The sequence below is a fragment of the Notechis scutatus genome, chromosome 6 (assembly GCF_049901735.1).
Source record: "Notechis scutatus isolate UNSWTSFEM ecotype Mainland chromosome 6, rNotScu1.2, whole genome shotgun sequence".
NCBI lineage: Eukaryota > Metazoa > Chordata > Lepidosauria > Squamata > Elapidae > Notechis > Notechis scutatus.
This window is the reverse complement of record NC_142014.1, coordinates 52,646,715-52,718,803: the sequence shown is the minus strand read 5'-3', so window position 1 is coordinate 52,718,803 and position 72,089 is coordinate 52,646,715. Positions and strand designations below refer to the sequence as shown.

General features: G+C 37.7%; 1 protein-coding gene and 1 long non-coding RNA gene across 5 annotated transcripts; one reads left to right on the top strand and one right to left on the bottom strand.

Moving 5' to 3' along the window:
• Positions 1–20,422: 20,422 nt before the first annotated feature.
• Positions 20,423–21,320, bottom strand: LOC148130222 (uncharacterized). The gene is made up of 2 exons (XR_015750113.1): positions 21,093–21,320; positions 20,423–20,764 (listed from the first exon to the last, which is right to left on the bottom strand). It is a non-coding gene; the product is annotated as an uncharacterized LOC148130222 (long non-coding RNA).
• MGAT3 (beta-1,4-mannosyl-glycoprotein 4-beta-N-acetylglucosaminyltransferase) lies at positions 20,653–66,739 on the top strand. Of its 4 annotated transcripts, none has more exons than XM_087968299.1 (3): positions 20,656–20,785; positions 57,219–57,268; positions 60,367–66,739. In XM_087968299.1, the coding sequence occupies exon 3, from the start codon at positions 60,368–60,370 to the stop codon at positions 61,871–61,873; it is 1,506 nt and encodes a 501-aa protein (XP_087824425.1). In that variant the 5' UTR covers positions 20,656–20,785; positions 57,219–57,268; position 60,367; the 3' UTR covers positions 61,874–66,739. The 4 variants fall into 4 exon arrangements, with proteins under 4 accessions (XP_026550638.1, XP_087824425.1, XP_087824423.1 ...); XM_087968297.1 differs by lacking the exon at positions 20,656–20,785 and adding an exon at positions 26,152–26,283; XM_026694853.2 differs by lacking the exon at positions 57,219–57,268 and having other exon boundaries at positions 20,653–20,785.
• The last annotated feature ends 5,350 nt before the right edge of the window (positions 66,740–72,089 follow it).

Sequence of the window (72,089 nt, the reverse complement as noted above, 5' to 3'; positions counted from 1 at the left end):
GATGCATTAAAAGATTTTGAAAAAGAAAAGAAAAGGACTATTCCTCAGATGAAAAAGAAGAGGCATTTCAATTTGAAATTGACCTAAGATCCCTTGAGGATCAAAATAAAAGGTCATACCTATTGGTGAAATCTCTCTACAAAGCCAATATCAAAGAAAAATAGAGAAGAATGTAAATCTCTCTCTTCTGCCTAAGCTTTGTTCAATCGAAATAGTCATCTGTATTCTTGTCTGAAAAGGCCATTGGTCGTCATACATGAGCTGTTTGACAAGTCCATCATGGATAACTCATGGTAAGGTGGCTTTCATGGGGACTTGTCTTCAAAAGTTGTGGGTGCTCCATCACTGGAGGTTTTTAAGAAGAGACTGGACAGCCATTTGTCTAAAATGGGACAGGGTCTCCAGCTTGAGGTTAGACTAGAAGACCTCCAAAGTCCCTGCTCTGTTGAAACTGTCTGGGTATTTTTGTAGCCTCTACCACACAGAGATGATTGATCTAAAAAGGCTGATGTACAAAAGTTAGATTAACATAGTAATATGTTGTGTCTACTGGACATATATAGGTAGAATTTGCATTGACACATTCATGTTATAAATTGTATGATTTATATATGTTTAAATGCCACAGTCTGCTGCAAAAAAGCTGAAGATCTTAAGTTTGGCAGATGGGATGGGAGAGCTAAACACCATTCTGTATTTCTACATTCCACTCCTAGAAGAATTATAACTTCCCCAGGGCAAGGGAATGAAACTATCATAAACTTTTTATAGAGGCTCCATCTTCTGTTTACTTTTCTCTCTCCATTCTCTTGATGTTAGAAGTATTCACAAGGAAGTGAATAATTCTTGTGAGTGGAGTGGAGGGCATATTTTCCACAAGTCTAAAGTTCTTTCATACTTGCCTTTGAACTGTTTAGCTGCTAATTCCAGCAGCTCTTTTTGTTGATTTGATGGAGGGTTTTTTTGGGTTTTTTTTGGAGAAAAAGGACATGTTTTTGCTCCTACTGGAAACCACAGGAATTTTGCCATAGGGTTATATGGAAATAACACCTGCCTCCCTTGATGTAGAAACCAGAAACCAAGAAAGATGATGTAAGTTTAAAAATACAACAAAATATGTAATATGCATATCTCTTCAACCAAAGTTCAAAAATATTTAAAACTTGCTTATATAACTAAGTTTCAGATCTGATTTATAATGAAGTACGTGTTTCATTTTGTACTCTCTGGCTATTCAAATATCAGTTGTAGAGAACTATGATCTGCACCAAGCCATGATAAAAAAAAATCCTTGCAGTCTTTATGTGATCAAAAGAGATAGATCAGGAATCTTTGATCCTTCAGTTAGAAGGAGGCACAGTTTGCTGTTCATTTTTTTAAATTTTTCAAATCAATGTTCATGATTTCAGCAGTCATAACATAAAGGTACAAGTGCTCTTATGCACGGGTAACTAGTTAAAAAATAGAAAAGGAAATTAGAAATCAGTGGACAATGTTCAAATTGTAGAGACAAACGTAATAGGAGTCAGGTTTCCTACCTGGACCTGGCAGTAAATCATAGAACCTCTGACATTTCACAGAATAACACAACTTTGTGGGTTGCCTTGGCTTAAATTTTTCAGACTCGGTACAGTTAGATTAGAGCCCTTATTGCAGAACAAAGAACAAAGAACAATAAAGGACAAAGACATACAAAGTACTGCTGCTGTAAAAATGTACAAGTCTTTCATGTTCAAAGGTTTAAATTCAAGGCTTCTTTCTCTTGTTCTTCCAATTAATAAATATTTGACATAATTATTGATGGCATTGAAACTGAACAATTGTATATTTATACAACAGCCTTCTTTAGCCTGGAAACCATTGGTTCCCATTTTATCCCCCATCTACCAAACTCTCACATCTGGGTCCCCCCTGTGATTGATTTGAGACCAATATTTTATATAGAACCAAGGTAGGAGGGCTTGGGGGGGGGATGGGAACCAGTGGGATGTGTACATGAACATATTGGTCATCAGGCTATTACTTTTCAGGGTAAACAAGATTACATAATGCATAGGAAATGTGATGACCCAGAGTAAGAATAGTAAGCAAAGAAATTTAGGAAAAAGGAGAAAATGCAAACATAACTACATTTACTTCATTAACTACTAAACACTATTTATTAAATTTCCTATACAAAGTCCTCAAGTTATGATCGCAAGCAATGCAGTCATAAAGTGAGATGTCATGTGACTGTATTGTGTAGTGATGGCAATCTTGTCTATCATTAACCAAGAATTGTAGTTCTTTAACAAAGTACTTATCTGAATCCAAATCATATTGGACTTGGTGCCTCCTAGCCCTGTGGCTCAGTAAGGTAAGGGTCTACTTCCAATTCCCCCTCCGCCTATTTCCCCTCCCATCACTGCCCTATAACCTGCCTTGTGAGCTGGCAAGCAACACCAGAGCTGCAGTGTGCCAAAATGCCATTTCAACCGCATCCATAGATTGGAATTGCCTCGAAATTGCAAGGAAAGGATCCAGCAGTACTGAGCCAAATTAGGATCTCTTTTTCCCACCTGATCCTCCCTACATCTCCTCTCCCCTCTCCCCAACCCTATTATTATTATTTTTTACAATTTAAAAGAAGATTGATATAAGGTGTTTGTAAATGGTGTATAACTTTAAAAAGAACTGGAAATTGTTTTATGCAAAAACAGAAAAATAATATGCTAGAAATGTGATACAGAAGGAATATTTTATAAATATGGACATAAAAACTTCAAGATTATTCAAAAGAAATGCATAGAATTATTTAAAAAAAAACAAAATTGAAAAAACTTCATTTTTTTAAACCAGGAATTTCTTCAGAATAAGTAAATAAAAATACTTCGATTAATGCTGATGTCTATGAGGATAAATTTAGCTCAACATTGAACAAGAGTCGCTTTGCTAATATCAAATTGGAAAAAAAAAACTCGGGACATATGGTTCAATCACAAAATTCACAGCACACGTTTAGAATAGAACATATTTACCTCGATGAAAGTAAGAAGAGGCCCCCCCCCATATATCATATATTCCACACCCAGGTGAATGCAGACTCTTATAATATAGTTTTTAAGAGAAAAATAATTGATGTACGAAGTATAATTAGAAGTAATTTTAGTGTTTTAAAATAAATTGTAATTCTCAGTCTGATGGTGGGGGGGGGGGAAGAGTTTACTCTGTAGCTTCCTAAAAGCTTTTACAATTATTTTTCTTCTTTCTTTTTAATACATTTTTAAAAATGATTTCCCTTTCTCTCTTCCCCCCCTTTTACATGTGCATTTACCTTTTGAACAATGGCAAACAATAATGTATTGATACTAATAATTAAATGTATAGATATTTCCTAAGATGACATAATGGTTTAATTAATATTTAATTATATTTACATCAATTATTTTTAATTAACCAATTAATGAAATAATGATTTTTAAATTTTATTGTAATTGTTTCCTTTTTGCTGTTTTATTTTATTTGTTAAATTTATAGGCCACTGATCCTGTCAGGCGATTCTATTTTATTCTTATCTACCATGTCAGTTTCAATCTTATTTTTTTCTTTTACGCAGCTGTTTTTTTCTATTCCTTTATATATTTTAATGCATTTTCTGTTCCTATGAATGTTTTAATACATTTAATGTGTAATGCATTAATTATAAATAAATAAATAAAAAGAAATTCTGGTTTCCCTGAAAGATTCCCATCATCCCTTGTGGATGATAAAATTCAAGAACATTTCATTTTTAGTGTCTTATATTCTGAAACGTAGTTTTGTAACTATTCTGGCAAGCTCCTTGGCACCCTATCAGTAACCAATCTCTTTTCACGAAAGATGTTCATAGTGTTTATGATGAAAGAGATCAGGATAAATTTCAGCATCTGAATTTGTCCCCACTTAGAACCAATATATATCTTTCTACATTTGGGTAGAGATTTCTTCCTTCAATATGTCTTCCTGTGATGTGGTGAGGAGGAAGGTTTTTTTTACTGATAATGGGAAAAAATGCAATGGCTGTTTACATAATTGTCTCTTGGATCTTTATCAGTCAGTGAACTAACCATTACTCAGTTTCAGTAAGGTTATAGAAACATCACTGTTAAAGACCTATTTAGAGTAATATTTTTCTTTGATAGAAGACAACCAGGTGTGCTACAAGAAATGTAAGACTGTATCAAGTATACTTCTTTTTTAAAGGGGAAAAAACACAATTACTTCCAAATGTGCCTTATTACATTTCTTCTTACTGTACCTGAAAGAGGCTTCTACACCATATTAAACAAAAAATGTATTTCAGAAAATAGAGAAAATATCAGCTGATGAAAAAAGAAAATAGTTCTGCAATTAGGACCTAAAGAATCTCAGAGATATTTGATGCCTGAATTTGTTAATCAGTGCCATTGTTGGTTATCTATTTCAGTGGGCTCTGGAATGCTCTCAAGTTCCTTGCCAAGAGCTGCCAATCTACCAAAAGCTTCTGATGAAAACAAAATCCATCATGGGCTATAAGGAGAATTTAGAGATACCCATCATACAGTAACAGTTCTGCGAACAAAGAGATGAGCAAATGAAACCCAAATGTTTTGCTTGAATGAATCCACAAAAAAAGAGATGCTGAAAGAATGATAGGCAGGAATAGAGAAAAGAAATACTTTGTAGGGGGTTGGATAAACAGTCAATATAGATACATATAGGAGTGATATAAAAGAAGAAATAATCTATTTGACAACATGCAGTAGTAGATGAATAGAAGCTGAAAGAATAGAAAAGATTCACAAATAACAGGCTATAATTTTACATCACAATAAAATGATTCATTTATAATGCTAAGTGATCATGAGTAAGTTTATATATCATGTAAAGCTTAAAGCAAGTGAATCACATGATATGAGCAATCTGTAACATTCAGATGTTATTCAATTGCCACTTCCAGCAGTCTCATCCATCTTGGTCAATGATATGAGATTCTGGAACTACAGCTTAGCAGATTTCTACGATGACACAGGGAATGGTGACTTATAGCAATATAAACAATGCTTGCATGAGTCCATTAAACTGTGTAACATGCAAGTACTTCAGTCATGGTGTATTCTTGATTTGTGAGACCTGTATGAAAATGACTGTCCTTTTTATTCTACTGGCCCTTATCATGGACACAGGCTGAAGAAAGAGGTCTTTAAAAAGCCATCCATCATTAAAAGTTAGAACAAGTTGGTGACACAGAAGACAGGTAAACAAAAACATATGTCCCAAATGTGTGATATGCAAGCTTTAAAAAATGTTCACAAATTTTCATTGTTAAAGGAAATCATTTATAGAACCTGGAGGAGTCTTCTCATGAGAAATTAGGTAAGAGAAATAATGTTATTATATAGGCAGTAATGCCATGAATATCCAAGACTGTATTCCTAAGAAATTACAAAATATGTGTGTGTTAGCAAATCAATCCTTCATTGTAGCCAGTATTGAAAAAAGTCACTTTGGTGTGATTTTGTAAATGTTTTTGTAGTGCATCATTCAAATTCAAGGACAAAATTAAGGCAGTCTGAGAAGAGAGAAATTATACAGTTTGATTATTTAAAGAGATGCTTGGAAAATACGAATGCTTAGGTCTCCAAACATTATACAGGATTCCTTGTATTGGAAAGTCGAAAGTCATACACACCCAGATGAACTGATGAAAGCTATCACCAGCCACAGGATGTTCAAGAACTGTACATTTTCAGCAATAATCATTCTGGATTAAAATAACCTATAAAACAAGAAGTGAGGTTGAATTTAATATCAATATGCATGGAATCATGCCACTTCCCCACTACGTATAATATTATGGAAATGTGCTTTTAGGAAATATTAGTATAAGCTTGAATAAGTTGGGGTTTGGACTTTCAGTAATACTGCTTTATCATATGAATGTCCTTTTCTATAATGTCACATACATAACCTTTAAATACACAGCTTTACCAGCATAACATTCATGCTTTTTCTGTGAAATTTCAGCACTAATTCCTAGCATGCCAGTAAAGCCACTATTCAAGAGTCTCTGTGGGCTGTCTCAATTCCCAAGGAGCTTGTTTTGTTCTGTCAAGCTGAAATAGCCAAATACTTTTTTCCAATGTAGCACTGGAAAGTACTTCTTCTCCTCTTTTTTTCTGCCCACTCTCCCTCCAATTATACGTCAAACAAGAAACCCATTCATAGTTACATTAAAGTGGAACAAAGTGTACTGATCCATCCCTAAAAGACAGCACCCCGGACAATTCCAAATGAATGAATAGAATAGAATAGAATAGAATAGAATAGAATAACAGAGTGTGAAGGGACTACAAGGTCTTCTAGTCCAACCCCCTGCTTAATCAGGAAACCCTATATGAACAACTTGCTGTGTCTATAACTAGATCAGACCCTACAAGATTCTTCCTCCATCCATCCTTTTTCTCCAAGTCACACTTTCCTGAAGAATCTGAATACAAAAAGACAATTCTTTGGTCTACAGAAGAGCACTTATTTCAATTTCTATGGAAGAGGAACCTCAGACTCAGCTGGCTATCTCTCTTGAAGCTTGAGGTTGGGATTATGGAGATGCAACTTGGATAGGAAATTCCTAATACTAAAGTCAGTATACAGTGATGTTCCGATACAACTGGTCCATGAACAAATATCCTAGACTGCACATCTGGAATGTCATCAAATTCAGAAATACGCTTTTTAAAACCATAATAACAGAAATCCTATTCTATGTCCTTCTCATTCTCCTTCCCTAGATGTTCTCCAGAGAAACAAATTTGCTGAGCATAACTGTAGCTTTGCTTTGTAGTACAAGTAGTTCTCAACTTACAACCACAATTGAACCCAACATTTCTGTTGGTAAGCGAGACAGTTGTTAAGTGAATTTTGCCCTAGTTTACAACCTTTCTTGCCACAGTTGTTAAATGAATCACTGTAGTTAAATTAGTAACATAGTTGTTAAGTGAATCTGTTTTCCCCACTGACTTTGCTTGTCAGAATGTCACAAAAGGTGAACATGTGACCCCAGGGCACTGCAAACGTCATAAATATGAGTCAGTTGCCAAATGTCTGATTTTTTGATGATATGACTATGGAGATGCTGCAATGGCTGTATATAAATTGTATATAGTTATATATAAAAATAAACAGGAAATAACCAAGATACAGTACTGCTACCCATTAAGGGGTTAGGGTAGAGAGCAAAAAATGGGAAAAGTAAGTGCACTGAGTAAAAGATAAAAAGAGATGGGAATTTGTGAGGGACGAAAAAAGGTAGAAGGCCAAGAAAATATATGGGTGACTCCAAAATGGCTTCTTGCCCAAAGCTTCTGGAACATTGGTAGTGTCACATAAATGTGAGTACATAAAGAAGTAAGATGAAGATATATATTTTTAAAAGCAGTACTTCTAAACTGCCAAACATCATGCCACAGAACCAGAGGTGGTATTCAGCAGGTTCTGACCAGTTCTGGAGAACCGATAGCGGAAATTTTGAGTAGTTCAGAGAACCGGTAAAGATCACCTCTGACTTGAAATTTTACAGTATCCTTTCTCTGCCATGCCCACTAAGCCACGCCCACAGAATCGGTAGTAAAAAAATATGAATCCCACCACTGCACAGAACCCTAAAATATATGGGAGGAGTACTGGACAGTTTGGGAACGTTGTATCAAAGTGATATCCCAGAATTGGGAGAGGCACTGAATATATTCTGTAGAAATAGCAGAATCACATCCACAAAATGGAGAATCATCAGAATGACATACATCCACAGACCCATTGCTACACAAGGAGTATTCTCTGTCTCCAGATGTCCATGTCTGCACACATTGACATATGCTTTTAAAATAAATGTTAAAACAAATAGGGCAATTCAATGTTCAGGATAAGAGAGGAAATAATGGAACTCTAAGAAATTGCTTCTTCCTTCTGACGCTTCTTGATAACATAAAAATATAACAAATTAAAACAGACGGTGACTTCTTTTCAGACAGGCCCATGGACATATGACTAAATTGCTCCAATATGACTAAATTGCTGCAAAATTCTTTCAGCTAAGAAATGAAACTCATTGAAATCATTACTGCTATTATTGCTAACCAAGATGCCAGTGCTGGCTGAAAATGATGAAAATTGTGATCTGGTGGGCAACAGTTTGATGGAGGTTAATATGTAGCTTGCAATCTTCTTTCACTACATGCCTGAATCCATATGGGATATCTGTTCTGAACTTTTCATAATTGAGGGGAAAAAATTGCTGGGATTTTTCTTTCTTGGACCAGAGCAATCCTGATGGAAATCTTCCAATGGAGATGGAACTGTTAATTTCTCAGTTAGTTAGTTTGTTTACTTTATTGCCATTGCACCTCATACAACAAAATCAAACACCATCTTCAGTGCACATCATGACCATGACCATGAAAATAAACACAAACACACATCCTTCACCCTCCACACATTAAACCAAAAAACCCCGACACGACACCAACACTGCACTATACAGCAGAATTCAAAAGAGCTACTGCCCTTGGATAGAAGCTGTTTTTCAGCCTATTTGTCTATTTCCAGGTTAGAATAAGCAGATTTCCCCAATATCTCACATGATGTGCTGCACAATCATAATACAATGCTATAGTGCAGTGTTTCTCAACTTTGGCGGCTTGAAGATGTGGGGACTTCCACAATTCCTTGCTGGCTGGGAAATTCTGGAAGTTGAAGTCCACCCTCTTCAAATGGCCAAGGTTGAAGAACATGGCTACAGTGAATTCTCCAGAAGCAGTAACTGAAGTCTCTGGATCCATTTCTGAACATTTCCATTATCTCCAGTAAGTTGAATGGAGAAAATATACATCTAGTCAAGAAGTAGATGTTTTGTCTGCATAGCACTGAGATAGGCAGTCCTTCATCTGCAAGGAGAGGAAAATGCCTCTCAGGGCTTACAAACAGCACATTTCTGAGTACTGGGTTTCTTATCTGATCAGCTGATCTCTAATATCAGGGATAAGAAACTGAAGTTATAAATGAAGTGTTTTCTCAAGGTATAATAAAAGAAAGAGAAAAGGTGTAGGAAGGGAATGACAAAAAACAAAACAAAGCATGCAGGCCAGATGAAGCACTGCTATGAGGGCAAAGTAATGTATACATTTAGAAAGTTATACAATTCAAACCCCCATCCTTTCTGCTTATATAGACATTCAAACCAATTTAAAACAAAATAAAAATTTAAAAAAATTATTTTTAAGTATAAAATATTATATATAGGACATTTAATACACATCTTGCAACACATCTGGTTGTGTTCTCTTAGAGCAGGGGTGGGCAAACTTTTTGGCTCGGGGGCCGCATTCACTTTTAAAATTTGACAGACGGGCCGGGTCAGCACAAGATTTTTGGGAATCGCCCCCCTTCCCCTTCTTCTTCTCCTCCTTCCCCTCCCTCGGAGGCCCCCTGAGTGTCTTAGAGACAAATGCCAGTGTAAATGGATCTTTAAATTTATTCCACAGTGATGTTTCTATGAGCTTAGTGAAACTGGATAATGGCTAGTTCCCAGGTGGATAAAGATTCAGGAGACAATTATATAAACAGCCACTGCAAGTTTTTTCCATTATCTGTTATCCAGCCCATCATGAATAGTTTGGTATATTTCTTTTTTCAATTCTTGCTGATTGTTCTTTCAGACTCTTTGTGGGGGGCGGGATATCAGGCAAAACATTTGGGTTTCATTTGATCATCCCTTTGTTCGCAGAACTGTTACTGTATGATGGGTGTCTGTAAATTCTACTGATAGCCCATGATGGATCTTGTTTTCATCAGAAGCTTTTGGCAGATTTTGCAGCTGTTGGCAAGGAACTTGAGAGCATTCCAGAGCCCACTGAATGGCTCTGATTCACACATTCAGGCATCAAACATCTTTGGGTCCTAATTGCAGAGCTATTTTCTTTTTTCATCATCAGCTGATATTTCCTCCTTTTCCTCCTTTTTTCAAAATACATTTTCATTCTAAACAGGTAATTTTTTTTATTTAAAAAGAGAAGTATACACAATGCAGGCTTATCATCCAATTTAGAATATAATATGTTGTTAAAATTAAGTTGACAAATGCAAAAAAATATTTTCCTTCTTACTTCAGAAGACTATATTAGAAATCAGACACTTGTGAATTATTCTTAATTTGTACAGTTTAATCTACTATATCACTACTCTTTGTGATCTCAAGGCATGTTACAATTGGAGCACTACAAAAATTATCCATATTAATATTTTTTTCAAAGAGTGCAGCCTAATAATTATGAATAAATAAAATATTCTAACATTTTAGCCATGCAATTGCTCATTCCATTTTTTTAACCAAAACCATGTAGCTAAAAGGCACAACAAAAGTTTACATAACAGAATTCCATTTCATTTCTATACATGGCTGTGTGGGCACTGTTGTTTTATCATCAAAGTAATTTATGTAGCCTTAACATTTTGAAATCCAAATAAGAACTCTCATAAAATCTGTTCATTGATGTGACTACATGAATTTTAACGGTCATACTGAAACTGGGACATTCCTTTCCTTACAAACATTGCTAGAGCAGATCAGATTTATGTTTTGATGCAAGTTTTATCAAACAAATAAGTTTGACTTCTTTTACTGGGAACATACTGGTTGCTAGATTGCTACTATTGGTTTTAACTAATTTTCATATAGCCTGGCAAAAATCAATTTAAAGAAGTTGGCAAAAATAACACGCATGTACACTTGCACTAATACACAAAATAATCACGTTCTATGTCTGTAGAGAAGATGACCTTGATAGAGGTATGGAAGATTCATAAGTAGGGTGATAGAGGGCCAAAACATTTTGAATTCACAACAAATAATAATCAGAAGTGGCCCAGACAAACATCTGCCTAATTCACTGAACTAAAAGAGGGAAAATGAGGTACTGCACAATCAGACTTGCAAGTCTGTTATTATAACTTCTGGGGTGTCTGTGACTGGGTGTAATGTTAAAATGTAATAGATAACATAGTTAAGTTAAAATAATATTCATATGCCAGATTTTTTTTAAAAAAATCCACATCCATTTACAAGTTTCTCCTATAGTCTTGTCCCTTCTTAGAGTGGGGTCCCTAATCTGAATTTCAAAGAGTGGTTCAGGTCTCTTTCAAATGAAACTTATTCATCTTTTGCACAAAGGATGGGCAGGTTGGATCTAGAGCCAGAGTAGACACAAGGTCTCAACTGTTGGAAAACAAGGCTCTTGGTGACTTTTATGAATAGAAGAATGGGGCAGCTTAGTCCAGGCAATCATATATCCTTCTAATGTCCCATCCTGGTCAGAGTGCATACTGTATATCATAGCTGCCTGAGTCAGAATATTTCACACATACTTTTCTTCTTTCCCAGAACTAAAAAATACAATAAAAATAGCATACTGGGCCATTTTGTGAATTTTTCTGACACCTCGATTCTTTTCTGGTGGGGGAAAAATTCTGCATAATGGTAAGGCCTGTCCTGGACATAAATTAAGTAAGATACTTAGATCTGGAAGGACTCAATCTTTCATTGACTTTTTCAGTTGTAATTATAAAGCCAAAGGGAAATTAATGAATTGCATACTGGTCCCTTTTCTTTAATAGGCATTCGCTGGAGTGATGATTGAAAGCTCCCATACTCATGCTTAGTACTGACATCTTTTCTGAGAAAGCAACTCAGAGAATACATCCTACCTGGGTACAAACATTACTACTACAGCTTATAATTGTGCTATTCCAACAATCAGTGTCAGCTCTGGACTGCTTTACTTAAATAATGTGAAGAAATCCTCATATTCCCACAAGCCATTGGCTGTCTTTTTTAATAATGATCCATGGTTTTAATATATACATAATATGCATAGGTTTTTAAAAGTTCAATTTTTTTTCATGTTCTCCCCATCTTCATACTAGGAGAAAATAAATTATGAATTCATTATACACATTTTACACTTCTTAAAGACTCAGAATCTCTATTAATAATAAATAGGGCAGAACTACCTGAGAGTGACATGGATCCTGACATCTGATGGCTGTTCATTGGCCTGTGTAAAATCAACTAGTAGACTTTGCTCATTGCCTAATGAAACCCATGTTTGCATAATGGCAACTGCTAAGACATTTATAACTAAATCGGCCTCTTTTAACCAGCAGTTTCAGAAGAGTGGTCAATGATTCCTGTTTAAAGGCTGCACTTTTTGCTTTCTCGTGTATCGAAGTGGAAGTTTGTGGTAGGGCTTACAGCATTCACAGCTGAATTGAACCTGCAAAAACGGACACCCCACCCCCCCGGCCTGCTGCTGTTGTTGAACTTTTGTCCTTGCTTGATTCCAAGTTCCACTAGCAATTATGCACAATTTTACCTCTGTTCCTGTACTGTCTGTATGCATGAGGTAGGCATCAGAAGAGCAGGCAGGTAGGAGGTTGTGAGCTTTAGTGAGGGTTGCTGTGAACTGAAACCTGCCAAAGAGAAGCAACCTACTCTGGCAGCCATCACCCATGCACAATCAAGAGGCATGCTGTCTTCTTGCTGGATGGACTGGATGGATTGGATGTCCATAGTTAAGCCCGCCCACCCCGTGACAATCACCCTGCTGCCCAGGCCAGGCATCCCTTCCCACTGTCAGGATTGAAGGGGAACTGGGAGAATGCGCTGAGAGACATGCTACTCTGCTCCCCCAGCTGCCTCCCCCTCCCTCCCGCTTGTTTGGGACTGGGGAATGGCAGTCTCATGAGTCCAGCAGGTGCAGATGAGATGTTCCTCTCCTCTCCTCCCATTTAGTACCTAAAATATCTGAGGAGGGAGAAAGAAAAAGAGAAAGGTGTGTTATTTGAAGAGTGGAACGGATATTTAAAGATGCAACCCAGATCTACAAATATTGGTATGTTTGGACTTTCAAAAGATTTTAACAAAGCTCCACCACAAAGGTTTTTGAGTAAGTTTAGTGGTTGCAGTTTGAAAGAAAAGGGAAACAGGGGATACACAAGTAGAACACTTCTCTGGTGAGACCTTGATATTTTGTTGTTCCCTTTTCTTTGTGCAATTGAAATGGAAGCAATTGCTACATCCCTTTTGTAGAACTGTGTAAGAATATGGGCAGGAAATATTTGTCTGGTGCTCATTTAGAAAAGGCAAAAGAGGAAGGAACAACATAACATGAAGAAAACAGCACAGAGCTTTGGGTACACTTTTAAAGTTCAGGCTTAGAGGTCATGAGCAAAGGCAAAAGAAGCGCCTCCTCCATTGATTTTTGAGAAAGGCATTGTATCTCTAAAAGGGCATGATAGCTGTGACATGCACTTTCAGCCCACAGGTGTTATTGTTCTGACCAAGGCTTATGGAGACACTAACAAACACACGTTAGTTCCAAAACCCTTTTTTCTTTATTTCAAAAGCTGTGAATTGTAGTCATTCACAGCCTGTAATGAGTCTGAAACAGTTTGTAAATAGTGCTATGGAAGTCTGCCAAAGTCCTTCAGGAGAAGTCTGATAAGCACACACCTTTATCTTCCTTGAAATGCTGCCAACGACTAAATGTCCAATTAGTTATAGGAGTCAAAAACCGAACACAAATTCAACACCGAGATTCAGGTTTCAAACTGACCAATATGAACAAAGTTGCTTCCTGCAAAAATTCCTGTCCTGTTGTTCCTCCTTTATGTCTTATGGGAGGACCAATCACCTACAAGCCTTACTCCCGAGTCACCCCCTTTGTCTTAACTGTTCTTGCCTGCTGGCAGCTCTGCACATATGTGCACTGGGAACAGGCTCCCCCTGTTCCTCTGCCTCACTGCTGTCAGATTCTGGAGGCTCCGGAGTCAGCACATAACTCCCAGATGGCCCTGGCCCCATCTCTGTGTCAGACTCAGGACCCTCATCTGAGTCCTCCCGGGCTGGCCCATGTTCCTCCCCACTGTCCACAACAATTATTACCTAATACTGGACTCTGAAAACCCATCATAGGGTGGGTAGAAAAGGAAGTATCATTATACACACACAGAGAGAGAGAGAGACACACAGCAATTTCTCTTTTTCTGCCAAGAAAAGTCTCCCTCTCTCTGTAAATAAAAAGAATTGACATTTTTATTGACATTTTTTAAAGGAAGTAAGTACTTATATTTTAAACCCTAATTTATTTCTTCTAGGTAGAACTATATTCTTTAGTTCAGGTTCTGTGACTATTCCAGTTTGAATAATTACTCATTTTGCAGGAATTTATCTTCAAAATTAATCTGAGGTTTTGTGAATTGTATTATGCTCCCAAATACCTTACTCTGGCCTTGGAATATATCTTTTCAAGGAAACTCTATTCCACCTTGCTTTTCCAATATGTTGTCAGCATTTTGCAGTTACTTAGATGTCTAATCCTTATTGAATTGTACTTATGATGTTCTTTAATTTAAATTGTTTAGCAAAGGGTTTTTGTATGTTTTGTATAGCATATTCCCTCTTTAGCTTTTTTGATAGCTTCCTGTAAAGGAGCTGCCAGTTTGGCAATATATCTTCACTAACAATATGAAGGTTTATTCTAACTTTCCTCTAATATAATCAAGGTAAATGTCATATTGTTCTGGCAAAAATCCTACAAATTCTAACAGACTTTGCTATTTCATTGATTGTTGCTGCCAAGGAATGTTTGAAGTGTTGATCAGCTCTGATAGGACACATGCTCCACTAACATATAGTACATGTATCAAACTTTGATTAAAGAATCTTCGTGACTTCTACTTCCAAGGCTATTTATCACAACAAATTGATACTGTTGGTGAAGTGCTGCTGTCAGTAAAAGCCAAAGAGGGAGACCTTATGACCTTATTTATGAACAATCCTATTTAAAAAAATATTATTATTGCCATATATGAACTATTAGAGAGCAAATAATATTGAATTTTGTATTGTTTGGTAGATTCTGTGCATGTATGCACACTTCTCTGTCAGTTGGTCAATATGGGTGAATTGTAAGGGTAATTGAAGCCCGGCAATTAGTTAATTATTAGAACTTGATACAAGGAAACAAAGCCTAAATTACACTTTGGAAGCCATAGATGAATAGGGAACAAGTAAGGTAACACTAATATATAGATAACTAAATTTAACTGTGCAAGAAGCAAGCAAATAAAACTCTCAATATTATTATAAAAATCTTTAAGCATGAGCTGTCTTTAGGCTCAGCTTTTTGATAACTAGAACACTCTTAATTGAGCAACACGCCATCATCATCAAACAAGCAATATTGCCTTCATTTGAAACATCATCAACAAACAAGCAATATTGCCTTCATTTGAAAAATGTTATAAAATGTTAACCAAAACCAAATGATATCCGTTCAAATCATTGTTGTTAAAAACATAGGAGGGAAATGTCAAACAATTCAGATTTGGGCAAAGTATGGGTACAGTAAAATAGAAATGCTGTGGGAAATGGTTAGCCATCTTTCATTACAGTAAAAATAAAATAAACAGAAGATAATATTTCTTCTTGAGGAAGTTGCATATTCAGTTTGGTATGGCAGATTGTGCATTGAACAAAGGGTTGAACAGATCACAATTGTAAGCCTCAGGGCAGTGGGTAGCTGCTGGAAATCCTGGGTGCAGTCCTCAGATCTTTATAAAACAGCCTTTCAGTTAGACAACAAAAATGATTTATTTAGAATGATAAGTATATAAATATGCATCTTTTTATGCTTTTCCCAGAAGAGCTTATTCCTCAGCTACCATCTGCTTCTGTTCTTTCTGTTGCTATAAAAGACATGGTGCCACCTTCTCCTATTTGATTATGATTACATTTCATTGCTTTTCTCTTCAAGTCATAAACTGTAAGTAATTCTCTAATACAAAAACAGCAACATTGAATTATCAATGAGTACACCATTAATCACCCCGAAGAGCATCTGGGGTGGGGGTAGGATATGATCAATTATTCTTTGTGACCAGGGAATGGGGGTGGAGATAATTTTGCTTGAACGAACCATTGCCTTTTCTACTTAAACCAGGGGTGTCCAACCTTGGTAACATTAAGCCTGGAGGACTTCAACTCCCAGAATTCCCCAGCCAGCAAAGCTGGCTGGGGAATTCTGGAAGTTGAAGTCCTCCAGGCTTAACGTTACCAAGGTTGGACACCCCTGACTTAAACAAATAAGGCGGAAGTTTCCAGATCATTCTGCTTTCTGAACATCAAGTCCAACTTAATGTCGTTTTTAAATGATCAAGGCCACAATGGTTCAAGTGGCTAGATGCTGCTATCCTTTTGTTGTCTCTCAGTCCCATAATTTTGGTTTATTGGCAAGCTTATCTCACTTGGCCCTGTTGCTAGAAGTTTTTGTGAATTGTGAATTCCAAGAAATTCCTGAAACTCACCACAAGCACGTTATGCTCTCTTTGCTTGAACCGTTGTGGTCTTGATCACTTAAAATCAGGACATTTAATACTTCTGCACCATTCTTGGTCCCAACTATTGTTTCTTAACATCTAATTTAAATAATATGGTACACAGCAATGCGATTTTAGAAAGACAAACATTCCATGATGATTATGAAAGTACAATTTATATGCTGCTTTTGCCATCAATATAAAGTTCCATGAAATCATGCCAATGAGAGCCAAAGGTGCTTTTCAAAAGGCAACTGGACTTTCTTTTTTTTTTTCAGTTGCCTTTTGAAAAGCACCTTTGGGATAATCATGACCTGGATGGCTGAGAATCTCCACAGATGTGTCCAGTGAGAATACAAGTTTCCAAGGCTGAAACTGTAACTTATTTATTGGCAAGGATAGGAATTGCTCTGTAACATATATAGCTCAGCATGGATACTCCGTTTTCTCATTGGCTTGTGGATTGTGGGGTTGTTTTTCCTCAAGACAATACAGTAAACATTACAAATATTTTATGGTTAAACTGGGAGTCATTGAATCATTTACTGGTGAAACAGAAGCACTGAATATGAAATGGTGCCTTCTTTAAAGAGTTGAGGAGGATTTTTTCTTTAAAGCACCCATTTCTTTGTGAGACCTAAGTGCATTGTAGCATACGCTTCTTAGCCCAGGAGTTTATTTATCCAACCAATTAATGCAGGGCTGTCAACCTTCTGGCCCATGGGCCAGATGCATCACGTGCTGGCCACGCCAGGTTTAGCAAAGGGGGAAAAAGTCCCGATACATCACTTGACACTGCTGTGAGTTTAACACCCCTGGATTAGTGTATGTTTGTATGCATGCTTGTAAGCATTTAATATTCCTTATTATTCCAAGTTATAAAGTTCCCTAAGCAATGTAAACATTTATTAACACCAGCACTAATGATGTTATCTAGCTGGGTAATGAAGCATCAGCAAGAAAACAAACAAGCTCAGAGAGCACCAAGGACCCTTCATTTCAACCCTAAACTACAAATATTCTCCCTTACTGGCATTTACTGCAAGGGATACACAGAAGAGGAAGCAGAATCTGTAGGCAGATTTTGAAATCATGATTTTATTAGCTTATGTATCAATTTAAATAATGCTTTCCCTACTTTGCCAGACTTATGAGGGCATAGAGTTGATTTCCCCCACCCCATGTTCATTTATATTGGGATGTTTTGCAATTTTTTATACTTTCTGAACACAAAAGAAAACTGCAGATTGAGCTATTTCTTCACACTGGCAGCATTCAGCCCTGTTAAGAAAACATTCTGCCATGCTACCTATCCTTTCTTGTAGCAAATACCTCTAAAACAGTAATTCTGAACCTTGGCAACTTTAAGGTATCTCAACTTCAATTCCCAGGGTTCCTCAGTCAGACACAATTTTTTTTGCCATGGGTACAAGCTAGAATCCTTCATGGATGGCCTAATTGCTCGACATGGTTGAGGATATGATCTGGCCAGCTCCCACCGGCCACTTTAGGCAACACCTCTCCCTTCTCTTTGCTAGGATTTGACCTCTATGACCAATTTGGTGTGGGCTGCTGGAAAGATTGTGTTGATGAGGAACCTAATAATTGCCTCGAGGGAACATATATTCAGATGGTGCAATGACCTGAGGAGTCCTTTAGGGCCCTGGAAAGCCCCCAAGAAACCTTCCATAGCCACAAAGGGCAAGCTTGGCTATTTCTATACTTCTTTATCTTAACTACTGGATGCCTGCTTATCTTATGTGACAAAGTGATAGCAAATAAAACATATAAATACACGTCTCATCTTCTGTTCAGGGTTCCCATCTGCTTAGAAGCCATTATTCAGCTGAAACGGCAGGACTCTTGTCTTTATTTTACTGAGCCACATCTGAAAATAGTTAAAACAGCTGGGCACTTGATTTCGGTAGAACCACCTATCTGTATACCTTATGTAGGCTCCTTATCAACAGAGGTTTAGCTTTTTTTTTTTTTTTAAAGCACTGTATCTCTGAGGCTTGATACTCTTGGAAGTCCACTAGACTTGTGTTTAAAAAACAAGTAAATGTTTCACAGATGGTTTATTTAAACTTGGAAAGAAAACTGCATTCTGCCAGCTGTGTTTTGTTGGTACTATCACTGTTGTGCGCATCAAAAGTTTTCTACTGCTTTTGCTGACACGTGGTTGTATGTGGCTGCAGTTGTCACTGTTTTTATTATGTGCCAATGGGTGGGAAAGCCTTATGCATTCTGGCTTGTCTCTAGCCTGCTTCTGGGTGCTGCCAACCATGAGGATCAAACTGGATTCATTGCTAGCACTGCCAGTCACTTGCAGCAGTTGTTGAAGACAGAGCTCATTTGTCATTGTCATTGATTTTAAAAGAATTAGCGAGTGACAAATAAACATCATCTGGAGTATTTGTACTTCTTAACTTCTGCTGACTGATCACTGACATTTCCTGATAGCTAGAGCTAGGAAGAAATGGCATCTCAGGAACCTGTAGTTCAAATCCATCTATTTCACAGTTGAAGATAGACCAGAGATGCTTCTAAAAGGAAATCTGCATCAAAACCAGAAGCTCATGTGGAACAGCCCCACGGGAAAGGAGTTGTTTTCTCTCCAGGGATGTCACAAGCATTGCTCCCCAAGACTTTTCCAATTGCCTTTTCACACAGCATTTTAAGGGGTTGTGGGATCGCCCACAACAGCTGGGTCAGAGGGTTATTTTCATAGTGATGTCAAGTTATGTAGTTTGAGAATAGTGTGCATGTGTGTGGAAGGTGCAGTGTTTACATTACATTCCTAAATAAAAACAAAACTATTTTGCAGGGAAAATGTTTGGATTTTCAGCTTAGAAAGGAAAAGATGCAGGTTTATCACCCCGAGAAATAGGAATGGCCTATTGGGAAAATCCCTCAAATACCCTCACAGTTTGTTGTTTCAGGAGAGCCAGGAATCCGAACTGCAGAGGGGAACCATGCCCTGATTTGACATTCAGATGAGTTCCTGTTCTGTCGGTGTATTGAGAGATCAACAAGGGATTCAGATCTATGCATTTCTGAATGTTGGTGCCAGGAACCTTCTCCTGCACTGCACCTTTTCAGGTGTTTGGGGAAGGATGAATCTTGACCTCCTTCCTTTGCTTCCTCGGTGGTTTAAAAAAAAAAAAATTCTTCCAAAGTGGCTGCCCACTTCAGACACTCTCAAAGCCCACCAGTCGGCCTCCTCCTTCTACCCACCCCCGCCCCGCCGGCGTCTGACCACAAGGCGTTCCTTTGTATTCCTTTCCATTGCGGAGGTAGAGCAGGAGCGCGGAGAGCAGGGAAAGAGGGCTGGTCTCCAGCAGCCAAAGCCTCGAGTTTTCTACCCGAGCTCCAAGATCCGTCCATTTGCGATATTCGTTCTTGGGAACTGGGAGGGGGCGCCTTCAAGATTAAAGGCGGCGGCGGGGGGACGGGGACACGCGCTCGCACTAACCTGCCTGTCTCTCTGATGGCCAGAATGATGCTCGGGTGACTTAATCCCCCTCCCTCCGCTCCCTCCCTCCGCTCCCCTTTCCCCGGGCTGTTCGAGAAGCTCATTCCCCCGCCCCCCCCGCCCCCTGCGTTGCGTCTGGAGGGGGACAATCGGGATATTTTTAAACCGGAGAAGGGCGGGAGGGGATGGGAAAGCCAGCCGGGGACTGGGAAGGCGCCTCGGGGGCCGAGCGAGAGATGGGCAGCGGGGGGCGGAAGAGAGAGGGAGGGCTCCGCTTGCACGCACGGCTTTGAATGACTGCCGCAGTTTAGGCAGCCGGCTGACCTGCCAGGCGCGCCACAGCCAAGTGGGAGAGGGGGAGGGAATCGAAGCTCTCCCGATCGCCGATTTCTCTACTCCCGTTAGCATCGGGCTCCCTCTTTGGATGGTGCAAGGCTTCCAGGAGGAGGAGGAGGAGGAGACGGGGGAGGAGCTTTGATCATATTATTATTATCATCATCATTATTACCATCCTCATCATTAGCATTGGAAGATTTATTTTATTTTTCTGCGGGAAGTGATTTCCCTCTCGGCTGGGAACCCCAGCAACCTGGGCGCTCGCTTGCTCTGCCGCCGCTGCTACCCTCCGCACCCCCGTTTGTTGCTGGCTCGCCCCCTCCCACCCCTGCAGAGGCTGCGCTGCTGCTGCTGCCGGGGCGGAGGGCGGGAGGTGGCGGGCTCTCACCCGGGCTGAGCCATGCCGGGGGGCGGCCGTGGTTGCCAGAATCAGGAATGGGGCGAGACGTCGCTGAGGATCCCCACATCTCTCCACCGGGGGCCCAGGAGGCAGAGGAATCGCCGCCGCCGCCGCCGCTACTGCTGCTGAAAGACAACAGGCGATGGGTGAGTGCGAGAAGGCTCAGTAACCCCCCCCCCTCCAATCCCCGGGGAAAGGACCCTCGGCTTCAATTCCCTCTCCACGGCTAATCTCAGCCTTACCCCTTATTTCCCCTGACCCCTTTACTGACTCCTCCTGCCCCTCGTCTCCCATTCTGTCACCTTTGCCGGCCTCCTTCCCATCCATTTCCCCTTTTGTCTTCTAGTTCCATCCCATGCAGTCCCCCCCCCCACACCGGGCCTTCCCTCGTCTCCCCCCACCCCCGTTGCTGGCTCCTTTCCCTTGCCCTCTTCCTTAGGCGCCCCTTCCTACCGGTGCAATCCCAGCTCTCCTTTCCTACCTTCTTTGTGTTGGATTAGGAAAGGGATGGAGAACAGAAGGCTTCCTGGGAGAAGAGTGCTGAGGTGTTCAGAGAAGGGGCAAGGAAGGTGGAAGGGGATGGTTCCAAATTGGCCAGTTCCTTGAAGCTTAGGCATTTGGAGGATGAGTCCTCCTAGCCTGGCTTTCTTCTACTTGGGACTTTCCATAATGGACGGCAGCCTTTGTGGCCTTCTTGGCCAAGAATAATGGGGTTTTTGCCCCTATTCATTCCAAAGATGCCAAGTGCAGGAAGCTCTCCTAGAGATCTACTGAAAAATCCCCTCATGCGTTCCCTTTCTTATTTGGTATTTAACAACCAAAACGATTGTGTATACATGTGCCTGTGATAACATCTCTAAATCTCCAGATGATCTCTGATTCCTTGCAGCTGCCTGGCTAGTCAAGGCAGGCTGAATTTGGGAACTTCATGAACTGGAAAGCCAAGGTTGATTACAAACCTCCTCTGCTTTGCCTTCCCTCTCTAGAAAGACATTTAAACTCCAAGGAAGGTTGCCATCAGTGCTGCAGAAAGGGCCTGTGTATTCCTAGCTTCCCTGTGCCAGGATGCCACTCGTGGTGCATTTGTGTCCAGTCTGCAGTATTAGGTGGGCAGCAAATGAGTGTTCAGAGTCAGTTCGATCCCAGAAATGATACAGAAGAAACAGGCACAGAGACTGTCCTCTCCTACCTACTTACCCTTTCCTTAGCTTAATTCTTTAAAAACCTGGAACAGTATTTAATAGCCAGGCTATGTGTCTTTCCTTCATTGGTCATTGGTAATGCTTTAGAGTTGGCTTGCTTGACCAGTCTACTTTTTGATTCTGTCAAAGTACCTGTCATATTGTTCAGCTTCTGCCTGGGATATGTGATTGTCTGCACTAGCACAGCCAAGGTGTTGCAATCAGGAAGCTGAATGTGTGCTGCAGCTATAGATGTATTTAGGCAGCATGGAGAAAGAGAGTCCAAACCAGGAAGAGGGATGGAAGAGAGAAAAAATGGACTACTTGTTTTCTTCTGGGATTTTCTGTGGAAGTAATTTGAGTCACATTGAAAATAACCTTTTATCATCTCATGAAGGGCTAGCAAAAATTTTAAGAAGTGAATAGCAAAAAAAAAAAATAAAGCTCAAATGATTAGCAGAGTTGTCCATATGTTCCTAGTACTTCACATAGTTCTTTCAGCAGTCTTAAAAGCAGCTCCAGGAACTAGATTACTACTATTATTTCCATATAATAGAGGAGAGTTGAGGGTGGTGGTGACAAGCCTAAGGGAGTTAATGAGTTCATGATAGTTTTATACCAGGGCTGTTCGACAAGTGTCTGACAGCTTTTGCCAACCAGTCACTTTTCAGACGTGCTAGGCTAGCAATTTACAGAATAACTTATACATCTGGAAAGCTTTATGCTGAAGAAGGCCAATTTCTGGGTTGGTTTCCAAGTAGACATTTCTCATAGAAATAAGTTCTTAATGACTAGGACATAACTATTCAAACATTTAAAAAGCATGAGTGAGAGTCACAATAGCCAATGAAATAAATTTATTTCTCGTGTTAGATTGAAACATATGCCAGTTATCACTTAATAGTTCAATCATCACATGATGAATGTATAAATCAAGGGTCTTCAAACTTGGCAACTTTAAGACTTGTGGACTTCAACTCCCATAATTCCTGAGCTAACATGACTGGAGGAGTAATTCTGGGAGTTGAAGTCCACAAATCTTAAAGTTGCCAAGTTTGGGGACCCCTGGTCTATAGTGACCTTTACTTTCTAGGAAACTTTGCTTTTCTTTCTTTTTTACTTCTTAATCTAGTTTACAGATTTGGGATTGCTGGTGTTTTCCCACCCAGGTATTGAATATATCTAAACTTGCATAGCAGCCAAAGTGAATTATGTGTTGCCCTTTACTTTTATGTAATTTCAATTTTAGTTAAAACAATGGAGGGAACATAGTTACACAGTTAAAACTGACTCAGCCACCAATACTAATAACTTTCCTAGCAGTGAACTCAGGATCACAGGGACTGGCACCAAACTGCTTTCTAGTCACGCCCTCATTCCATGAAATGTCCATGCCACACCCTTAGCATTTATTTTGAGGCATGATCTCATGTTACCTGGAACTTCCTCACGAAAGTATTTCCATTGTTACTGCTTCTCCTATTTGGGAAGAACAACATTTTAGCTATCACACCAATTCTGCCTGATATGACATTGTATGGGAAGATTTATATCAGCCAAAAATCTAGGGCCAGATTTGAAAATAAATAGTATATTGCTTACCCCTTCCTCCTTGACTTGGAAGATCTGGAAATAGGAAAGCAAGAATATCATTGCCTGAATACACATTTTCTTTTTTTTGTCATTCTAGTAATCTTGGGTCAAGCAGGTCTTGCATTGGTTCAAAAACTTGCAAAACCTGTTCCAAAGTTCATAATGAATTAGAATATAGCAAACAAATCATAGGTCTATTAGCATCATCTTCAAATCTCTGAATAATTGGAGCAGGAGAAGAAGAATGTAGTAGCATCTTACTGCCAAATGAGTAAGGCAGTTACTTTTGGTGAGACAGTCAAGGAGGAAAAGTCCATGCCTTTTCCGTTCTTGATGCCCTCTGAGAATCCTTGAGTTTCTGCAGTGAAAGCTGATGAACAGTAGATTTGGAATGATGCCTAAGACTGTCACAGTCCATGGGAACACTACCAAATTACTATCTGTATTTCTTTATTCAAGGTGATTTGCTTGCGAAGGTAGAATATCCTTTCCAGCTGGGATGCTCTTGACACTGTTCTTCCCCTAATGTGGATTCTTTAAATATAAAGGAAACATGACAGAGGCCAGTTGTTCTGCCAGTGACATCTCTGCTTGTGGGCAAGTCAGATTTTTCTCAGATTGCATTAGAAGCAGCTGCTTGGACATCAATCATGTTTCACTGAGTCGACAGGAACCTGGCCTACTTTAAATGCTATGGTCTCCTCTAAGCACACTTCATTTACTTTACGGCCTTCCTTAAAGAATATGTGAGATAGATAGATAGATAGATAGATAGATAGATAGATAGATAGATAGATAGATAGATAGATAGATAGATACTGCATGATATATCCTATGATGAAGATGAGGATGATTTGAGATCAGATAAATTAGATGTGCATATGCATAAAAATATGGTTACTTTGTCAAGTATAAGACCAAAAACCACATCAAGTTTGTCAAGAATTGGAGTCCCCAGGTAGCTGCATAATTTTTCTGGTTAGGAGCAAATTGTTGCCTTGTGCATGCCTAAGAATTGTTTTTTTCTAAACATGTTTATGCTGTATGTAATTATACAATTCTATGTATATACAGGAATTTCTAAATATATCCTTGTATAATAAGTTGCAATATATTCCTATGCTGTGCTATATCCACAAAGCACCAAGAGAGAAATGCTGATTAAAATGGCTGGTAATTGCAGAAGACATACTGAATGATGTGAGCAGCTTCTTGTGATAGGAAGAAGCTTTCTGCAATTATGGGACAAACAAAATCTTGATCATTTATTTTCCCCCCCACCACTTTTCTCTGTTTTGAGCAAAGCTTCAGCTGCTGAATTTCTTTGTCATGTAGCTAAAGTTCTGCCCCAGTACAAAATGCAGAAGGCTCAGTGTGAAAAAAAAATAGCAATCCTAAAAGAAAAGGAAACAAAGCAGTTCATGGAATTATAGTAGCTTTTTGACTTCAGTAGATAGATTTGGGAAAAGAAGACCAAAACATTGGAAGTCTTTCTCTACTCCTATACTGATCCTTGTAGGTATTTGATCTTTGTAGGAATAAACAACTTGCTTTGCCTCATTTTCTTGTCTGGCTATTCTGTTGAGAGTATGGAATATATCCAACTTAAGACTCTTCATCAGTGTTGGACTTATGTCCTGACCAGTGAGTAGGATAGCTAATTGGAAGTTGAAGCCCAAAAATATATGGAAGGCAATTGGACAAGTTGGCATTTGTCTGATGGACATATACTCATCTGAGGTACACCAACATATTTTGATCCTAAACTTACCCCTCTCTCATTGTTGTAGTTCCAAGGGTTGTCTTTTTATATCTTCAAAATATAGTTTTGATCAAATAATAAGCATAATCTGATAGTAATGTCTTTCACTTCTATGCAGCTGAACATTAAGGGGTAAACAAGGAGATGGAATAATCAGTGCTCAATAGATTTTTGGTTTTGCACTTCCTGGAGAATAGTATGCATTACATTTAAAGTATTTCTTCAGCTATATATAGGAGGTATGAGTAGTGTTGACTAGGATCAAATAGTTTCCATTGAAATAAATGAAGCAGCAATTGCTAATAACTAATGCTTACTCAGGTTATGAAGACTTGAGGCTTGATTGTTCACTCTAAAGCAAGTTTTTTTTTGTAGATTGTTGCAGTTGTAACCCAGCTACCATAGAAATACTGTTTTGAGGAAGAGGTAGAGCCTATCAAAGTTTAGCATAGTTGTGGTAAGACCAGTGGAGGATTGTTGAGAAAGCTTAAGGGTGAGGAGTTATCTATGGGTTAGATCAAATATGCACTAAAGAGTCAGTTTTCCTTGACAACGTATCTTCTGTATTTGTACATTTGATAGTAGGGACTGCAAGATTCTCTTCCATTTCTATTTCTTATGTCTGCAGCCAAAGGTAAGCACAAAACAGCAGCAAAAGTACCTTCAGGTGTGTGTATGGGAATAATCAGGGATCTGGGTGTGGGATCATATTCTAAACCTTTTGAAGCCACTTTTTATCCTTACTTCTAAAGCTGTATATGTCATTGAGTTTTTTTTCTTAATCAGGTATCCCTACTATAAGCTATGGTAACTCCATAGGCTCATAACAATTAGTGTAGCCATGCCTCACTTGGAGAAATCTTGGTGACTTGGTGACCATTTTGCAATCCCTTCTCTGTGAAGTTATTTATTTCCCCAAGCATTTGACTATTTATAACTTGGAATATCAGTAACTCTTTAAGTGACTGTCAGTTTTGTGTTGCTTGTAGTCAACAGCTATGTTACGGAGCTCTTGTTAGAATTTAAAGCCTTTTTTTCTTGGTTTTCATTACTAAAGGCTAGTTTTATAAATAGATAGCAGTGGTTTCTGCAGAACCTGTGAAGCAAGGTAATAAAAATATACTGTTCCTTTAAGACTGATACTTCTGAAACAATCTACTTTTGATGTAAGCTTATGATTATGCTGTAATATTTGCACATGGGGTGGGTTCACACAAGACATTAACTCATAACCAAAAGTACAACTGTATGATTTAGCATGATGTATGGCTCCAATACATACTGAATTCAGTAGGATTTACTCTGGGTAAGTATATATAGAGTATAAGTATATTCATTAAGAATGCACATAAGATGTTATAAGACAACGGTCAAAGTAAGTCATTGTCTCCTACTCTTATCTCTACTAGGAAGTAATTGTATTGATGCATTTCAGATTATAGTGAAGCGGTGAAGAAATAATGTGATATAATAAATGGAAGCCTTGTATTTTGAATGGGTAGATCACTTGATTTTAATCATTGGCCGTATTCTTACAATCATTAGCTACAAACATGCTCAATGAAACTATGGTTTATTCAATATCATTGTCTTAAGTTCTCCTGACACAGAAGCATAAGCTTACTATACTGGCTGTGTTTGCATATTATGCTGCAAATAGGTAGGCTAGTTTGTAGTTGACTATTGTTTGAACCAGGCATTCATTAGGTATTGCTCTCTATCTCTGTATTTTGGTCTACTACAGGATAGTTTTGAGAATTAAATTAGGAAAAGTTGGTGTTTATTTTCCATCATTAGGACAAGACAGACATAAAATGTGACATTAAATATAACGGGGAAATCAGAAGTTATTGAGCTTTATAAAAACCTTTTAATAGGTATTATGGGGAAAACAGCTGCTGCTAAGCAGAGCAAGTAGGAATTTGTGAGGTAGATCAAAAGCCTGACTTCCTAGAAGACATTTTATTAGGTTTATATACCTCTAATGCCTCATTTTTCTTGGGTGATAGTGCAGATACTTAAGACATTTATTATAAAATTAACTTACCTCCTTTATGGAACTGTCAGTAGATGCAGATAACCTTCATCACAGAAAAGGGAGAATTATTGCACAATAATTACACAATATCTTTGTTACTGCTAGGAACCAGTCTGGAAGCACTTTAGTACTACTTCCAGCTCAGCTAGGGGTTCACTGGCTAGCATTAATTTTTAATCTCCTATCCCTTCATGAGTTTAGCATGGCTGACAACAAGAGCACATTCATTTAAAAAATCCATGAAGTTCTGTTGAATATATCAGTGCCATCTCTTCATGGGTTCCTCCTGTATTTTTAATAGCTGTCTAGCATGATAATTCAGAGCAGGTGAAACATTGCCTTGATGATACATGAAACAAATAAATTTACAGCATTTAATGAAAATGTTCTGTTGTGACTTAACACAGAGAGCCCTAGCTTCATTTTTACTCTACTCATTCTTAAGCATCTTCTTGTGCCATAGGAGGACTACTTGAAGGACTAGGAAGACTATTCTTTTTAGTGAGAATGGAAATGCATCTGTTAATCAGAGCCTCTAGAACAGTGATGGCTAACCTTTTCAGCTTGGTGTGTCGAAAATCGGGAAAAAGTGTAGCCTTCCTTGGGTCGTGTGTCACTTCAAGAAATATCAATAATTTGGTTTATGACAGACTGGGCTGGGGTGATCACACAGGGCTGTGAAACTCGTCTCCCTGGTCTCAGGGCTGCAGGTTCAGGATGTGGGGATAGGAAGGCCACCTTACAGGGCTGTGAACCTCATGGATCTCCTTTCCTCCTGTAGCGTTCCTGAGGTAATGAAACTGACAAACCTCAGTTTATGGCGGTTAAAACTGGTTCTCTGCTGCAAAGATCTTGCGGCAGCGGTGACACCACGCCTCCACGCAACAAGCAGGGAGCAGGGATTAAAGCAGAGCACAGACAGCCTCTAAATGTGCAGGTTTTCCCCACACCAACAGGCGTGTCAGTCAAAGTGCCTCGGCGTGTCATGAGTGACACGCGTGTCATAGGTTAGCCATCACTGCTCTAGAAAGCCCTCCAAAAATGGGTCTGCCTTTCTGCATGATTTACTACAAGATGTTGTGTCTTATGTTTCTTTCTGAATTAATGGCCTGACGTTGATACTTTCTGGTCAGAAATGATACTCAAAACAGTGACTCATTTGGAAATATAATTAGTGGGACAAAAGTAATTGTCTCTTTAAATCTCAAGAGTTATGTAAAAATTATGAGAATGATCTCCAATGGTGATTTAGAAAACCAAAGTAAAAAATTATGAGAAATCTAGGAAACATTGATCATTTAACCAATTAAAATAATTGTTTCCATCTTACCTTTTTCTGTCAATAGCCATTCAAAACAATAGTTATGAAATAAAGATTAAAAATTTTACAGTAGGAATTGGAACACAACAGAATAATATTTTTGATTTGTAGTTTTACTCTTCAATCTCATTCCTGAAAACAAAAGATGAAGTAGTAAATCTGAAGTTAATCATATCTACCTTAGATTGCAAATCAAGTAACAGAATGGAAAGTTTTTTCATCCCAGGAAGTTTTCATATATAGCAAAATAAGTACACAAAGAGCCTAGCCTTTTGCCTGGAATGTTCACTTCCTGTATGAATACACATGTGTGGGGATTTTTAAATATAGAAGAATTTGCTTGTGAGTTCCTTATTGCAATCCATGATCGTGCAGTCAAGAAATACTAGACTTCAATTATTTGTGAAAACAGCCATAATTTTGAATTATTTACCTGAACAACTGTTTTTATCTTTATGGCCTTTTTTAAATATGTCACTTTAGCACTGATATCAAAGACATTTGGATTCACATTTTTTAGGCTCATCGAAAGCTATGGCTACTATTTATTCAATATTTATTGATTATATTTATATGGCCACCTATCTCACAAAACATGATTCTGGGTGATGTACAATAAAAATATTTATACTAAGTAGAATTTAGTAAGCAGCTGGCAATATAAATCTGATATCCAAAGTGTCTTTTTAGTGCAGACCTTGTAATATTTTTATGGCAATTGTTATGATTTCAGCTACATTCAGAGAACATGCAAGCATATGCAACACACAATTTCCTTTCAGGGAATAACATTTGCCTAAGCACAAACACAGAAAAAAAACAAGTAAACAAAATGAAGTTAATAATTTTTTAAGGTAGGAAATCTAAAGCTGTTTTACCCCAGCGCTATTCACTATGCTTCTCCATATCTTTCTAAACTTACGATCATTACTTACACCATTTCCATATATAACTTCATACATTACTTTTGGTTCTTTAAATTTCTCTTTTTGATAAGATCATAAGCTTCTTCTCATCATGTATTTTTAGCCTTCCCCTTCTCCTTAACCATTCATTCTTCTAGCATATATCTTCTTTTCTGATTTTTGTCTGTTTTCATTATTTAAATGATCAAGCCATCTCAATCAATGCATTTTGTTCTGCTCATTCACCTTTGTATTCAACCCACTCAGCACCCATGGATTCTTGACCCGCTCTTTTCTTGTTTCATCACACATATTTCGTAGGTAACCCATTCCCACTGCATCTGGATGTGAGAGCAATCTATCACTCCATAGTTCATTCTAGTTAATTTGACTGATCCCATTGCATCCATCTTTACATTTTCCTGTCATACCTAACATTGACTTTCATACTATAAAATTGGCAGGAACATGTTTTTATATACAACCATTTTTGCTCCTCTGACAGACATTCATTCCTTGAAACAGACTATACATTACTATATTTCCATGCATATTGCCATATCCTACAATTTCTCCATCAATTTCCCATCTTCAGTAATAATTTCAGGAAGCATCCCATTTATTCTCATCCATGCTTTTATTATAAGGAACTATTCTTTCAACTCCATAGTCATACAAGCATTTTATAATTCATGCCTATTCACTAACTCCACTATCTCCACATTCTCCAAACCAATGTATAATAAACTTTTCCATTTGTACTTAATCAACATTTTGATAAACATCATCCCAGACACATTTAACAAGCTCACTCATAGGATACTTAATATTCTAAATAAATAGTATATAAATAAGACAGTTTGTCCAAGCAGTGAAGCACATATTGCTATATTCACACTAATTCTAAACTGGCTCTCTTCATTCTTTGTACACATATACAATTAATGAAATTCGGGATTGCATTTTCAGTACATCTGTAAGATTCCAGACTGGTTTAGATTCAGTAGTTAATTATTTTATATAGGCAAAGAAAATGAGAATAGAAGAAAGGGGTTATTCCTTGTCACATCTGGACTGGAAGTATATATTTTTCTCTTAATACATGCACAGCAATTAACAAACATTCACTAAAGAAACAAAATTAATAAAGATGCCTTATTTATATTTTTGTCCAGTTTAGATGAATCAGGCTCATGAGGAAAAGAAGTTTCACTTCTATAATTCTATCAAATAGATAACAGAGATCTGTGAAATGATACTGCTATCTTGAAAAGTATCAAGGTATAAAATACAGGATATTTCTTTGAGTTAAGGCTCCATTAGCAAAATTTTAAAAATGGCTGTTGAATGGGTAAGAATAAAAATGTTAACTTGTAACAGATTATTTAGTGATAATTTATTTTGCTCCTTAGAAAAGTTTTCATGCATTTTTGCTTTTCTTAAAAAAATACTAATTATGAAACACATGGATTACTGGAGAAAATCAGTATGTAAGTATTTAATAACTGTAATTTTGATTGTTTGAATCATTTCCTTTTTGAGATTATTGAGAAGTAATAAATTCAACAATTCCATTTAAAAAGAAAATGAAATTGATATGTGCTATTTGCATCAATTAATCACCATTGTCTTGACTAATAGCACAGTGAGGAATAATCTGTACATTCACAAAAATCTTAGTTTAGGAAAAGTCCTGCATAATTTATTCATGATAGATCTGCAAAAAATGTGAGACCCGGACTTTCAAGGGAAGGAAAATTAATAGTTTTGGAATTTGGAATATGCTTCTCACAATTCTTTTAAGAAAAACAGGAGTTACACTAGGAAAAACGTAGAACTATTTATCTTTCAATTTTAAGAAGCTTGTGTGTGAAAATATCTTTTGAGCCGTTTGGAAAGAAGATTATATTCCTCCATCTCTGCTAATTTTTGTAATAGCAAGTTCTGTTGTGTTTCATGGAAGTTCAAATAATAACTCAAAAGGAATTAAATATTAAATAAATAAATTGAATAATTTGCTCCTATGCAGAGTTTGATGCACCCAAACCTATTAATCTAGATATGACTTCATAATTCACAATTTGCTGGATAGATAGGTGCATAAAGTGTTGAAATTAGTGAGACCAACTAGCCCATAAATCTGCTTGGCACTGAAGTTCACTTGAAATGCACCTGTTAATTACTATTAAGTTGTACTTTAGTATTTGAGAGATACCCCCCCCCCCAAAAAAAATGTCCACGTTGCATAAAATCTCTTGCTAGTCTGCAGTCTTTTTTATGAAATTGCTATGTTGGTTTAGCTGCAGTAGAATACTTATTATAGAATTAAGAATCATTAGAACCAAACTACAAGTGGGAATATATATCTTGTAAATTGTTGGTGCCTTGAAAAACCAGTTCAACTCCTCAGTTATTGGGATTTTTTTCCCTTATGAGTGTTAAGTCAGATCCCTTTTAGGCATACATTTTTATATCTTTTCCCAAGACACCTAAAAAATGTTAGGAAAAGTTAGTGACTTTTAAGGTTTCCATAGTATTGGCATTACCTCTAATTTTAAGCACATGTAAAACTACCCAGATGCTGAGATCAATTTTGTTCATTCAGATGCTGTAATAAATTAGTATACATTCAGGATCTTATAGATCAGTGGTCCTCAACCTTTTCTTCACTATGGACCCCCTTTAAATGTCTTTTGTGGCCACAGACTATGGCCATGGACCACCCAGAGTTAACTCAAGATTTAAATCATAACATTTCTTCAAGCCTTCGTGGACACCCTGTGACAACATTGTGCCCCCACCCAGGGGTCTGTGGACCACAAGTTGCCAACCACTGATATAGATGATATTTTGCATTAACCATACTAATTATCATGTGGTCTTTCTTTCTCCACTCTGCTATTCAGAGATCAATGAGAAGATCGGGTCTCTGGGTCTTGAAGCTTAGGAAAAGAAGATTGTAGTTATTACAGGGCAGGGTGAAAAAGCTTGATGACTGAAGAAACTGACATTACTGAACATTTGAACAAAGCAAAAGCTTGTAGAAAACCCTGGTCCTAGTCCTTCACACTTAGAAAAGAAACTAAAATGAGCCATGAAGAAGCTGCTGCTTGAATGACTAGCAAAGTGGAACAATGGAGGAACCATCATCATCATCATTCTAGCCATTGTTAATCTACTGCAGGATGAAGGCCTCTTCTGAATGTTTCCAACCGACATGGACTTGAGCGTTCATTTGCCAGTTGGGCCCACAATACTTGCTGGTGTCATCACTCCATCTTTATCTTTTTAGGTCTCCTTTGTGGATGCTTATTATCAAGTCGAATCCATTCTATGACTGCCTTAGTCCATCATTTTTTCTTGCTATATGATCAACCCATTTCCATTTCAATGCTTTTACTTTTTTGATGTCTTCGTATATTTTCATTTGTTCTCTAATCCAGGGGTTTCCAACCTTGGCAACTTTAAGACTTGTGGACTTTCCACTTGTGGAAACTCCACAAGCTTTGCTGGCTGAGGAACTCTGGGAGTTGAAGTCCACAAGTCTTAAAGTTGCCAAGGTTGGAGACCCCTGCTCTAATCCATGCATAGTCTTTCTAGTCTTGTGATGCTGAACATGTATCCTTCCATGGCTCTTTGTACCACTCGTAGCTTTTGAACTGATTTTGAGTTAGTGTCCATGTTTCACTGGCATATGTTAGAACAGGTAGCACACACTGATCAAACTTTTCTCTTCAGGCATAGGGAAAGTTATTCTTGAAAATTATGCTATTGTAGGAATACTGAACATTTTCTGAATTCAACAGAAACATGGCTGTTGTGAGGAATACAGCATCATTTTGATCCTTTGCTCATCATAAAGGAGACTAATATCAAGTAGTTTGATGCTGTAACAGTAATATTTATATTACAGTAAAGGTATATAAATAATATATTGTCTATTTAAGCATTTGTATAGTTGCCCATCTTAAAATTGACTTTGGAGAGCTTACAACCAATAGAACAATATATACAATCATAAAACAAACAAAACCTCCATATATATGTATATTATATGAAATCCAAGAAATCCAAGAAACTTTGAAGAAGATAAATTAGTCACCCTTTCAACAGCAGGATAGCTATGATTTCAGGTATGGTTTGAATCCCACACTTGCAACTAGCAATATTGTTTTGAAGCAGAAATTTCCAATAGTTGGGAGGATAAAACTGGGTGTACTCTCTTATCATACTTCTTTTCTAGTTTTTGATTGAAAATAATTGCCTTGGGGTATGCAATCTTAGATCAAAATCAGTCCTTCTCTTTACAAATTCCTGCAGTTGCTCAATGATGTTTCTCAATTTGGCATAGCCAGAACTATAGGGTTTCTTTTGCATAATTAATGCATTATTGCATAATATATTCATCATTCTTACGTATAACAGCATCTTCTGACTTATTGTAAATTGTTGATCACGGCAGATTTCCAAAGTATTTGCACATGTTTTTTGTTTCTTTGTCCTGTTATGCAAAGGTTGAAAATCCATTATTGTAGAAGGTTTTCATTGTAATCCTTTGAAAATATTTTCAGTCTTGGAGAAAATGAGGAATCAAGCTGGGTTGTTTGTCTCTACCTGATACCTTTCATGTGTATTGGATTTCATGTCCAATTATTCCCATCAATCACAGCCCCTAGTTGGGAATTTACAAGTGTCATCCAATACTCCTAGAGCACTCTTTCCCAAACCTGGGTAAATTCCCCAAATTGGGCAAAAATGGTTTTTCTTTGGGTAATGAATCACAAACTCCGTTATCCAATTGTAACAGGAACATTTAAATTGAATTTAATCCGGAAACTTTATTAGGTATAATAACACAAAAATGCAATAAAACAGATAGATATATTATGTTACATATATTAACAGCTGCAAGGATTTCGTACGCACAACTCTGGAAGGAAAAAAAGGGTTCCGCCGGAAGGCATGGTTATAAAAATAATAATAGATTGTATAGAGATGGACAGGCTAACGATGAAAATAAAAGACAGAGAAGATTCAATTTATTATAGGGCCTGGGATGCCTGGTATGAGTGGTTTAGAAATAAAAAGAAAATAAAATGGCAATTAGGAAAATAATGAGGGAATATGTAAATATGTAAATATACCATGGAGAAGATTGAGATATAAGGATAAAAGATACTGATTTATAGTAAGAGTAAGATGTAATGGTAAAGGAATAAGTAAATACATATACTGAAAAATGTGAGGAGATGCAAAAGAGGTCTTGATGTTGATAACAATGTATAAAGTTTTATTTTATGTTTTTAAAATTTGGAAACTTAATAAAATTTATTTAAAAAAATAAATATATAAATTGACTTAAACTGTTTTACCTACCTTTGATAAAAAGCACTTTCTGATAAGCAGTTTTGGATAATGAAGGAAAAAGCGTTGTGAAAAAACATTTGGAAGCATTGTGCTAGACTAGGATATATGATCCTAGGAAAGGCTACATTACAGAAATTGTATACATATAATAGCATTAATGAAAATAAATCAGAATTAATGTGATCAATGCCTTTTATCTAATATAAATTATTGTAATAACCTGTATATATATTTTTAAAGTAATGGATGCTTTTTCTTTTGCTTTTTAATATAGTACATCTTTTTCTTATGTTTAACAATTATAAACATTTTGAGGTTTGTTATGAACAATGGAATCATTTTGTAAAAACTTTTAATTCTATTGGCGAAGGCAACATCTTTTTAACCTGGTGTCCTGCTGGAGCTGCCTGTGGATTATGGAAACCACAGTCTAGCACATCTGGAAAACACCAGATTAGGGAGGAAAAATTGGCATTTGCAGGCAGCAAATTTCTGCCAAGTGGAAACACTGTTAGAGTAGTCAAGCTAGGGTTTATGGATTTTATATGTAACAATCTATGGTGTATATAATGTTAAGGCTGAAATAATTGTCAGATTTTCCTAGAATTTAAGGTCAGGGAATAGAGAACAACAGTCTGAAAAAATAAATAAAGCCACTATTTTGGAACAAGTAAAACTCTCTTGAGCAAACGTCCTGCTTTCTAGAGTGAGCTCTGTTTCCTACTGCAGCTGGGTTATGACTGGAGGAAAAGAGGGGGAGGCCGACCCCCCACTCCACCCCCACTCACCCACCCCCAATCAAAGTATGGAATCGAGTTTCCTTCTTGCTATGTCATGAATGGGGGAAGCCAGGGAGTGCTTTTTGCACGGAGTTGGCTTGTCACCAAATGTTTACGGAAGGAAAGGAAGAGTTGCTGGCTGACAAGGAGGGACCCCTGCAGACTGAAATGGAGGGGAAACAAGGGAGGGTGAGAGGCTCTACTCCGTTCCAAAACAGCAATAGAGCTGCTACTGTGGGAAAGAAAGCATGCTGCCAAACCTCTAATGAAGGGGTGACCACGTGTATGTCTGAGAACAGGGTTTAATCCCCCCTCTTGAGCTCTCACTCTATTTCTCCACAGCATTCCTGCCAGGAGAGTTTTGCTGAGCCACCACCTTACCCTTTCCAAGCCCTGTTTCTAGAAGGTCGCCCCGCCCGCCCACCCGCCCCCCAGGAAAAAAACAACACAGGAAAAATAGTTTGCTTCCTGAAGCTTTTTAAAAAGTCAACCATTTTTCTATCCTAAAGTTTGTAACAATGACAGAATTAGGAGAACTCTTTCACATTGCATGGCTCTAGTCCAAGGGGGAGACCTTTAGATCAGAGACGACAAATATGTGAATGTCCAGATATTGTTGACCTGCAATTCCTGTGATCCTGTTCCATTGGACACTCTAGCAAGGGCCCTGAAAGGAATACGAATTCAGTGTCATATGATGGAGGAATTATTGTGCCCTAGGAAATCTTTCAGCAGAAGTATTTATTTTTCAATTCTGTGCTATGATGGATTTAAATGGTTATATATTTTTTTCATTCAGAATCTTTTATACTTTAGGGACAACTTGGTACTGAAAAGGCTGTGCATAGCATAAAACCATTAAGGGTAAAGCTGGTAATTTAAAAAAAATCAAACACATTTACTAATTATGTTTCTGGACATTCATTTAGAAGTCTAGTATAAACAAGTAGTTTTGGGGAAAGAAATGCTTTTCAAAAATTATTGAAGACTAATTTTTGAAATACATCTGAACATACATAAAGCTATGTATATGGCTTTCTTAAACTCACAGATTTATTCATAAAGTGAAAAACTTTCCCAGTTCTCAAAAAGAAAAATAGTAAAATAAGGAGCTACTTTCAATAGAAATAAACTTCCAGAACTTTATGATCCAACAGGAGACAAACTCTTCAACTAATGTGACAGTAATGAAGGAGAAATTTTTATGGGCAAAACAATTTTTATTCCAATGTCTGGAATGCAGACAGAAGTGAATAGAAAGAATGCAATCTCCAAGTACATTCACAAACAAACAAAACCAGTTGAAATCATACTAAGAATGGGCAACCTGCATAAAGAACAAAGCAAATGTAATCAGACTTAGGGAGCATTGCAAGAAAAACAATGCAGGGATGGGTTAAAAGTAAAATTTCCTTCTAATTTTCATATACCTTCCCAAAATATTTTTTCATATAATCAGTAACTAAGGTACCAAGATAAATATGTACATAAGATTATATACTTGCAAAGGGTAGTCTGACATTTACAAAGACTTCTCTAGGAGAAAGAAAATTGTCACTGCTGGGTAGAATTTCTGTGATTAAAAATGAATATTTTGCCAAGAATAATGTTTTTGTTTCAGACAATATTTATTTTGACAATGGATATACCATTTAAACAATGGCAAAAAGTTATATCTAAATTTTTATAGCAAGGAAAAAGACCCAAGAGTTAAATATAAAGTGTAATAACATATAAAGGAAAGAGGAGGATTGGGTTTACCAGATTTAAAATTGTATTTTGCTGCCTGTGGTTTGATCTGGGTGAAAGAAAGGAGGTTGGTGAGAAATAAAAGACTTTTACAGCAAGACAGTCAGAATTTGAAGTTTGGCTTGCATGGGCATTTATGGTATGATAAGGATGAAGTTGAATTTTAAAATCATTTTATTAGATGGGCCATATTAAGAATATGGAATACAAGTACCATTCATTTAGTGATTGTTCAATGTTATAATCACACTGAAAAAAATGAGATACAACTAGACCATGCACTTACTACATTGATCTGTGTCCCCATAGTCACATGATCAAAAATTTGTTGATTTACTTACTCCCCATAGCACTTGAGGATAAAAAGCAATGGGTGGAAGAAAGGGAGGGGGGGAGGGGAGGGGAGGGGAGGGGGAGGGAGGGAGTCTATCACTTAGGATGATTAGGCAGGATAGATGATAGAAGAGTAATATGATCTAACTATAGAAAGATTAGACTTAAGCATAGTACATAAAATCATATGTTACAACATCTTGCCAGTTAATGAATATTTCAGCTTTAACAACAACAACACAAGAGCACACAACAGATATAAATTAAATGTAAACCACTCCAAACTCGATTGCAGGAAGTACGATTTCAGCAACAGAGTGGTCAATGTCTGGAACTCATTACCTGATTCTGTTGTCACCTGCTCAAACCCCCACTCCTTTACCTCAAACTAACCTCTATTGACCTCACCCCATTCCTAAGAGGTCTGTAAGGGCGTGCATACGCGCACAATCATGCCTACCGTCCCTGTCCTATTGTCCCCGATTATTAGTTCCTATTTCTTGTATTTAAACTTATGTTTATTCTTGTTTCTGTTATTTTGTAAGCTTTTGACAAATAAATAAATAAATAAAGGGAAGTCAAAGTATATTTTTTCTGATGTGAAGAATATTCAAGGGCATTCTATACTTTTTCTTCTTTCTTTTACGCTTTTCTTAACTTTTTTCTTGTCTTGCACTTTTTTGCTTTTTCTCTGCTTTCTTTTTTTCTTGCTTATTGTATGTTTGTGTTAGATTTTACCTTTGTGTTTAAAATTTTTAATAAAAATTATACTTGAGTATAGTTGGTAAATTGGAAGCTGAAATTTTAGTATTGGATTTAGGCTTAGATATTGACTAGATTTTGTAACAATAGTTAGATTAGTCATGATTAAAATATAGATACTTAAAATGTAAATGATGGATTTTGGAGCCAACTGATAGTACAATGTTGTCAGACAACTTTGGAAGAAACTATATATTCCAGGATTGTACAATGGAAGGAGCTCCAGTACTGATAGTTACAGTACTAGTATGGTATGTACAAGCTCCCTGAACCTTATTTTACAATTCAATACCAGAAAGGCAGATAAAAGCTGCACAATTAGGGCACTTTTTGCCAGCCTTTCAAATTAAGTCTGGTTAAGAAATAGCCACTGCAAAGATTTCACACATGCCTCTTTATTGTTGTAGGGTAGTGTGACAGAATCTTGAAAGCCTGACCACATTTCTTTCATCCCATTCAAGACAAGGTTATTTTGAGTTTCTTTATCATCCTTGCTTCAGTCTCTGGACTGTGTAATCTCTTGTAACGTCCCCACTTAATGGTTCTTTCCTACTTTCCCCAAGTTGATGTCTAAATTTCTTTAGACTTCTACATACAGTTTCGGTGCTTGTTTCATAACGGAACTTCATCTTTTTGATCCCCACTGAGAAGTTGAACTGAATTATTTCCATATTTGTTGCAGTTCCAGAATTGCAAACATTCCTTATTGAAATGTGAAGTCCTGGAGAGGTTTGGCATGGCCATATTCCCATGGGCAGGAACTTTCATCTCACTCAGTTTCCATTTTCTTAACCACCTTCTTTTCTCTTCAGTGAGTTTTTTTTAGTTCGGTTTCTTTAATAAAGGGCTATCTTGGACCTATCATGATTTTCCCCCTCACAAATATGCAGTGCATAGTTTACTCCCACCCGCCAACTCCAGTTCTAAACACAGTGAAGCAAAGATAGGGATGGGGCATATGCAGGTTGCTCATTTTTTTGTCCTTCCTTATTTGTGAGTTGAGGGAAGCAAAAAAACAATCATGCCCTCCTTAACCATTAAACTCTAGGTAATCCTTGCACAATCAGTCTTAATATTCTGGAAGCTTTTTAGTATGGAACTCTACTATGAAGCATTTGGCAATTAGTTATTTATCATTTTCTAATTTCAGTTTAACTACTGACTTCCATTTTGTCTTGTTTTTGGTTGCATGTCTTCCTCCTCCTTTTTATTCTTTACAGTTTTGATTTTAATTATGGACATTTTAATCAGGTATACATTTGTAATGGATTTTTCTAAATTTGGAATTATTGAAAGTTGTATTGAGAACAATTGGCCGTGACAAAACTGATTCATAAACTCTAGGGGAGTGATATATAAAAGAGCTGACAAATTAGCCAAAATATGTTTAGCATGGCAGTTAATCTTGAAAATTATTTATTTTGTTTCATACGTCAAGCAGAACACTTTCCAGTTTCAAAGGCCATAGATAGTACTAAAGGCCTCCTAGTATTAGCAGTTACACGTGCAAACAAATTGATGTTAACTAGGGCTAGGCAGCACTTTAGGTTCAATTTCTAAAAGGTACTTCAGAGTGGAAGTGCAAATCTAAGACCCCTTTGCAACATCTTAAAGAAGTTGCTTTGTCCTGGCATTACATGCAACCCCAAGAAAAACATGGCTGCTGTAAAATGTTACAAGCATTACTTTATGCTATCTTTTGAAGAGAAAACTGCACACACACCATTTGCATTTATGCAACACCACCACCCCCACACACACACACTCGCACACCAACCACTTGGCCAGGCAGGGATGGTCTGTTTGGTTGAGTTAGCATATTATGTTTTCAGCAGAGGTATTCAGCAGGTTCTGACCAGTTCTGGAGAACTGGTAGCAAAAATGTTGAGTAGTTCAAAGAACTGGCAAATACCACCTCTGACTGGAGATTTTACAGTATCCTTCCCCTGCCAGGCCCACCAAGCCACGCCCACAGAACTGGTAGTAAAAAAATTTGAATCCCACCACTGGTTTTCAGGGTTATTATGGCATAGCATATTATATGCACCCAGCCAATTGTGATAGCTAAACAAACCATTAGTATAATATGTGAATGCAGTCACAGAATCACTGGAGTTGAAAAAGATTTTAATTTCCTTCATATATAGCAGGGGTCTTCAAATTGGGCAAGTTTAAGACTTGTGGACTTCAACTCCCAGAATTCCTGAGCTAACATGAGCTCAGGAGGAAGAAATCTGGGAGTTGAAGTCCACAAGTCTTAAAGCTGTCAAGTTTAGCGGTCAGGTTTGCTATTCTATTATATCCCTATAGCAGTTAAGAAACATTTCTTCTGGTTTTTTTTTCCTCCCACTGCCTCATTTAGTTCATTCACTGTAGTTTTTAAACTGTGGCTAATAATTGGCCTTGAAGGTATTAGCAGCCACTCCCCCCCACCCCCCAAATATATATAGACTTAATGACAGAGATCTTTTGCGGCTGAGCCAGAGTGGCAGTTGTACATCACAGTCTTTCACTAAAAGTGGCAATATTTTTAAAGCTCCTTACCTGGATTTTGTGCTGGTGATGCCAGTAGGATAAAGCAGAAGGGGGAGGAAGAGAAGAGGATTGAGTTCACCCGTGATGTGACACAATGGCCTAGTTCAGCCTCCCCCAATCCAGCATCTGCCAGATATTTTGATTTACAATTCTCAATGTTTCCAGCCAGCAAGGGCGATTGGCAGTACATACTAAGAATTATTATAGTTAAATTTTATGATCACCAGGTTTGACCTGGGAAAGGCTGTTAGAATTTTGTTGTTGGGCTTAATAAATTATTGCACCATCAGAAACTCCAGAGGTGTTTTTTTATCATGTAGCCTTAAAGTAGAAAAACGTTATAGAAGGAAAAATGTTAGAAGGAATTCCAGCTGCCCTTTTGTTACAATTCATGACTATTGTAGAATAGCAGAAGAACAAGAAACTCCCTGTTATAGAATTAGCCCCTGTAATCCTAACCTCCACTCTCTCCTTTCTGTCTTCCCACATTAAGTCATAGCTCAGCTGTTCTTCTTCCAGCAAAATGGAAGTGCTTACCATTTCATTTTGTCTACAACAGCAGATCCCCTTGACTGATCATCTGGCATGTAATCTAAGGTAAAGGTCTGGACTTCAGTCCAGGCAAAGGAATCTCTGCTAATATGTAATATCAGAAGAGAACCCTGATGGTTGTATTTGTAGTGAAAAAGAAATGAACTGTTTACTTTTGAGCTTCTAAGAATCTTTGCACATTAAGAGTAATTCTCAAGTAGTATTTAACTGCAATTGAAAAAATAACTTGTTCTTTTCTTGTAGCAGATTAAAAGAACAGAGGTGGTACTTTCAAAAATAGTGCTTCCATTACAAGGAAATCTCACAACACAGTTACTATGTTTGTATGTGTGCATGTGAAAGTGATAAGACCAGAAGATAATTTTATTATGGTACATTTCATTAAAAGTATATTGAGATATCTATGTCCTTAAAAACATTGATGTGAGAGCTAATGAAAAGCCTTGGATGACACGTGAGGTATACAAAATGCTGAAAACATGGAATGTGCTTAAATCCAGTTATATGCTGGTGCTTAGAACAGCTAGAGCCAATTTGAAAACCACCAGAAAAACAGCACAGCAAGCCCATTGTCAAAAAGTTCAGAACTTTTTTTAGAACCCTAGGAATGAGCACACGCACATATGGCAAGACATCTAGGCCATTACAGACTATAAGGTGGCTCCATCGTGGTGTAACAGAATTCTTAAATGAGATCTTCCACCTTTTTTGCAAGATTCCAGGGATCAAATAGCACCCCTACAATGAAAGCTGTGCCTCACACTGATAAGCAAGTGCATAGTTTTGATGTCTGGAGGACATTGTGGAAAGTTAATATTTGGAAAGCAATAGGCCCGGATAATATCCCTGGGGGAGTTCTTAGAGAGTGTGTAGATGAGTTGGCTTATGTTCCTAAACATATTTTCAATTTTTCATTGCTACAGGCAGTGGTCCCTCATGTTTTAAGATTACTATTATTTTGCCAGTGCCTTAAAAATCTTCAGTAGCAGGTCTTAATGATTATCGTCTGGTTGCACTTACGTCCATCTTGATCAAATATCCAGCCTCTCTCCAGCATTTAATTCATTTCAGTTTGCTTATCATGCAAAATGCACCAAAGAGGATGCTATTTCCTTTGTCCTTGGTGTACTTAGAGGAAAGAAATACTCATGTCCGAATGCTATTTGTCGACTTTAGTCTGACATTTAATATGATCATTCCTCAGCATTTAATAGACAAACTGGGACTTTTAGGGTTTAAAATTCCTTTGTGTAACTGGATTCTTGCCTTTCTCACCAATAGGCCCCAGTATGTGCGAGTTGGGATTAAAGTTTCTAGCACCATTTTTTTGAGGTGTCCTAAGTCAACTGTTGTTCACTCTGTTGACCCATGACAATTGTGCAAGGTTTGCTATCAACTATATTGTGAAGTATGTGGATGACACAATAGCGGTGGGCCTTTTTTGGGATGACAGTGATGGTGCTTACAGGGAGGAGGTAGAGGATTTGGTGGACTGGTGTAATAAGAACAGCTTGGTTCTAAATGTAGGAAAACCTAATGAGATCATCATCGACTTCAGGAAAGGCAGGCATAGCCATACACCTCTGTGTATTAATTATTCAGCTGTGGAGGTGGTTTATAATATTAAATTTCTGGGGATAAGTTAGCTTGGTTGCTCAGCTGAGAGATACTGGTGAAGTAGGCACAGCAACAGCTGCATTTTCTGCATCATATGAGAAGATTGCATCTTCCTTCCCCTATCCTTACCACTTTCTACAGAGGAATATTGATAGTATGCTGTCATATTGTATTGTTTAATTTGGAAGTATTACTGCTTTGGATTGGAAGGTTATAGAGAGGGTGGTGAGGATGGTGGAAAAGATTATTGGAAGTTCACTTCCTTCAATCTGAGACATGGCTTATAAATGCTGCTTGACCCAGGGTCTGCAATATTGTCAGGGACTTTACAGATCATGTTATGTTGACAGTAAACACTGCATCAGATATAAAGATCTCAAGTGTCTATATACAAATGCACAAACAGGATGAACTTGAACTACCGATACATGAAGGTAGATATGACATAGTTGGAATAACAGAAACTTGGTGGGGTGAAACCCACGATTGGACCATACAGGTAGAAGTATACAAACTGTTCAAAAAAATCAGACCCCATAAAAGAGGAGGTGGAGTTGCACTGTATGGAGTTGCACTGTAAAGGACCACTATATTGCTACAGAAATGCATGAAACCAAAGATGAAAAACTCCTAGAATGCATATGGGTCAATGTAAAAGAAAAAAAGAATGACATGGACATAGGTGTATATTATAGGCCACCCAATCAAGCAGAAAAAATAGATGTCCTTTTTGCCAACCAACCAACAAACATATGCAGGAAACACATAACAATAGTAATGGGGGACTTCAATTATCCTGATATCAATTGGAAAACTAATTCTACACCAAGTGAGAAATCAAATAAGTTCCTAACCAACCTAGCTGACAACTTTGTTGTCCAAAAGGTAGAGGATGGAACCAGAGGGACAGCCATACTGGACTTAATTCTTACAAACAGAGAAGAAGTGATAGAGGGAGTTGAAACTGCAGGAAACTTGGGTGAGAGTGACCATGCCATACTAGAATTCAACATAACACAAACACAAGCAATAGAACATAATGACACCAGAGTCTTGGATTTTAAAAGAGCTGATTTTAATAAACTCAGAGAGAATTTGGGAAAGATCCCATGGATGAAAATCCTAAAGGGGAAAACAACTCAAGAATATTGGGAAACTCTGAAAAGTACGATCATAGAAGCCCAGACCAGCACAATACCACTGAGAAAGAAAAACAAGAAATCCAAGAAGAAACCAGCATGGCTGCACAAACATCTCTCTGGCAAATTGAAAGCAAAAAAGGACAAGTACAAAAAATGGAAAGAAGGACATACAATTAAGACAGAATATCAGCAGATAGCCAGAATCTGCAAAGACGAAGTCAGGAAAGCAAAGGCTCAGAACAAACAAAGACTTGCAACAAAAGTCAAAGATAATAAAAAAAGTTTCTTCCAACATATAAACAAGAAAAAAAATCAAGGAAACAGTCGGTCCACTAAAGAGAGAAGATGGCAAAGAAGTAGCAGCCAACAGAGAGAAAGCAGAACTGCTTAACTCATTCTTTTCATCCGTCTTCACACAAAAAGAAACTATAGCTCAACCCACCAAAAATATAACTATAAAAGACAGACCAGAAATAAAAGTTAAAATAAGCAAAAAAAAAAAAAAGCAAAATAACACTTGTCTGATCTTGATGAACACAAATCACCAGGGCCTGGTGGATTACATCCCAGAGTTTTAAAGGAGCTCGCAGAGGTCATCTCAGAACCACTGCACCATATCTTTCAGAAATCCTAGAGCACCAGGGAACAACCAGAGGACTGGAAAAGAGCTGATGTGGTTCCCATCTTCAAAAAAGGAGAGAAAAAACAGATCCAGGAAACTATAGACCAATCAGCCTAACATCAATACCCGGGAAGATACTGGAAAAGATAATAAAAAAACAGATCTGCCAACATCTAGAAACAAGTAACAACTAGCAGTCAGCATGGGTTTGTTAAAAACAGATCAAGCCAAACCAACCTGATTTCATTCTTCAACCTAGTGACTAAATTAGTAGGCCAGCAAAATATTGTGGACATAATATATTTAGATTTCAGCAAGGCATTCAACAAAGTAGACCACAACCTACTTCTTAGTAAGCTAGAAAAAAGTGGAATAGACAGCACTACCACTAGACTAGATGGACTCACAACTGGCTGGCAAACCGTACTCAACAAGTTGTCCTTAATGGGTCTAAGTCTACATGGAGGAAATTAAGCAGTGGGGTGCCGCAAGGTTCTGTCTTCAGCCCAGTACTCTTCAATATCTTCATTAACGACTTAGATGAGGGAATAGAAGGGCAATTTACCAAATTTGCAGATGATACTAAGCTGGCAGGAATAGCTGACACCCAAGAAGATAGGCTCAAGATCCAGATGGATCTTGACAGACTAGAACACTGGGCCATATCTAACAAAATGAAATTCAATGTAGAGAAAAGTAAAGTCCTACATTTAGGCAACAAAAACCAAAAGTACATATATAGACTGGGTGAAACCAGGCTCAATAGCAGTAACTGTGAGAGGGATCTTGCCACTCTATAAAGCCTTATTAAGATCTAGAATACTGCATTCAGTTTTGGTCACCACATTATAAAAAAGATGTTGAGACTCTAGAAAAAGTACAGAGAAGAGCAGCCAGGATGATTAGGGGACTGGAGGCTAAAACATATAACGAACGGTTGCAGGAACTGGGCTTGGCTAGTCTAGTAAAGAGAAGGACCAGGGGAGACATGATAGCAGTCTTCCAATATTTGAGGGGCTGCCACAGAGAGGAAGGGGGTCAAGCTATTTTCTAAAGAACCTGTAGGCCAGACAAGGAATAATGGATGGAAACTGAACAAGCAGAGATTTAACCTGGACATAAGAAGTAACTTTCTGACAGTGAGAACAATCAACCAATGGAACAGCTTGCTCTCGGAAGTTGTGGGAGCGCCATCACTTGAAACTTTCAAGAAGAGATTGGACTGCCATTTGGCAGAAATGGTGTAGGGCCTCCCGCTTGGGCAGGGGGGTTGGACTAGATGACCTACAAGGTCCCTTCCAACTCTGATTATCTGTTATCTGTTAGATCCTCTCCACGACTGGTTTTCATTATTGCCTTCTGGGAGGAAGTTTGTGGCATCCGAAGCAGAACAACTAGATTCTGTAATGGCTTTATACCATATACTTTGTTAATTCTCAAGACTTTTTTTTCTGTTATGCATAAAATATGGGCTATGATTAATATTTATATTTATGTTTAAGTATATGTGTGTGTGTATGTATGGATATATGCCATGATGGCTCATGGTGGTTAGAATGCACTATTGCAGGCTAACTCTGCCGACTGCCAGCAGTTTGATCCTGACCGACTCAAGGTTGACTCAGCCTTCCAAGGTCGGTAAAATGAGGACCCAGATTGTTGGGGGCAATATGCTGACCATAAACTGCTTAGAGAGGGCTGTATGAAGTGGTATATAAATCTAAATGCTATTGGTGTGTGTGTGTTATGTGTGTTTGTGTGTGTGTGTACGTTTTGCTGTCATTTTGTATATGTTGGCACTTTGGGTTGCTACTGCTGTTTTTATATTATTATCCTTGGGATGGTGATATTGTTTGGTGGGTGGTTTTTTTTTCTTTTCTTTCGAGAGTGGGCATTGGAATTTCATTTTAATGTGTGCCATTGTGTATGCAAAAAAATGACAATAAAGGTTATCTTTCTTATCATATATTTCATTGCTCTTATTTACCATTTGTTTTTTTGCACGTACATTGAGACCTTATGCACCGGAGACAAATTCTTTGTGCAGCTAATCACATTTGGCCAATAAAGTCTTCTATTCTATTCTATTTTAAAAAGTGAAATGAACACTGTAGGAGCTTGTTGGCTAATATCCATGACATTGCTGGGAATAACACTCATATTGTGACTTTAAAAACAAACATTACCATAATTATGCTATGGATGCTTATTAGAAAATAGACCTTACTGTATTGGATTCATCTTTAGTAACACATAAAGTACTTTACATCTGAAGTCAGTGGAACCAATTGTCTCAATGGTTTGAATGGTTCTGTTGTATGCTTGACTATTTTAGATTCAGCTGAGTTTGTTCAATAGGGCTTGTTCTCAGAAAACCATGTACAGAATTGCAGCCTTCATGTTTTTATTCACATGTGTGTTCAATTCTTTTAATTGCCACAACTATTTATGGAAAGTATTTCTTGGAAACCCATATATCATTTGGTGTGATATAGTATCTGATATAAACTGGTTTGAGATAAGACTTTTCAATTGCATTTCCATATTCGTGGAATGCTTTCCAGGGAGACATAAACATTGTTTATCAGAGCCATGTAAAAGAAGCTGAAAAATATGTTTTACTTATTTTTAAAAAAAATTACTGATAAAGGAGGTAATATTCTTGCTCAAAATACCAAATAGTCTTGGTCAAATTATTGCTCTAAATTTAGTTCATCTGGTGCTTGAAACTACTGTATATCTGGTTCTTGTTATTGCATATAGCAATCCTAAGGCATAAAACAGTAACTAAGAGAGCTATTAAGGCTATTGACTAAACATAATACTTTACAGTTGTTTCTATTTAAGTGTTCTCTATTTGATTTCAAGGTATTATAATGCCAGTAAGTAACTCACATTTTTTATCTTAGATCCTATATATTTTGAATATGAATGAAGGGTGATATAGATCATTTGATAATTCTATAAGAAAGAATAGAGCTGACTGTCAATCTTTACATGGCTATCTTTCCTTTCTACCTAACAAAATAACTATAAATACAAATTTAGCACAAATGAGATTTCAAACTTCTTGCTCCTTTGAGGAATAAATCACAGCTTTAATATTAAAAGCAAATTAAGTCCAGGGGATCATAGGAAAATACTATTTTTTCTACTGTAAAAGATTTTTAGAGAAAAAGAACTAGGAAAGTAAAGTACTTATTATTAAAATGGCTAGAAAACACGGTTCTTCTTTATAGGATTTAATATTTAAAAGTGATGGAGGACAAGCTTTGCCTTACTTCCACAGGTTCTAAGAATAATATGTAAAAATCAATAGAAATATTTGTTTATATAGGAAAAGACCCAAACCAAACTAGGCAATCAGAGATATCACTGGGTTGGGAAGTAAATCAGCTCATTGCCCTTAATTGATCCCAATTCCTTTTGAGTAAATGAGTTTGCCTATTCCCCAATCTTGCTGTCTCGAGATTGTTTTAATAGTAACATAGCTGTTCAAAACTGGAAAAAAAAAACCTTTCTAATGCTTTAACAGGCAGTATACTGGACTGTGGGATAAGCCATGATATTGATAATAAATATTCCAAGTATCATATTGGAAGATGCTCATTAATTTGATGGTTAAAAAGCATTGGGACTCCAGTATTTTGAAATTTTAATTTAGAATGTGCAGGGATGGAAATGAAGCACCTGCCAGCAGTTCTTCAAAGCAGTCACCTATTTACAGGAAAGACGAGTCTGGTTTAAACACCTTAGAAAAGTGTTATATTTTTGAGTAGTCCAAAGCACTTTTTTGAAACGGAATTTGAAGTAGCTTTAGAAATTTCTTAATTATCTCAGTTCATTCTTAAATGTTGAAGTCAACAGAAGTTATAATAGGGGAAGAGAACTGAACTGGTATATAAAGTGATTATGTGTTTGAAATGGTCAGATGTCATGGTCCCATTGGAGCCCAGTTTGGAATAGTAGTAGTTGGAACTGGGCTTTGATGGGGCCATGACATGTGGCATGGAACATCTCCCTAGGCATGGTTGGAAAGGCCAGGGGCTGAAGACAATGCTGTCCCAGGCCCCTCAAGCATTGGGGGAGGTGGTTGACCAGACAGAGAGCTGCCTGCCTTCACAGACACAGGGGAGGATCAGCTGCTGACAGGCAGTGATGCTGATAGGCAAGAGATCTTCTCTAATGAGGAACAGCTGCCTCCTCCACTTGATCCAAGGACACAGAGAGCGGAGCATAGGCAAACTCAGAGAAGGGCTGCATGGCTACTCAGGAAAAGTACAATAAAGGACAATAAAGGACTCCTCACAAGGAACACCCGAAGTGGAGTGACTTAAGGAGAAGCCTTGGGGAGTTAAAATTTTCCAGGAACAATTGTTTGTTTTGGCTTACACTCCCGTAGTGGGTTCCTACTTTGGTCGCTACTGGTTCGGTGGGTGATTGTGCATGCGCGCGTGTGCATGCATGCCTCTAGCATGCCAATCAGGTGAGAGGATGAAGAAACAAAAAGCTAGGAGCGACCCTCCCACCCACCCATGTGCTTGTCACTTCTTTTATCCTCTCAGCTGATTGTCGGAAGAACCGGTTTGGCTGAACTGGTAGTTTTTTTACTACCGGTTTGGCTGAACCGGTAGTTATTTTTTACTACTGGTTTAGCTGAACTGGGCTGAACCGGTAGCATGCCACCATTGTTACACTCTCTTGCCTTTGACTTGTGCCTTTTGCCGTTTGCCTTCCTTTGCTTTTTGACTCTTGCCTTTGTCTTGTGGATTACTTTTGGCCCTTCGCTTTGTCTTTAGAATTGCCTCTTGCCTTGTACCTTGTCTTTGCTCCAAAGACTGCCATTTGTCTTGGGCCTGGACTCTGCCTTGTGGATTCATTTAGCCGGGTAGACTGGACTTGGAACCCTGGACCTTGCCTTGTGAGCGTGCTCCTATTCCGTGGGCTTTATTTGTACTATAGAGGCTGTTGTTTTGGCAGACTGAGGTGACTGCCTCCAAGGTAGTGTGTGTGTGTGTGTGTGTGTGTGTGTGTGTGTGTGTGTGTGTAGTCTTACTGGTCATTGGAGGGTCGTTTATTGGGCACCTGGGTCAAAACATCAGGCACGAAAGGACATGTTCATTAATTAGATTTATTAATTAGATTTTTATCCTGCCCTTATTATTTTATAAGTAATTCAGAGTGCTGAACATACCTATTTTCCCCTCAACAACAACCCTGTGAGATGGAATGGGCTAAGAGAGACTGGCCCAAAGTCTTCCAAGAAGTCTGGGCCAGACTTTCATAACTAAAAAAAGACTAGAACTGGTTTCTAGGCAGCACCTTAATTACTGCACCAACTCAGCAGGTGTTGTACTGCTTGTCATGCAAACTTAACAACTGAAATTGCTAAAAATGTATTTCTCTAATTGCAGACAATATGAATGAGAAGAGTTGTTTTGGGGGGGGTTATTTCCCCTTCTCATTAGCTTTCAGATATATATATATATAACATTATATTGTATATGGAACCTGTTTTTAGTTGTCCTATGAACAGGGGTGGGATTCTACCAGTTCGCACCTATTCACTAGAACCGGTTGTTAACATTCTAAGCAGTTCCGAGAACCGGTTGTTAGAAGAAATTACTGGCCTAATCCTGTAAGGAAGGCAGGAAGGAAACATTCTGGTGTTGCTTACAGAAACTGCCTCTCTGTTAACCCTTATTACATTCTTGGCAGGACTAGACTTCCTGTCTCAGGAACTTCTCTGGAGTTTTTTTCCCCTCCTTTGCTGGTACTTTGCTTGTGTGGAGTGACCATTCAAAGTTACAATGGCACTGAAAAAAGTGACTTATGACCATTTTTTACACTTACGACTGTTGCAGCATCCCCACAGTCATGAGAGGCCAGGCAAGGAGATGCGTCCCTCGATGTGAGTTATATTGAGTTGGCCATGTCCAGGCAATAACATGACCACCAAGCCACGCCCCCCAATTAAGCCACACCCACAGAACCAGTTGTTAAAAAATTTGAATCCCATCCCTGCCTATGAACCTGTTGTCTTATTATGTAGCAGACCACTTACAACAGTTCATTTAGTGATCGTTCAAAGTTACAATGGCATTGAAAAAGTGAATTAGTACAATTTTTCACATTTATAACCCTTGCAGCATCTCCATTGTCATGTGATCAAAATTTGGATGCTTGGCAACTGACTCATATTTATTATGACCGTTGCCATGTCCTAGGGTCATGTGATCATCTTTTACGACCTTCTTACAAGCCAAATCAATGGGAAAGCCAGATTCCCTTAACAACAGTGGTACTAATTTAACACGTGCAATGATTCATTTAACAAATGTGATAAGGTAAAATGGGACAAAATTTACTTAACAAATGTTTCTCTTAGCAACAAAAACTGGGCTTAATCTGATTGTAAGTCAAGGACTTCCTGTAGAAATGTGTAGTACTTCTTAAAAAAAGAATATTCTTTCTCTGATCTTAAATAGATGCACTGATGTATTGAATAAAACTGTGCTGTCAGAATGATGACTTTAGTGACTTGGTTAGGTTGTATTAATACATGAACATAATCAGTTCTGGCAAGAAATCAAAAGGTATATTAAGGATTCAGTGATTCAACAGAAATGATATAATGCTGAAACTATCTGGTCAATAAGAGGTGTGCAGTGGTGGGATTCAAATAATTTAACAACCGGTTCTCTGCCCTAATTATTTCTTCCGGCAACCAGTTCACCAAACTGCCCAGAACGTTAACAACTGGTTCTCCCGAACTGGTGTGAACTAGCTGAATCTCACCACTGGAGGTGTGGTAAGAGAAATTGTTATTTGGGCAGAAATTTGTTTTATTTAGAGAAATAGACTCTATATTCAGCTACACGTCTACAAATCTGGTTTGTGTGTGGATGTGCTCTCTTTTTAGTTCTGCTGCTTTCTGTTTCAGGTCCTAAATGGGAGAGTTTAAGAGTAGCATTACTTTACCAGATCAAATTCATAGTATCTGAAAGGGTTTTTCTTCATCTATAAACTTCATTTGCTCATCTTCTTTTAAACTGCATCACACTTAATAAGTAATAATCTCGTTGAATTGAATAAACATTAGATTGTATTGATGACAACAAAACATTTTTGCAAAGAGATGTAGATCACAATAATAAAAATCAGAGTATACAATAAAAACATAATTCTCTGGGCAACATAGCAGACATTTCCTGATCTATTAACTGTAAGGAGAAGTTTCCTTTTCCTGAATTTAATTTGTTCCTAATTTACAATGCTGTAACAATGGATGTCCCTATAGAATTCAGTGCATCTAGTTAGTTAATCAGTGAATCAGCAACCATTGTAAGATATTTTTGAAGCTTGATTGTCTAAATTGTTGTGGGTTATAACCAGTTCCTTGACTTTGTGAGGACAAGTTCAAGTTTATACTCAAGGAGTTCTGTTTTATTAAGTTGACATGGACTAGAGTGGAAATATTTTATGTAGCCCATACAGATGACTGTGTCAGTGCGTTCTATATGCTTCATGAGTTACAATAGTTTATTATTGAAGTAATCTTTTATAGAATAAGTACATCTCAATTTGATAATAAACTTCCTTAATTATTTTTATCCAACATTGCTTCTAACCCACAGCAACATTTTACATTCTAAAAATGTGACAAAACTAACAGCTGTTGGATTTATGTTTCTAAAAAAAGTGGACAAAAATAAATAACCAAATGTTATTTAAATCTTAACATAAAAAGAAGAAAAATCTAATAGTACATTATACATTATATAGCCCCTGAAATAAATTAAAGGGTGTTGGTTTAATCAAGTGATTTGTCTTACTACTCCATATTATCTTAAGTCTATTTGGTGAATTCATAAAAAATTTAAATTTAGTTAAAAATGTATGGTTTTCCTTTTGATTATTTAATTATATTTGAATATTTCAACTCAAAATATTTGGTCATCTTTATTACGAATGCTTTACAGAGAAAATTTCTTGACATCAGATTCCAGTCTCAAATACAATTGTCATTATGTCACCAGGAATAAGCTGTGAAACAGTGGAAGCACTCTGCCAGTTTTTGTTCCATGATCCTTGCTTCCAGTTGGAATTCTGGTTCGATGTTCTCTAGTGTTGAACTTTTTATTCTCTTGGCTGTCCAGGAAATATGAAGCAGCCTTGAGCATGATAGTTCAAAGAAATTAATCTTTTCCACATTACCCTACTCTACCCCATCCCATCCCAGTCTACCCTTCCTTGAATCCTAAAGGAAATTATTCTCTGAACTGAGTAATTTTCCATTATGTATGCAGCAGTATATTTTAGAACAAAAATTCCTACTCCATTCTTTCTCTTTCATTTCCAGAATAGAAAATTTTGAATTCATCTGGTTGGAAATGTCCCATTCCTAAACATTTTAGTGCACTTACTCATGGAATACCTGTCCTAATCCATTGGGCCCCCAAGAACTAAGGACTATGTATGTCCATTTTAATGATATACAGCTTTCCTTAATTCATACTGCAGATGTTCTATGATCCCATCCTAGTGTTTCCAAAAAGTTTTGAGCTTTTCTTTCAATTCTGCCTACTGTATATCAGCATTTGGACCTTCCTCAACATAGTGCTCAACCAACCGAGTTAGACTTTTAAGGTTGTCCATGCTTGCTTTGTCATAGAGCCATCTGTAGATTTCTGTGGCATTTTCTTGCAGGATTCAATATGGGTCAATCACTGGGACCAGAGGTTTAGTCTTCTGAGCTTTCAGACTTATGCTAAAGCCTATCTTCAGGGAACTTCTCTCTTACCAGATATTCTGGTGCTTCAGCATGAGTCCGAGAATTTCTGGTCCCAGTGACTGATCCAGATTGGATCCTGCAACATTATCCTGGGGCAGGTATATTAGACTTCATTTGTGTTCCTCTCCCCAAACCTGCACATCCTACTTACAATGCCTTTCATGGTCTGTGACTGTTTATTTGTAGGGCACATGCCATTTGTATCTCTGAGGAACTGACAATTAAGGGTGAGGGAAGTGAGTCTGTAGTTGGTTCTCATAGTAACTTGTCAGTATCATCTTTGTTGATAAGAGGGGAAACTGAGTCCAACAAGGGAGATGTTGTGGAAAGACTGCAAGAATCATTATGTAAGCATCAATTTATCTCTGAGAAGGAAGAAGGAATGAAAAGATTCTCAGATAACTTTGCCTTGATTTGGCTTAGTATAAGAGGTGGTATACCTGGGTATAGGGAAATAGATTTACAAGATTCTGTTACTGTACTCTACAAAAATAGTTCTAGTACTCCTTGTGCAGTCTATTTACTGAACTGGTCTACCTTGAAGGGCTGACACCAATAGTCACATAAGGCATGTGACATGTATTAGTAATGGGGACAGGGCTGCATTTTCCCAACCTTTTAAAATGCTTTTTTAAGGTGACTGTTCTAAGATTAATAGGTGCATTAAAACAGAATTATTTGCCTGCTGAAAACTGACAAACTCATAATGATATAATTCACAGTACAGTCTTGGGGAACTTAAAAGCACCAAAAAAATGAGACTGCAGGCCAAAATCAGTTGTCCCCAGCAATTAGATTTATATCTGTCCCTTAGGATTGTTTACAGATCTTAATTGGCTCTGAATTGTATAAAAGCAAGGAGCGTTCAAGAACAGAAACAATTCAAACTGTTTAATTTTCCAGTGATTGAATGCAATGAACTAGGATGCAAAATGGAAGTTCATGATGTAATACACAATGTGCCCCTTCATTTAAACACTAACTTGGCAGCCAGAGTAGTATTGGCAAAGGGAGTGTTGTTGGGTTAGAAATACAGTAATTGTTTGCTGGAAGGAGGGTATGCTACTAAAGTGAAGTTCCCCTTTCCCACATGTAGTTTGAAATAATACTTGCTAGACACCGAAGAAAATCAGAGAACTGTCCCAAAGCTTGTGCAGAAGTAAACTTAAAGCCAAAATACAAACAAAGGAAAGGAAATCATATACATAAAGACAGAGTGAATATCTTGATGAGCTTTAGTGATTAAGAGGTTCAGCTATTAACAGTAGATATAGCACTAGATATGATTCATAATATTTAACAGTTGTGGACTGAAAGTCACCATCAATCTGCTGTTAGACCCCTTGCAGTTTGCCTACTGAGCAAATAAGTTGGCCAATGATGCTGTCCATATGACATTGCATTACAGCTTGCAAATCTAGAATCTCTGCATAGGTCCTTTTTGTGGACTTCGGCTCAATGTTCAATACTATCATTCCACTTTAGACTGATCCATCTCAGTGTACCTATTCATACTTGTAGGTGGATAATCAGCTTTTGACAGACAGGAAGAAACAGGTGAGGCTAGGGGAAATTACATCTGGTAACCAGCAATTAGCACAGGTGCCCCTCAGGGCTGTGTGCTCCCTCTGTTGCTCTTCTCTCTCCATACCAATGAGTGTACCTCAAGGGAACCTGTGGTTAAAGTTCTGAAATTTGCAGATAACACAACATTTAATTGGCCTTATTTGAGAGACAGTGATGAATCTGCTTATAGATGGGAGCTTGAACAACTCGCCCTATGGTGCAGCTGTAACAATCTGGAGCTGGAGCTGCTTAAAACTATAGAGATGAGAGTGGGTTTTAGGAGGAGCCCTTCTATTTTACTTCCCCTTACAGTATTCGACAGCACAGTATCAGTAGTAGAGTCCTTCAGGTTTTGGGGTTCTTGATCTCTCAGGACTTGAAATGGATGGTTAATATTTGTTTGTTTTTAAATTTATTGGCTGCCTAGCTTACCACAGAGTAATTCTAGGTGGCAGAGAGAGAGGGAGGGAGAGAACATAAATTATACAACACTATAATGCAATTAAAATAGTGGGAGGTGGGGTCGGTTAATTGATCAACCACCTCCATTGTGATGCTCCTCCACTGGGGTCCCTGTCAACCAGAATAATTGGATCTTTCGGACCCTGCAAGGCATCCTGCTCCAAGAGGCTGCACTGGCAAAGACTCATTTCTGGCAGAGTTTGGGGGAGAGAAAGAGTTCTGCTGCTTCTGCTGCTTTCCTTGCATGAAGCCAAAAGTCTCTCTCTCTTTCTCTCTCTCCCTCCCTTCCTCCCTGCTATAGGGCATTATATGCCAAGACAACTAGATACAGGGATAGTTCTTTTCCCTTGTGCCATCACTGTTGAATTCTTACAGTTCTGTCTAATGTGTATATATATTAACCCATAAAGTATGTATAATTTATCCTTTCTGTTATCTTCTTTATTTCCCTCTTTTATTGGTATATTTTAATTGTTATTCTCTCTATTGCTTTGCAAGAACACTGAGTATTTTTGTACTGTATACAAATTTCTTGTGTGTCCAATCACACTTGGCCAAATAAAGTACCCAACCCAACCCAACCCAACCAAATTGTTTTAATTGCTTTAATTTTTAACAATGAAATTGTTTCTAGTACTTTTTTACTTTTTTTAACTTTTTATTGTAAGGTGTCCAGGGTCATTGTATCAGTGAGATGGGAAGCATAGAATTTTAATAAATAAATAAATAAAAATAAAGTTGGATTCTAAACAGCAATGAGGAGAATAAACTAAATTTGATTTAATTTATTTTCAGTTCAAAGTGAATTAAATATACTTTAATTTGGTAGAAGCCTGGAAAAATAAATATGTAGCAACTTTGGAGGCAATATGGGAATTGCATCTAAAGATGGACTATTTATCCTGGTTTAGTTGGATTCTATATTGTAGACCCTTTAATGAGCAAGTAGTTAGACTAGATGATTTCCAGTGTATATTCCAAGCATTGCATTATATGATACCAAAAGATTACATCTTATCTTCAGAAAGAAGGGATGAAAACTTAAGGCCTCTTAGCTTAATTTCTGTCCACCTGGAAAGATAGCTTCCCTAAGTAGAGAATATAGGTAGTCCTTGACTTGTGACCACAACTGAGCCCAAAATTTATGTTGCTAAGTGAGAAATTTGTTAAGTGAGTTTTGCCCCATTTTATAACTTTTCTCACTGCATTTGTTAAGTGAATCACTGGGGTTGATAAGTTAAGTGAATCTGGCTTCCCCATTGACTTTGCTTGTCAGAAGGTTGCAAAACAGGATCACATGACTCCGGGACACTGCAACCATCATACATGTGAGTCATTTGTCAAGCGTCTGAATTTTGATCATGTGACCATGGAGATGCTGCAACTGTCGTACGTGTGAAAAACGGTCATAAGTCACTTTTTTCAGTGCCGTTGTAAGTTCAGTCACTAAATGAACTGTTCTAATTCGAGGACGACCTGTATCTTTATTGCATTTGCAGGAGATAATGAAGCTTTAGAAGATGCAGTAGAGAGTATGATGAAATTCAAGGTATCTTTTTTTGTCAGTCAGCCCATTAGTAATAATTAATTTCAGCAATGATTAATTCTAAAATGTTGCACTTCCATTTTTTAGAGCACAGTAATGGGCTGGTTCAATCATCTCTTGAGGCAAAATTACACATCAGAAAATAGAAAAGGTTGTCACCATCCTTTTCTTGATTTCCCCTCCCCCCATTTTTGACAGCGTGAATTTTATCACAATGTATTACTTCGCTGTGAGTTTACTTTGCTTTCTATTTTTCTGCTGGATAATAGTCAGATGTGAGAATCTGGAAAAGTACAGATAGTAGTGGTGATGTCAGTTCTTAAATTGCTATAAAAATGCATTAAAAGAGGGAGAAAAAAATGACAGCAGTAAAAGCCTTCTGCATCGAAAAAATACAGTATATGTTTCCCAAGTGGCGAAGTACTAGCCCTAATGCATGATAAAATCCAAAGAATTGACAAATTTCAATTGTTGTCTTAGATGCATGAACCACTGGAAGATTATTTCCTCCATGGAACATTAATTTCCTCTATTTCTGCCTCTGTAAGTGTATTTAATACTTTTAGAAGGGCAATATATTTCTCAATGCATCTCACATGGAAGTTACAGCTGAAAGATACAAAACAAATTCACAATTTTCCTTGAAAGCATGAACCCATCCTTCACTTAGTGAACAAAAGATGCTGGGAAGCAGTTATAACTGAAGTGGCCTGCATTTTCATGAGTGAATATTGCCCATGGTTCTGATGAAATACCTAAATCCCCCTCTGCCTCTCTGTATATGTGTGTATGTATGTATGTATCTATGTAAGTACTCTCTTATTTTCGAAGAAAAACAGTATGTCTATGTCTATATCATTGTGTGTGTGTGTAAGTGTCTATGTATGTATTAGATTAGACTGCACTAAAACTATTAAGCAGACATGCATATTAAACAATATTCCTAGTGTGATATTTTCCATATTATTCAATTGGGAAGTTCATGAAGACATTTCTTACTGATGCTAGATGACATTAGCTCTGGAATGGAATTTCTAGTTAAAATATAATAGCTGAGTAAAAATATTAAAGTTTCAATATTTTTGTCATTAATTCATCTATTTTGAACTTGGAAATTTTCTAAAGTTATCTAAACCATTTTTGAGGATTCAGTCTGTCTTAGCTGCATAATGAAACATGGAAATTAAATCCCAAAAGGTGCTTTTCAAGAGGCAACTGGACTTTCTGTCTTTGAAGACATTTTGCTTCTCATCCAAGAAGATTCTTCAAAGGGGAAAAAAAACCCCAGAAAGTCCAGTTGCCTTTTGAAAAAGCACCTTTGAGACAACCATGACCTGGAGGACTGAGAATCTTCATAGACATGCAAATTATTAGTATTTTCATTCTAAATGAGATATATCAGTATGACTTGTCTTTTCAATTTGCACCTGGCTTAGAATCCTGTAAATAGCCATTTCTGAAAACATCTGAAGCTGTTCTGGTTTTCTATGATTTTTTCTTGTCTTCTTGAAGACAGACAAAAAGAGTCTTAACAACCACAAGACTATATTTATATATGCATCTGCATTACTTCTTCATTTCTCTTCCAATACCTAAAGCAATACCTTCCCCCATAATTTAAATTTCATAATTTCATTTTGGCTTCTAGGTGCTGATTAAGAAAGGATTTTTCGAAATGACCATCAGAGCATTAGTATTTCGTATATTATTATTAACATGCTCTGATGCTAAGGAGTTCTACTCCCTCTCCCAACCTGAAAAGAAATCTGTTCCAAATGCAAAACACAAGCAGAGGAGAGGCATTTCAGTTTCATTGCACCAAGCAGCTTTAGTACAGAATAGTTGAGCTAAGCCGTGCCCAGGCTCCTTGCTCTCCCCTTTTGCTCACACAGCAAATACTGCTTTAGTTTCCAAACAGCCATCAACTCTCCCACACACTGACAGCATGCTAGCCAGATGAATACTGGTGGATGTTGGTATGTAAAGGCAGAATTTTTTCTCCTTATTTTCCTCCCCAAAAACTAACCCCAACCACATAGTTTCATAGTGAAGCACGAGTATCGAGCTAGTTAAACATATTTGTTCAGTATGAGGGAATCTATACCCCTCCTAATATTGCAAAACTATAGTATATAGAGTCAAAAATGAAAAAATGCAGCACTTTACATATGAAAACACCTTGTGGACCAGGGGCTTCTTAACCTGGCTTTAATGGCAATGTTCGCAACTAAATAAAAATATCTAATCTATTAATGGGGCTGGATTAAGATCACTTCTCAGATCCGTATGACATTGTCCATAAAAGACAATGATTTCCTTGTCATCTCTAAAAAAAAAATCCTTTTAAGAATAAGAAAACTGTGCAGGAAACTTGGTAAGCCAATCATTTTCTCCACCATTCATTTATGGTTGCCATTGTGGAGAATAATTGGAGATCCATGTAAGCTCTTTTAGGAAGGAAAGCCAAGTTGTAAAATTTTAGGATTTCAACTAACATTAATTACTTAAATGAATATTACCATTTTTGCATGATTTAATATATAAATATTTTATATAGTTATGTCAAAATTTAGCAGAGCTTCCTTTATGTGTAATTTAACTGCTTCGTTCATTTTGTTCAGTGCTTTTACAGACCATCATTCAGAGCAAAACTCCTAATGCAACTGACATTTAGAAAATAAATTACATGAAAATCAGAATTAATACAAAGTTCGATATAAGTAGTAAGACCTACTAATCAATCTGCAACCACAGCTTTGTTTAGGACACCAAGGGTCAGTGACTGAGGTAGTCTTAATAGCATGGCAGAATTATTTTTGCATTGGTTTTATCCTATTGTGTACATTTCCTATATTAACATTGGTCTTCTCCAAATAGCTGCTTATACCTCTATCCTATACCAAAGTCATTTTTATATATATAGCACTGGTTTTATTTGCCCCTATTACTTATGTAATATTTCTAAAGCACTGTTGCTACCGTCCTATATCAATGATTGATTGTAGTGGGAAAAGAGAAATTTGAAAGTGTTTAAGCATTCTTGCAAGCTAGTGAAAAAAAATGACGAAATGTTCCCTCTCTTCCCTTTCTGTCCATCACAGGATGAAGATGAGACGCCACAAGCTCTTTTTGACTCTGTGCATGGCTGGTCTCTGCCTCATCTCCTTCCTTCATTTCTTGAAGGCCCTGTCCTATGTCACATTCCCCAGGGAGCTGGCATCACTTAGCCCCAACCTTGTGTCTAACTTATTCTGGAACAATGTACCGGTTACACCTCAGGCTAGCCCTGACTCTGAGGGTCCAGAAATTCTGCGTACCCCACTATATTCCCACTCACCACTGCTTCAGCCTCTTTCCCCAAGCAAAGCTGGTGAGGAGCTACACAAAGCTGAGTTTGTGCTGCCTGAAGACACCACAGAATACTTTGTACGCACCAAAGCTGGTGGTGTCTGCTTCAAGCCAGGGACTAAGATATTGGAAAAGCCGCTAGCAGGACGCCTAGAGGAGAAGATAGAGGGAGTTATATCCGGGCGCACAGGCCGTAAACCTTTGAGTGCCACTGGGACAAAACGACGTAAATGGGTGGAGTGCATGTGCCTGACAGGTTGGCATGGACCCAGCTGTGGTGTTCCCACTGTGGTTCAGTATTCAAATCTCCCCACAAAAGACCGTCTGGCACCACGGGAGGTTCCCAGGAGAGTCATTAATGCCATCAATGTGAATCATGAATTTGACCTCTTGGATGTACGTTTTCATGAGCTAGGTGATGTGGTGGATGCCTTTGTGGTTTGTGAATCAAACTTCACAGCATATGGTGAACCACGTCCTCTCAAGTTCCGTGAGATGCTACTCAATGGCTCCTTTGATTACATCCGGCACAAAGTGCTCTACGTCTTCCTGGATCACTTCCCCCCTGGTGGCCGCCAGGATGGCTGGATTGCTGACGATTACCTGCGTACTTTCCTAACTCGAGATGGCATCTCTCGCCTCCGCAATTTGCGGCCAGATGATGTTTTCATAATTGATGATGCAGATGAAATCCCAGCCCGTGATGGTGTCCTTTTCCTAAAACTCTATGATGGCTGGACAGAGCCTTTTGCTTTCCATATGCGGAAATCTCTCTATGGATTTTTCTGGAAGCAGCCTGGCACTCTAGAAGTGGTTTCTGGTTGTACAGTTGGAATGCTCCAGGCTGTTTATGCCACCGATGGAATTCGCCTACGCCGGAGAGAATATTATACCATGCCAGGCTTTCGGCAGTATGAAAACAGCACAGGTCATATCCTAGTACAGTGGTCATTGGGCAGTCCACTCCACTTTGCTGGCTGGCATTGTTCTTGGTGTTTTACACCTGAAGGAATTTATTTTAAACTGGTTTCAGCTCAGAATGGAGACTTTCCCCGTTGGGGTGACTATGAGGACAAGCGAGACCTTAACTATATTCGAGAGTTAATTCGGACTGGTGGGTGGTTTGATGGTACCACCCAGGAGTATCCACCTGCAGACCCCAAAGAACAAATGTATGCCCCCAAATATCTTTTGAAGAATTATCAACGGTTTTATTACTTGTTGGAAAATCCCTATCAGAAGGCAAAGGGAACAGGGTGAGGGGAGTGGGCTTGCATGAGAAAACACAATCTTTTTTGGGAAAAAGGGAAAGTCAGACTGTGTCTTTTGTTTTTTCCTCTGCCCCATTCTGCTGGGATTTGTACATTCTCTCTACCCTGTCAGTCCCACTGCAGACAAGAGATTTAGGATATGTGTGTGTGGAAAGGGACTCCTAGGAACATTCCTGTCCCCAGGAACTAGCTTTTTGTAGGATTGAAGAAAAATCTGATGCAGGAAGCATCCATAAGTCTTGGGATCTGGGGAGCATGCAGTGGATGTGTGAAGGTATGAATGTGCCAAAGCCTCTACAACCTTTGTAGTATAGCTAAGGATAACATTCAATTCCATTTTTAAAACCCAGTTTCTCCCAAGTACTTTGGCATCAATGGCTGTTCTGCTTTCCTAATATATGGCCACCAAGAGAGATTTTGTCAGTGAAAATGGACATTGAACTCATCTAGGATCTTTATATTTTGCCATGTGCATCTGTTATATGAGGATATAAAGATGGAAGCACACACAAACTGGAAGCATAGTAGCACCAAAGAATTCTGCTTTCCATCTCATGATTATGGACATTCAGGGAAACTTTACAAACTGGCAGGGTATGAAGGTTGAAAAGCTGTCTGACTTTGGATATATTTTGGATAGTTAGCCTTTAATATAAGAATAAGATGACAGCACAACCTGTAGCCCGCAGATTTGAAAAGAGTATAGCTATCACAGATACACTTCCCTCTTCTTTAGCAACACAATGTGATGTTTACATTTTCAACTAAAACAGGGTGTGTCTAATGCTTCAGAGGAAAGGAAAGGTCAGCTCCAGTACCCGTCTTTCTACTTCTGAAACAGAAGAAGTGCAAAGGTACTTGGCTCTATGATGCCATTGTTTTGAGGATAAGATAATATTGTTGCTATACCAATACCAATCATTTGGTTTGCAAAGGCAGAGACGGGAATGGGGGGTGTTTATCTGATGGAAATGAAATGAGAAGCCAACAATTATAACCTGGATGCCAAGCATTTCTGTGTTCAATTTTTTTTTTTGCAGCTTTCAATGAAGTATATCATTGCCCCACTCCCAATCACTTATGCATCTATGGCCCTAAATCAGGATGAGAAACAGGTCAAGGCTTACATTCTGCTAGCTGCTAGGAAAACATATGAAGCAATGAGGAAGAGTTCAAAAAGAGTTTCTTTGTCATAATGTGTTATTCTGGCATGCACCACTTTCCTTGTTTGATCCACCCAGCATTTCACGCTCTTCTGCCTTTACAACATTGAAGTCTTGCCATTCTAGAGACTGCAAGCCATGTTGTATGTGATTTGTCTTTTGCACATTTTGCCTGTGCAGTATACTCTGCCAGTTCATCCTCTAACTTTTTTTTAATGTGGTGAATGTCTAAATACAGACTCTTTTCCAATAGCAAAGTTTCAGGAAAGAGGATTTGAGCAGGGAGAAGATGAGTAGGATTTTTTGGTTTGTGCTTCAAGGGTGGCTCCCTTACCAGCAAAGTAATATTCTGTTGCTTGAGTGAATTCATCAAGAGTTATAAAAGAAATCATAAGTACAAAAGAGCCCTGAGCTTGCTTAAAATCTGTCTTATTACCAAGAAGAGATCTGTACTACTTTTTATCTTGTGATCAGCATAAGAATGAAGCCGATATTAAATTACGTTAAACTTTTCCTCTATAGATATTGTTACTTTGGTCTGTCATAAAATTAAACTGAGCAGAGAAGATACATATGCCTTATATTGTGAGAAAGATTTATCATGTCAAAGGAGAACAGACATGTGGCTATGCTAAAGCAAATGTGTAGCAATAGCAAAAGAACCACTATTGAGGAACTGAAGGTAGCAAAACAAGTTTTCTTATGTTTCTTCACTACAGATACAGGAACTGTTTTGTCTTCACCCTTGTGATGAAAGGAGAATCTAGGCCACAACTCCATTGCTCTCTAGTTCTAATTAAACTTCAACCACCAGGAGGTCTATCCACACACTCAGTTGTTAGAAGTGATGGGAGTTGATATCCAATATCAGAAAGATTGCAAGTTGTCCACTTTAGTTTAGGGCCAACTCTTTCCACTGCATTTTTTTCTAAATATGTTGGACTTCACATTTGGAAAGCTGAGGAAGGCTATTCTAGAGGCCATAGTTTTCAGTGCTTATAATTCCATTAAAAGTAGTAATTGGGAGATGCTTCTTCAGTATTGATAGGGACAAAGCAAATGGAGGAGGTGCTTCCAAACTACTATAACAGGGAAAAAACTGCACTTTTATACTCAGTGAGACATGAACTGGGAGGTTGAAGCATATCTGGCCATTGGGTTCAAGTCAATCAACTTTACTTAAAAAGAGGTGTTTTTCTATAATATTACTGTGGAGTTTCCTAAAAGAATGCACCCTTCCGTTCAGCTCAGTCAACATTGATTGTGATACACATATAATTTATCATCTACATTTTGTATACGCGACTGTGAATGACTTTTACAATGAATGCCCATGAATTCTTAATTCACTGATTAGCACAAATTTTTGGCTCCACCTGTCATCAAAATGCAGACAAAATGTTTCTGAATTCTTTTATCTTTCTACAAGTTTTTTTTACCACCTTTTTCTTTCCCATATCTCTTTCTCTCCCTTTATTTTCTTTCCCTTCCACTGTTGTTTCCAAGGAACAGATCCCATTCTAAATGGATAAGTTAGCACTAAATTCCTCTGGGAAGCTGAAAGGACTCTTTGTTCTGGTCTCCTCCTCTAATTGCACCAAAGTGAAACTTGAAACTGACCTCTAATGGGAGAGAAAAGGAGACTTTATGGTAAAACCTTTGCTTTAATAATAGTAACAACAAAATTTTGCACAGGGTAGCCTGAAACACTTCTAGTATATGAACCATCTATTTATTTATTATATAGCTACTAGCATTCAGTTTCATAGAGCAGACTGAAGGAACTTTGCACTAATAACAATCGTTTGAGCATCTGTTGTGGGGTTAGGTATAGGAGACTTAGTTTTGGGAAATGGCTCTTTTCTTTCTTTTTTCCTTCTCAGCCATCATGAATAACTGGAGCTAATAGGATAATGCCTCCTAATGGTTGTTGATCAAAAATATGTATTTTCTTTACAGCCTTTACCCGCACTCAGTTCTACTCTACTGTTCCAAACAAATCTTTGGAAGAGTTTAAGCATAATTGCCACAGTCCATAACAGCCATACTGAGTGGTTGATAAGTGGTGCCTACTTTGCAGTCTGCTTTTGGACCTTAGCTTCTCATTTGTATAGTGTTCAGAGAATGCCTTACTCCTACAATGTTCTACTCCTTTTTCAAACTTACAGCCTGATAAAACCAGGGTGTAATATTCATCCTAGGCTATGCCTCTTTAATTGCAGGGTGTGTGTGATTCTGTGACCTTCTTTATAAAACATAAATTTCTCTCAATATAGAGAAGTACATAAGGAGAGAGAAGACTTTTATCTTATTAGCTTCTATGATGTGCTAATTTTGTGTCTGCAGTTGGGGTGTGCTTTTTCTTGTACTCCATTTTCTCAGCTTACCATAGCAGAGGTCATGAACGGTTCTATTATTTACTTCTTATATCAACTAGGCTAATCATGGCTTTAATTTATTCTTATCTTATAATCTTTTAATCTCTTATACAATATAGGCAGCAACTTAGAAGACTTCTGGAATTATGCTATCACCTTTGTCCATTTGTTCTAATTCTCATTTTTTAATGTTCACTACAACTCTGGCACATCTTATTTTTGCTTTCCACAACCTGCTCTTAGAATGGCAGTCAAATCAGCTTAAGCAAAGTCTGTGGTGGCTGAATATTAATGCAATTGCTGTCTCAATATCTAGGAAAATACCAGGTTAAGAAAAGCTTTTTTAGTTAAGTAAGATATCTGGCATTAACTAAAGGATTGTATACGTTCATCCTTTGATTTTCTGTGGGGTTCTTTTCTTACTTTCCCTCTTTCTCCTACTATATATCTCCTTATCATCTTCCAATATCTGTATTGCAAAAACAGGAAGCTCATCTTATTTTCTTTAACAGGCATACTGTTCAAGGAGATTCTGAATCATTCAAAAGTGTTATAATTTTTTTTTAAATTGCAGCTGAACAGACCTTGAAACTGAATTGATATTTCTATTGATTCATTGCTTGCTCCTGGCCAATCTTTTTTTACCCCCGGTTTCAGAAGTGATGGCTGCCTGACCTATACTCACATTCTGGCATAGATTGTAAGGGACAAGATATTATGTCTGGTAAGTCCATTAAAAAAGCTAGCTGCTTTAATAAAAGAAGGGATTGCTCTTGCCTTCATTTATGTCTACTTCCAAGGTGCTTTTCCACCTTGGAGAAACTTTAAAAGGGAAAATATGTTGCTGGTAAGTCTAGTTGTGTGGGTATAGGAGGAAATAGAGGCCTTAATAGCAGTACAGTATTAGGACATAGAGGTCATTGTGTTATACCACCATTGAGGTTACTAGGCTTGGTACATCAGCTTAAAAAGAAAGTTTGGCAACAAGGATGCACCACTGTCCTGTATAATTACCACAGAGAGAAGTCCTGAAAATAGGACTTCTGTTTCTCAAGGAAAGGATGTGGGATATCTTATACTAGCAAACTGAAATAGCTTTTGTGGCCCATGTTGGCTAAGGTTTATGTGGGACTCGCCAAATACGTAGAAGTCCTCTACAGTCTAATTTATAAAACCTATATTAATAATTTTGTAAGGGTAAATCAGTGTGTACATACTGAAATCATTTTCTCTGTAAATGGTTGGATTTCATTTCACCCTTAAAGGGATGTTTAAAGGAAAAAATAAAACAAATTACACAATGAAAGGGAACCTGGGATGTGTGCTTGTTTTTATTTCAAACTGGAACAGGAAGACAGACGCTCAAGGAAGAGGGCAGGAGGGTCTGTTTCTTTCAGCTCTGAATAAACACACATACATATATGGAAAAGTATGCAGTGTTAAAATATTTGTGTTCTTTTTAATGCAGTATGTAACCACTTTTTCTCACAGTTGTGACAGCTTGATTCAGCCATCTATCCTGGTTGTTTAAACAAACTGCATGACAATGTAAGAATATGAATTAACTTCGTGCCCACTGGATCTGAAAAAGATTTTGAGTTTGAGTTTATAATCCAGACAGAGAAGAATGCAAAAATATTATATTAAATATTATATATTATAATTAAATTGCTTAATATTGCTATTAATTCATAATTATCAAGATAATTTAGAAAGGATATGAGCTGGATATTGATGTAAATTGATAAAGTGTTTTTTTCCATTACAAATAAAGTTATGGACAGAGTGGAAAAAGTCACTGGGAGGTCATTTTGCAGTAAACATTTTCTGCTTCAAAGGTGGAAAGAAGCACTGCTACTTTACCTAGAGCAGGGGTGTCAAATGTGCATCGTCATGGTGTCATCACATGACATATCGTGACTTTTGCCCTTCTCTAAACCGGGGGTGGGTGTGGCCAGCGGGTGATGCATCTGGCCCGTGGGCTGTGAGTTTGACACCCCTGACCTAGAGTGTCCCATTTGAACATTCTATGTCAATTTTTTTCCAAGGAATAAAAACCTGGATCATCTCCATGTTCCATGTCCTACTCTAGGGAACAACAGGACTGGAAAAATAAGCTTATTTCCACTTTATTTTTCACCTAGGAACTATTGCCCTCTTTACGTAAAAAATGCCCAAGGGAATGATTTTTCAAAACAAAAGTTTGTGGAAATTTTTAAAAAGTTCCTATAAGATTGTTTAAGTACATTTTCCCACCTTGCCCACATCAACAGCTATAGAAGCCTAGCAAGAAATGATCTATATACCATGATTCATTCAACTGAGCCCTGAACACGAAGAGGAACAAAAAAAAAAGTAAACTTCTCTGTTTATTGGCTTGAGAGTTGTTTAACATACACACAAATTGGTGGGTGGGCCCTAACAGCAGCATCTACTTTGAGCATGTGTTTATGTAAATCCTATTTTTCCCTTGCTCCATTTCCTTACCTATTTTTGTCCAAGCAGTAGAGCAGTGCAGTATCTTTGTAAAAACAAAGAGACTCTTAGAATATTTGAAACAATACTATTCAAAATGGCTGTTTGATTCAAGTTTGCAACAAACCAGTGCATTTTATTCAAAGATAAGGACAAAGCTGTTTGAACATGATTCCATTCCAATCTCAACACGCTCATAATATCTGTTTCAAGCCCAGAATCTTTTATATGTCCATTGTGAAATGCATATTCAATATATTAAAATGGAATTCTTCATAATTTAACTGGTGGGCAGTTATTCAATAGAAGCTTAAGCATTATAAATCATGGATCTACTTCATAAAATTTGTTTGCAATTTGAGATTAGAACAGAGATTAACCAGTTATAATTGGCATTATCATTTATAAACATATCTTCATCCCTTCAATCATTAGAGCAATTAATATAGATTTTGGCTTTCTATTTTATAAAGTGAAGATGAACAAACACAGCCACAAAAAGTCCTTCTGATACATATAATGATCTCAGACTGTACAGAAAATTCAATTTGTCAACAAAGATCAACTTTATCATTCACTCATTTGTCCTCACACTCAATCACATTTTCCAAATATTGGAAGGGGAAGATTATTGGATCATTTAAAAGCAATAATTGATTTAATAACATTAATAATTAGTGCCTCACTAATTAAATAAAATGTATAAAAACACCTTCAAAATTTAAGGTCTTCAATTAATGGAGAATAAACAAATAAAGTTTTGGTCCACATTCCATATTATAAGATGCTCAGGACTTGTCACAGGGGAAAAAAAGTAATATTCTTCCAAATCACTATCTTTCTCATTTAAAACAAATAACTAGCCAAATTTTATCTGTGAAACTTGGACACAGAGGAGAGCTTCTACCTGAGGTTGAATTCTGGTCTCAGTGTCCAGCTTGATGTGATCTGCTTCCAATTTTGTCTGATGGTTGAGCAAGATGTATGGTCTCATCTGGCCCGAATTTATGAAAGACTGAGGATAAAGCATGATGCTAATACCAACCAACATCGGGAGAAGGAGTTGGCTCGTGGTCTTTGTGAAAGCTCATCCACTGCCTGGTTGACCTAGTGCAGTTATCTAGAAGTTGGAAGAAGGATGGTGAGTGGGTGGTGGCAAGTTATGAAACAGCATGATTGAGGAATGGCTGGGGCTTGAACCATCTATTCCCCCCACCAACATATATCAGGTAGGAGTCAGAACAGGGAATAGGGCCCTGTATTATAAGAGTATGTGTTTTGCCCTCCACCTCTGGTGAGAATGGGTTAGATTTTTTTAGAGAGTATGCAGAGGGATTGGCTCACAGGTGCTATCTGCCTCATCTGATGTTACTTATCAACTTAGAGGAAGGGGGCTTAAGACTGAAGTGTGAATGGCTGGGGAAAGGGAGTAGGTGGTGGTGGTGATAGATTGGTCAGCTGTCAGATTCAGGGGAGAATATTGTGATGATGACAGGCAGTAGAATATACGGCAGAAGTCAGGATGGGATGCACACAGAGAGCATGGGAGCAATGTCTTGTATCAATCTCACATCCCAACCCTCTGCCTTGAACTTCAGTTACAGGTTACTGAACATTACGCAAGCAAGGTGTTTTGAATGTCAGGTTGGCCTCTAATAATGTTCCTTATGAGATCTGGAATCAATAGATCAGGAGTCCTGTGGTTAGAATGCAGTATTGTAACCTAACTCTGCCCACAGCCAGGAATTTGATCCAGACTGGCTCAAAGTTGACTCAGTCTTTCATCCTTCTGAGTTTAGTAAAATAAGGACCTAGACTGTTGGGCAGTATGCTGACATTTATAAACTGCTCAGAGACAGCTATTATTTATCTGACCCTGCATAAGATGGCTGACCTAGCATATATTATCAAGACCTGGCTGGGCAAAGAGTGGGGGGTGGCTTACTCTGAAACATGCCCAGGGAGTACCAAACTGCAACTCTGAGCCAGAGTGGGGAATTCCTATTGTTTTCTTAAGATCTGCAGAAGCTGATCTGTAAACAACTGTGTTTGAGTCACAATTGTGAGACTGGGTCTTAAGAATCAATAGAGAGTTCTGCTACTTTATTCACCTCCCTGCTACTTGGCAGCCTTCCTGCCTGTTCTGCTCAGTGCCACCTCTGGGTTTGTCATGAAGTACCTCAGACCGGGGTGAAATTCAAAAATTTTCTACCAATTCAAATCGTACCTACCACCTCTCCTGAGGCGGGCCAAGGTGGTTGAATTTCACCCCTGCCTCAGACCTATGATTTGGGGGACTTTAATCTGCCATCCTTAGGGGTCAGACTTAGAGGCAGTGTAGGAGTTCGTAACCACCTGGGATTTGACTCAGTTTATTGCAGGGCCAATCCCCAGGGCAGGTGAAACTAAATATAAAAATCTAAAGAGGTTCAAAGTTTGCGCCAGTAAAGTTTATGGAGTTTCCATGTCTCTTCACTCAGCAAAACGGATAGAGAAATTGTATTTGAAAATTTGCCTCAACTACCAACTTTCTTTCAAGAACTGAAAACTATTTATACATTTGGAATTCAACTGTATAGCTCCAGCTATACGTATTTCTTGACAGAAGTGATTTTCTGGCTGCTGATTTTACTAGAGTATTTTTCCCTACACACATTTTGTTTTTGAAAACGAAACCAGAATGTGTCAGTCTATACAAGTCCAGGCTGGCTTCAAGAGGTTGAATAGAAATCCAAACACAGCTGCAATCCTATGCAACCTGGCCTTCTGAATAAACTGGTACAGTAAAAGACTGGTATGTGTGTGCTGCATTTTCAATGGACATATACTGCACACAATCACAATTTTAAAAATATCTCTTTCATCTCTGTCATATCCTCTCCTAGTTCTGTGAGGAAATAGATGATACTTTTGACCAGCCAGTGAACTGTGCTTTACTTATCAGAAGATGATGCAAGATTTTAAAGAGAAAAACAGTGCCTGCAGGACTTTTTGAAGAAACTACTATTTCTGGTGAAAACATAGAGTCTACTGTAGTGGGAAGAAAATATCTAAAATTATGACTCATTAATTCAGGGCCAAACTATGGTTGTACCCCACTCCATCTGATTTTGCTCTCCTGATAAGTTTGCACCTATCAGATTAAGAAACATTTAGATAACTGTATGTACCCTACATGTAATGCTAAAGTTTGTTTGGCTTACTGTTTATTTATTCTTGCTCTTAGTTACAGAAAACCTCAATGCAATATACAGTATATTTGCTGAAGGTATGTTGTATTCATAGCCCATTCATCAAGACACAAAGAAGATAACACAATGAAGGATTAAGCAGAATCAACATATGAAATAAACTTTTGTCCTTGTAATGCAGTATATTCTCTGAATATCTCAACTGAATGGAATGGAAGCAGGTCCTCATAACAACAGTGCAGTTTGGAATCAGTTTTGAAGAACCTGATATGGTAGTATGTTTTTAGAACGTGTCATTTAATGAGGTGAAAATTAATTTTTGCATATTTTTTTTCAGTGAGGGATTCTCAAAATATGTGTTTTTTATAAGAAAAATTCAAATCTGCTGTTATTTTTGCAATTGCACAATGTTTAGTTTAGTATGGTAAATCCATGTCTGATCATATACCCGACAAAAGTCTCTTGTAACGCAAATACTGTTAACTTTATCTTCTCAAAATTACACTTGTGCTACAAAAATTAAAGGTTTTTTTCTGTGTGAATCTTATCTAAGCAAAAAATAATCCATGCAATCATAAACTAACACGAGAAAGCAACTATCTCAGTTACAAAAATGTTTAAGCACGTTTCATAGTCTTGTTTTGATTTGTTCTTCAACATCAGCTGCTGACTTACTTCTTGGCCTCTGATATCACTCTCACATTTCTCATGAGTATATACTCTGCTTACTGCCTCTGTGATCTGTTTCACACATCTCTCTATTAATTGGACATGACAGGGACACTGTGGTACTTGCACTGGTTCATCAATGAACTTCTTTATTGCTGCTGTAGTCAGTTTGCACGTCAAAAGTGGCTCATATACACGTTCAGATCAATCACCTCCAGCAGAGTGGATGCTCTGGCGTTGATTAAAGGCCTTTTTCTTGCACATATAGAAAAATCTCCCAGAGTGTCATCATCTGCACACCTCAAGTCAATGATCTTTTGCACACCTGC

Excerpts from the sequence above, each read along its gene's own strand:
- MGAT3 (XM_026694853.2), top strand. The coding sequence starts at position 60,368 with ATGAAGATGAGACGCCACAAGCTCTTTTTGACTCTGTGCATGGCTGGT.